The following is a 69202-nucleotide window of genomic DNA, read 5'->3' on the forward strand; positions in this document are numbered from 1 at the left end:
AGGTGAATTTTGGCCCCAATTTGTTGAAAAAAAAAATTCAAGTTAGTATTCCAAAATAATGTTTTGGTAAATAAATTGGGAACCATATTATTTTAATAAATAATTTTTATTTCATAATATTTTAGAAAAAAAACAAACGCTAAGCCTAGCTCTCAAGATTAATGAGTTGATAGTTGATCTCGAATATAAATTTATATTATATGCAAATATCATAATTTTAAAAAATATTAAGTTTGTTTATGTTAAATGGTTAAAAAATTGTTTATATTTAAATAAAAATAAAAATATATAATTGGAATAGTAAATAAAAAATTAGGCGGGCAACGTTGAGCAATCATTTATAAATATGGACAAATCTGCACAAAATTTGAAACACATGGAGGTCTTTATACTAGAAGTTGAATTGCATTTTACCCTTTCAACTTAAATAATAGATAAACTCGCCTTCGCATGTTAGATAAAAAAGTAAGTTAGTCATTCTGTTAAAAATTGTATCTATTTCTACGGTTAAAAATTGATTCCTATATGTCAAAATGAGGTATATGTGGCACTCCACGTGTTACTGCCTAGTTATTTTATCAGTCACGTCAGTTTTTAACAATACAAATGGATGAAATTTTTAACAAAATAGACCAGTTTATTCTTTGATCTAGCTTATCTGGACTAATTTGCTCACTTTTTGAGTAGATGGGACAAGATGCAATCTGACTCATAGTAAATGAGTTTCCATGGTATTTTGAGTGATATTGATATCATGCATAAGCTATGTTGGAACTCAACCCCACCATGAACACACCTAATATAGATAGTAGTGTACTTGGTTACGCACTAATTCTTGTTGGTGTGCACCATTCCAATAATAAACCAATGCACCAAGTTTTTTTCCTCACTGATTAAAATTTTAGTTTGTACTAGTCACATTGGTCTATCCTGTCTAATTTTAGTCACCTCAATCGAAATATTATGCACTAATTGAAGCATGAATAGTATTAAAAATATAAAAATTTTAACTTTTTATTGTTATGATAATGAAAAATAAAATCGTTTATTGGATTATTATGCCTTAAATTGATGCATAAATATTTTAAATTTTAAATTTATCTAATATAACTCATTTGATATTTGTAAAATATTTATATAGTAATAATTTTTAAAAATGTTGATAAATTCGAAATGAAACCATATGCATCAATGCTAATAAAAAATATATATGAAATAGATTGGTATTTATATGCATCAATTCTAATAAAAAATTATGTGTCTATTGATGGTATATTATCTTTTTTTTAAGACAAAAAAAAACTATCATTCTTTAAATGCTCATTGTTTTATAAAAAATATTTTATCAACCAAATTAGTACGGAATTAATTTATGATATCTCTATAAATAGTGTAAACTATTAAAAAAATCACTTTTTTTTTGTCTTGTGTTATATGTTAGTTACTTATGTTTGAAATGTTATGTTTTAGTCACTTATGTTATCATGTTGTAACATTTTAGTCACTGAGCCGTTAATTACCGTTAACGGTGTAACAGTAAGCTGACGTGGTACGTTAAATCATTATTTCAAACGAAAATTTTAGGTTAAATTCTACAATTGGTCCCTATATTTTTTTCATTTTGAGCAATTTAAATTTTTTTCTTTTATGTTTTTTTAACTTTTTTTATTTATTTTCCATTCTCTTATGCTTCTCCCTCTGTTTTTCCTCCCTCTTCATTTTTTTAATGTAGTTTTTCTATGATTTCCATTTATTAAAACTAGTCCACAAGCTCGCCTCACTCGAAAAACTTAAATTGTTCAAAAAAATAAAAGTATAGGGACTAATTTTAAGAAATAAAAAATACAAAAAAATTACATTAAAATAAATGGAGAAGACAATAAAACAGAGGGAGAAAAAGAAAATAATGAAAAATGAAGAAAAAAATTAAAAGAACATAAAAGAAAAAAATTAAATTGTTCAAAACGAAAAAATATAGGGATTGATTGTATAAATTAACCTAAAATTTTTGTTTAAAATGAAGATTTAACATGCCACGTCAGCTTACCGTTACATCGTTAATAATAATTAACGGCTTAGTAATTAAAATATTACAACACGATAACGTAAATAATTAAAATGTAACATTTCAAATATAAATAACTAAAATATAATCTAAAATAAACAAAAAAAAAATACTTATTTTTATAATTTAACTCGTAACTGACGTAATATAAATTCTAGAAACAGATATTAACAAAATCCAAATAAAAGTACATGTACAACAAAAATGGACCAACGTGGCAGACAAACGGCGGAGAAAAGGACAACGAAAATTTTTTCGACGCCCGAAGCCGTACTTCTTCTTACTACCTCGACTTTTTGTCGCTAAAGATATTTTTATTCGACACCTACTAATTTTCTCCGACAACTTATTAGCTTTTAACATATAAAATTAGTACTTAGTTTTAATGTGTGTTTTTGTTTGAAAATAAATAAGCATCTTCCACTTGGTTAAAAAAAATCCCATATATTAAATATTATTTTTAAAATATATAAATTACTTGAATTAAACTCCAAAGGTATTACTTGAGCAATTTTTTATTTAATATCAAAAGATAACAAAAAAATGAATTAACTGAGATTTAAAAAAATAAATAAATATCATTTATATCTATTTTACTATTCATAAAAATTAATTATTTCAAAATTCATAATTATATTTCAATAATTAATTTAAATTTTTTGTATTTCGAATGTTATATTAGTATACTTTCTCTTTTTCATATTGTTAGAATTATGTTTAAATATTTCATATTCATATTTTTTTATCGTATTAGTAGAGGTGGTGTTTTATTGGAGTCTCAAAATTTTGAGAAATTTTCGTTTAGTCCCTTAAAATTTTAATTTTGACTCTTCAATTTTTTTGTTTAATCTTTAAAATTTTTAAAAAGATAAAAGTTAGCCCCCTCAAAAATTTTATTAAGCCCCCAGCATTTTAAAAAATGTTAGTCTTATCATCTTAAATTGGATTTTGAACTTAATGATGGGACTAGCAAGACCGAGATCTCTTAAAATGAATTTTTTTTCATTTAAATCCTTTAAAATTTTTAAAATTTTAAATTAATAAAATTACATTTTAATCCCCTAAAAGTGATAAAAATTTAATTTAATTCTTTAAAAATTATAAAGATATAGGTTATTAAAATAGTGAAATTATATTTTTACTATCCTAAAAATTATAATTTAATTTCGACCCCAAAAGATTTTCTGACTTCACCCTGGTTACATGTCATCACATGAAATTCTTTAAAAATTAAAAATTATCATTTTTAATATTAAAATCAATGTCAATGACAAAATTGAGAAGTTTCAGAACTAATGTAGAATATTTAGTACAAATATAGGTGGCTAAACAATACCAAGTTTGGGTTGAGCCTCCAAACTATAAAATTCAATCCCGTTGTAAATAATTCGTCGAGTTTCATTTAGAATCAAATTAGATAATAATCCAATCAAATAAAATCTATAGCTTATAACAAAATCTCAAAACAGTGAGATCAAAAAATATCATTTTTTCCCACTCACTGAATGATAGCACAATGCCAGTCAAAACCCTAAATCTCATCTCCACACCAACTATAAAGGGCATTTCTTAACCATCCAAGATGAAGGACCATAAAAAACCCTATGGAATCATTAACTTCATTGCTCACTGTTGTTATTGGGTCGACGATAAGGCATAAATCTATGATCCTTAGCAGCATTCTTCCTTCTCCTTTTCTCGATGAAGGATTCGAGTTTTCCGGATGCCTGATAATATATCATTAATTAGTCGAAAGTTACTCAAATAGGAAATAGTTTTTAAAATTACAAGATATGTGAAATGTATACCTTGAGCTTTTTATACTTCTCGATGAGCCTTTGCTTCCGAATTTCAGCTGCAAAGAAATTATCTGAGTTAGCACGATGCAACATTATGTAAAAGGTTAAAAACTAATGTAATAACAGTTGCTTGTTATAGTCCTCATCCGGTTCCAAAAGCAAAAAACAGGAAGAAAGCTATAGTAAGTGAGAAAGAGAGGGACTCGTGACATTACATTTCTTAAGATAGTAAGGGCGCTTTCCGTGCTTTGCTGCTTCTTTTTCTTTCTTCTTGTGTGCAGACAGAATCACTGCATCGGTATTCTTTGCCGACTCGAACTTTAATTGCTTGTCCTGATATGTGATACAATGTCAGAAAAAAGTTGGTAGCGAGGTGCTTCGATATATCCGACAAAAGACCACAGTTTAAAAACAAGAGGCAGACTATAGTAATTTCTTTTGAAGAATATATATACTTACAATCCAAGAAATATGGTTCTTTAGTTCACTAACGACTTTCGGGTCTCTAGCTTTTTTAAGTTGTTTCTGCACCTCCTGTCATATCCGGGAAATACATCGTTGAAAAACAACAGTATAAACACACACAAAAAAGGTCAAATGGATGAGAATACCTCTCTTTCAGCTGGTAGGTTGTTCTCAAACAGAAAATTATATCTTTTTCTGAATCTGAAAAATGAAAATCAGCTGCGGACTAAGGAAAGCGAAGATGTAAAAAATAGACATAATCCTGTAAGGTAAGAAGTCAACCATCGGCTTTGACAAGACTTTGACCATCAAATGCTATATCAATCAAGAGGTTGAGAAATAACATCCAGATCATTACTTAAAAAATCAAATTAGGCCCCTCCGTGATGAAATTATGGAAAGATCATAACTAACATGAACAAATGTATCAAAGCATATCTCCATAGACTGGTAAAAGATAACCTAGTTTTCTTAATATTTTCTCGTATTTCTTCCACTATTCTGGATATGACATTAATCATTAAGTCCCAATAACATTTTTGCGGCGGATTTTGTACACTAACATATGAAGCTCAACTGACCAATCAAAAAGTTTTCCTTGAAGATCAAGTAATAGATTACTACTGACTAATACATGAAAAATTTGGCATCCCAGTCGTCTGTTAAAGATATGCAGAGGTAAAGTAGACTTAAACTAACTTCACGTAGGAAAATAAAAGTTTTAATGGATCCAATATAGAGAACAGCACATGCAAAGCAATAAATGACAACAATGAAAATAATTGAATGATACAGAGAGAAGAGACTAACCCCTCGACGTCGAGATTACCACATAAAGATTCAAAACGGGGGTCTCGTACCACCTGAACATAAAGAAGCAAACGGATTTAATTCACCTCTTATTGTTCTTTATTCTTTTCTAGTGTTGAAAACATGAACCAGCAAGTGATACTCTTTCCCCAAAAAAACAAGATCCCAAGTGTTGTGATTTTCCATTAGAATCAATGCTACAATAACTTGGACGCCGCAATAGTAAATTGTCAAAAATAAAATTTTGTAAAGGACAGTTAACTAAAAATGGTCTAAACTACTAGAGATGTGACATTTACAAAATAAACCATATGTGCAGACCATTTTTTTACATTATTTGTCAAATTAATCAAAATCTAGAACTTTAGGGCAGGATCATGATTGCCACTTACAAGCAAACCAAATTAGCATCAATAATAAACATAAAGCTGTGAACTTTAAAAAAAAACCCATGACCACAAATCAGAATATCAAATTCAATAGTTTATGTGCTCTAGTTTATGTGCTCGGCCACTCGGGCAACTGAGACGCAATTAAGATATTCAAAAGCTCTCCAACCCAACACATAATTCCATTAGAGCAGAAGTTAGATGCTTAAAAACCAAAAGAACATAAATTTGAGCAAGTAACACTACAATTATAGGACTTAATGTTCAATTAATAACATGTTATTCTAATTCCATTAAAAAGAACAAAAAAAGGACAAAATTTCAAGAAACATAATTTAAGAGTAATTGTTCAGCTAATAACATGTTATTCTAAATTCTATTAAAAACAAAAGCCAAATTTTAAACTTCAAAAAGGAAAAAAAGGGGGGGGCATAATTTTAAAAGAACATAATTTACCTTTTTAGGAGCTTGAATAACCTGTCTAAATGACCTCACTGGCTTCTTGCTACTAAGCTCCATTGGCCTACAAATAAATAAAAATTAAAAGAAGCCCTAAAAGAAAGCAAAAGAAAGAACCCTTCTCAAACTGTAAATAAGATACCTATTCTTGTTAGCGCGACGACGCTTGGTCTCTGTTTGGGGTTTGCGAGAGATTGAATCAGTACCATCGGCTCGTGCTTTTTGTAGCTCTCCGAATGTAACTTCTGCTAATTCACGCTCTATCTCTTCCTCCTATAATAATCCCAGAAGCACAAAAGAAACCCAATCAATATTCAATTGACAATTGAAGGAAGTAGAATTCAAGCTATAATGAAATATACCCACTTCATCAGAATCAATGGTGTCATCGGATTTCTCTTCTTCGGATGAAGATTCGATCTCTTCTTCTTCTTCACTTTCCTCGAAGTGGGTTTGGCTCGAAGTTGCAATTGAGTTAAAAGGTTTCTTCATTTTTCCTGAATCTGAGAGTGCAAAAAAGTTCAAATTCAAAAACCCAACACAGAGAGCTAAGTAGGGAGCGAAACGAAGAAGCAATAATAAAAAGAGCGAACTTAATGATGAAGAAGGAGGTGCCGTCCGAACCTAACCTAACCATGGCCCCTTAATGGGCTGATCGGGTTTCGATATTATTTTTTGGGTCAAATTCTTTCTTTTTTTTTGGGGGGGGGGTCAAATAAATTATGAAATTCTTTAATTAGTCTTTTCTTTTCTGGTTTTTTTTTTTTGAGAACTTAATGAGTCTTTTCTTAGAATAAACCTCTCCGCGATTATTTTCAAATTCTTTTTTTTATCAAAATTAGGTTTAGTGTCTCATCTTAATATTCAAAACAATAAAATATTAAACCGTTTAGGCAGTCACCAGTTCCTACAAGCTCCACATGAGGTAATCGACTGCTACAGGATGATGGCAATAGCATTGGTTCTAGTAGGAAAGTTTTGATTTAAACTGCTGTAGTTTCTATTCCTATTTAAAAAAACAATAAAATATTAAAATTACTTTGATGTTAACATTTATATTCATTATACATTACAAGTGGAGGCATAATTTAACAAAATATATTTTATCGTGTTGACATTTAGTTGGTAGTATATCAAATAAAATAATAATTATTTGTATTTTATAATTAAATTTAAATAAAAATATTTTTATTAATTAAATTGTATTAAGCTAAACAAATCCAATCGAACTTGAGTAAGGAATAACTCTTTTTCCCAAATCATGATATTACTCGATGGATCCCAATTCCCACATGAAAATTTAATTTTAAAATTTAATATTTACAGTTCCATTTTTATGTCCCTACCATACCTTTAATTTATATGAATTTTTACAATTGTTGGAAGCATTTTATATTAATTATAAAAAGAGTTATCGAAACACAATTTTATGATATATTAATACTTTTATTAGAAAGAGTTTGAATTAAAAGTGTTAAGTATATTGTTAATGGATAAATATAAATTTAGCAATTGATGTAATTCATTCGAAGATCGAGAATCATATATAAAAATGAGGGCCGAAAGGATTTCTGAATTGGGTGGAAAGAGTTTTCTCTCTTCTCTTCATTTTCCCTTTTATTATTTTATATTGAGAATGATTATTCTTAATTAAGTTGTAAGAAAAGGCGTATATTATTTCTCAAGTTTCATGGATAAGTATGTGGGGTGTATAACGGTCACATGTAGATCATGTATAGCCCATATCATTCTCAATTAAGTCATAGGAAAAGGCTTCTATAATCTCTCAAATTTCATGGGAGAAATATGAGGTATATAAAAGTCATGTCTAGTCCACATGTTTGTAGTCATGGTTTGCGAAGGTAGAATTTCTGCGAGGTTATTCTCGAAGTTGAAGCAAGGTCTCCACACGTGGTCAAACATACAATGTATATTCAAGTTTAAGTGCAAGTTAAAAAGGTTTAAAAAAAAGCCACTCAAGTAGGTATTCAACAATTAACTTCATACTGCTGTGTACTACTATCTCTATCTCAGCTTCAATGGTCTTTCTATGGACTCTATTGCTCTTCTATGCTTGTGGTGCCCAACATCATCATGTTTCCTCCTATCCAACTGAACTTCTACAATGCCAGAACTCTTAACATGCCTATGTTTGTGCTTGTGCTTGTCCTTGTGAACATGATGCAGATCATGATAATAGTCACAGTCCCTTTCAGAATGTATGTGCCGGCGGCGATCATGGTGAATGCCGTTTCGATTATATCGAGCATCATGTTTGTGGTACTTGCTCCTGGTATGGTTTTTGGCATGAAAGTGGGAGTGGCGGTTATTGATACCATGTCTATGGATATCACTAGATCCGTAATCATCGAGCCCGAAATGATCTTCGAACCAATCATAAAGAGGATCAAACAAGCCTTTCTGATGTAAAAGCCATAGCAACACAAGCACTGCAATTAAAAAACACAACTGTAATCTAACAAAGCATATTATTTGCGTTATCCATAACTTGTTTCTTGATAAGAACGAAGGTTTACCGGTCGGAAATATAGCTAAAAGTAAACCGAAAAGTACTACCCAACTCATACAGATATACTGTATGTGGCAGCTGAAGTCGAAAAAGCCCGAGCATTTCCCTCTACACAACAAAAGGAAACAAATATAACAAATATAAGTAAATAAAGTTTAAAGGTTACAATAAACTTTAGAATATATGGAAATGTGTAATCTAATTATCAAAATGACCTGCAAGTTTCTCCAGTGATGAAGTCCACCAAACTTTCCCACAGGTTTTTCCAAATTTTTTTAAGAGACTCAAAGAAACCATCCACGCCAGTCTTTGGTGGTTGAAAAGGAGTAATCTGAAGCAAATTCACAGTTTTAAGGGATTTACTAATTTTACACATCAAGATCACCGAGTAATATTTTGTTCACAGCAGTAAATAGCGTTTATGGTTGACATTGACAACGCACATAATTAATTTAAAGTTCTCCTCAATTGTTAATAACTATGTACAAGTGTTGGGTACGGATAATTATCTAACATGTACGTATTCAATTTTTTTCCTAAACTTTTCTATGTATTTGAACTTTGAAGGGTAAACTTTGGAGGACTATATTGCCATTTGTGGTCCAAAAATGTGTCACACACGTACTTCAAGAAAATTAAATAGTTGGTGCAACATAGTTTTAGACTATGTTACTCGGACTCGGGTGTAGGTATCGCATATGGGTATGGTTAGTTTTTCTAAGTTTTTCATGTATTTGAATGATCCTTGGAGATCATATCCTCCTATCTTTGTGTCGAACACAAGTGGCAGAAACAGGTACTTCATAAAAAATAAAGAAACCGAGCAACATAGGTTTTAGAACTTTATATTCATATCCCTTTGATACCTAACAAACATTTGTGCCAGGTTTCTATCTCAATGAGGTGACTATATAAGCATATCATACCTGTGATCCATTTTCAAAAACAGTAGCTGTAGTACTAAACTGGCACTCTGCTCTGTCAACTTCACTAAATTCAGAGTCCTTCAATATAGCTGTGCGTTCAGCATATCAAGGAAAAGCGTGTTGAGAGAGTGTCGATATCAGTGATTTTAAAATTTGGGTATATAAAAATTTATGCAAGATAGTTTAAGGACCTCCTTTTAATTCTTACCAGAACAAACATATCTTGCAGCCTGATCAGTTGTTGGATAGACTTTAAAAGATCGAGCTGAAATTTCTTTTGGCTTCATAATGAAGAATTGCTCCTGCAGAAATATTCAATGTTGATGATATTATTTGATGAACCATGATTAAGAACAACCTATGCCCACCATGTCTAAAAAGAGTTGAGAGAAAATACCTCCATATGGGCAACACCTTTTGAGCAGTCGAACTGCACAAGGAAAAAGTGTTGAAACTAGAGCAAACTTGTTGCAATAAAAGTTTATATAAAACAATTTAACAATTTCAACATATTTGTTTAAATAGAAACTCATATTTATGCCTCTAAGGAAGATAATGAGAAAAAAATGAGTCTCTTGAGTACCGTTAAGCTATATGATGCTTCTACTTCACCGGTATTCTTAGCAGTAATTGTGGCAACCCCAAACTGAGTGAGGGCTTCAAATGTTGGAACTGTTACACTCATGATTTTTCCAGGACTCCTGCGGGAAGATGAAAATATATGTGATTTTGACATCAACAAAGAAAAAAAACATTGAAGATGTGGGATTGCTGAGATATGAAACCGAAAGACATCACTAACCATAAATAACATTAAAATGTTTTGAGTGATAGTATAAGAAAGAAGTAATAACCTAGAACTCAAGCATACAGAAGCAGAAAGGTCTATGTATTGCGTGTATGAACATATGTCAACACATACATTATGGTCCTTAATACTTTGACCTAGATGATAAGTAAACCAATGGTCTACTTAATTAATGAAGGACCACCATGTGAGTAGCAGAATTTTTTGAACCAAAAATTCAATCCACCTAAACATCAGGTCACTTTTTCAGTCTTATATCAAAGTAATTTCTTATAAGAAAGGAAAAAGAATTGTAAGGCAGTAGTTACGGCCTATGGGTGTGATTGGATGAACTACTAGGCACAAGTTTTACAGATCAATGAAAGATTGAAGCAGCAGTCAATGTTCTACAAGGGAATGGTAAGTTTCACTTCATCTAAAAACTCGGAAATGAACCTTCTCAGTCCCATGGCCACATTGTAGAAACAATATTTGTTCACTGATTCAGGCAACTATTAAGCAAAAATCAGGTTCAGTACTTCAGAAAACAAATTGGTCTAAACTGCTCGTATAATCAAGTTGAACATTGCAAATCCATGCTCCTGATGAATCATTTGCCACAAATAGTAAGAATGCGTTCAAGTGATCTAAATCTCTGTGTTAGCTATCAATTGTAGCAGGATTACTTACCTTTGGAAAACAAAATCTATGTCATCAGCCCTTAGTTCTATCAGGAGGTTTGTGTTAAGAACTTCTGTCACTCCAATAGAGAATGAATGAGACCCTGCATCCTGCAGCCAAATGGGAACCATAAATTAGCCCACCTAAATTATGGAGAAACTTGCACAGAAGGAATGTACAATTGTGGAATCTTAACTGGATGCTCATTTATCCTTTCATATTTCCCTTGCACGCCATACAATGGAACTTGCCCCCTCTTAATTCGGTTTTGATCAGCCTGTTAGCAGTAAGGCAGTGTCTTCTCAGTAACAATGATAGAATAAATTCAGAGCGCCAAAAAGGTTAATTCATGTATGTAGCAACAAATACAAAACTAACAAAATTTACAATTTAGAGTAGGATTCAACTACAAAACAGCAGAAAATCATAACTTTGCCAATGCTAAACCTTGCACCAAATTAGTTAGAGAAATTAGAAAAAGAATTACTATTTAGCTTTATATACTAACTTCCCAGAAATTCCACAACTGATTATGCAAGCAACTCCAAAATGGCGATGAACAGAAGTTTGGCTGACCATTGAAAGCATCATAACTGACACCAATTTTGTTGCATTCAACACCATCTAAGGTAAACCTCACTCTCTCAAGCAGCATCCACATAGAAAGATTCCTTCCCAAATCATTGGGTTGACCTGGACTACCCTGTCAATGAAGGAAAAAAAAGAGTTTCGGAAATACAAAATAACTGAATTTGCAAGAAAATAGCAATAAACAAATGAAGATGATATGCAGCAAAATATTCTGGAAGAACATATTCAAATTACATTGCCATGCATATTGTAGCCAATCTCCCATACTAAAAAGAATTAAGAACAAAAGAACAAACTGGCTGCTAGTTGGAGTAGTTCTCTTTCTCAACAGGAACTCATTACTATATTCAGCAACAGTATTTCAAGCATGTACCTTCTAACAAAAACATATCAATAAGAAGACAAAACAGGGAAAACCAAGCAATGCGTATAAAAGGTTCTGAGTTTCAATTCAAGCTCCATCACCAAATTTAATAATTGCTGGTTATTTGCATGTTTTAAATCAGAATAATTGTTCAATGGTCATATTTTTGCAGAATTTTCAGTGAAAATCACATATGATCCCAACATGGTAAGTATGAAAATAGACCAAACAACCTGATAACATTAATTCATCTTGTGAAATGTCAAGGGAAAAGCCATCTCACAGTAATTGAAAAGATGACTAAAATATATCTGTTAGCAGGATAGTCATGACAGTATCCTCTAAGCAAGCTGACCTGCCTTGGAATGACCAGGTAGAAGTCCTCGAATGTAGGAATGCTTGTATATCCAACAAAATCTCCAATAAGATTGACCTTTAGAAAATTGTCCTTGGATGTTGCTGTTCTGTTTTCAGGCCCTACAATAACTTCCTGCAAACATAAATAATTTGTTTGAAAGGTTAGTTATTATTACTAAATTTTAAATCCGTTTTCAATTCAAGTTATATATCGATTACATCAAATCCTAACATCATTACTTGAAGCTACCAACAGATATCCAACCAACACAAATATGCATTTGTTCAGAACTTGTCACTATCCTGGTAATAAGTTTATACCTGATCGATAAAATATGACATATTACAAAAGTGAAAAGAAGTCCTTCAGTAAGCATCTGAAAAATCATATGCAGCACTACATACCGAAACTTTATTTCCTGTTTTCATCTCAATTCTAACGCTGAACCCAATTGACTGCTGTCCAATACCAAAAACATGGAACCTACGTACATAAAACAATTATTACTAGTTATAGATCAAGCTGAAAAAGATAGAAGTTGCTGCTTTATCATGGATCACCTATCTAAGTAGATATCAATTTCGATTATTTTTCTCTAATTTACTCTTATTTGGAATTTCTTTTATGAAAAAGGATACTGTAATGAAATTAGGTAAAAGATAAAAACCAAGTTTGAAAACGACTTATTACCAAAGTTTTTCATTGACTACCGACGAGGAATACGTTGGCCCAGCGAGACAAATAAAAACTCAAAAAGACGATGTACGTAACCAATAGAACGTAAGTGAAGACCATACCAGTCACCTGGGAATCGGAGACAGTGAGCAGTATTGGCCTTTCCTTTTATCAATTTGTCAACTACCCAAATGTAAACACAGAGGCAACAACAATCAAATTCCAGAAAACTCAGCATCCAAATGAAAATTTTGACAGTGCTGGAAAACACACAGAGCACTCACAGATATTTCCACAAGATGAAGGTGCCCGCCTTCGGGGCCCGCAAGGACAGCAAATAGGCTAAACAAGGGCAGAAGATCCAAGACAAATAAACAGTCAAAAAGGAATCACAAAGTAAATTTTACACTGTATTTCAAGAGATATAAAAGCTAGCAACAAAAATCTATTATAAATATACCATGTCAAAGACAATAAACTAACTAGGCAGTTTGTAATAACAACATGAACAACAAAGCAACAATACTAAGCAACAGTTAAGTTCAACATAATATGAAATTTCTTTCAAAATTCTATTAATAAGTTGAAAATGCAACTCGAGTATGCTCAATGATGTGGCCGTCCTCATCGCGCAACCTACAAAATAGATCCTAGAAACCAGTCAATCACTTCATTTAGTATGTTCAAGCATCAATTTTAACATACATACATACATACATACATACACAGGCACGCACACTAAACATCAGAAAATTAAATCGAAAACAGTTGCTTGCCTCTCACATATCTTGACAACATTAGCACCAGCATCAGGCTGACATTTGCGTGTCTTAACAAAAAACTCTTGAGGCTTAAAAGGAACATCCTGAAAAAGCAAAACGTTCGATAAAATAAGCAGTTTCGAAAACGAGAGATTCTTTCTCTACGATCTCCGCGATTTTTCTTTCAATTTCCCTCAAATTTTCAAAAAAATTGAAAGGTGCAATTTTCCTTTTTCTCATTAAGAAACGTACTCGAATATATGTTAATTGATAGAGCGCGTAGGCAGAGGATTTTTTGACCGTTATTACCGGCGGAACTCGTAACGTTTGCATGTTATTCGTTGAATTCTCCTCCACCTCCACTATTTCCGCCACTACGAACGCCTCGCCGCCACTCTAAAAAAGAATAAAACATTCAGAAGAAAAAGGAAAAAAAGATACTAAATAACGACGATAAGACAAAAACAAGTTCACTTACTGAACCGCTGGGAACGGCCATGTTGATGACGATCTTGGTGGTGCAATTCAGTTTGTCGTTGGAATCCGTTCTTTTCTCGCACTTTTCAAGCTTCGATTTCGAAAGGATCTCGACTGAAATAACCATATTTTGAAGGAAGAGGAGTCTGATCATGTAGATGAGAAATCGCGCCAATCGTCCCATTTTCAGCAATATTTTCTTCTTCTTCTTTTCTTCGTTTGGATTTGGAGAATTTTGAAATGCGGTTATGGAGGGCTTTAGAGGGAGTTCAAAGAAAAAAAAAATTTAACCGACGTATTGTACAAACGACGTCGTTGTTTACCAATCGGCCCAAATCAACCTAATTATGGGCGTACTTGCTTTAATTGCACTAAATATTCTCTAAATTTTAAATTAATTTTTAAACTCTAAAATATTTTAATTGAATCTTTAAAATATCAATATTATATCAATCAACTATATTATTAATATAAATATCAATTTAAACATCAAATGTCAGTATAAATTTGATGGAAATATATTAAAAACACGTGGATTGTGTACCTAGTACACAAACAATTTAGATATGACATATTAAAAATAGGTAGTGATAATAATTGTTTTGAGGATATTGTTTCTTAAAAAATCGAATATGAACAGTTTATGCAGTAGATGTATACATGTTTATAATTTAATTATGTGTTCTAAACACGCAACTTATTAAATTTAATATACCATTTAATACTTAATTTAATTGTTAGACCGATGAAAATATCTATTTGATACAATATTCATATTTAAAAGACCAAATTGAGGGTAATACCAATCTAGTTAAATTTTATAATGTATGGATTTAATTTAATTTTTATGTTAAAAACGTAAAAAAAGATCATTTTTTTTAAATATGGATAATCCTACACTACCGTAACATTTTTATTATCTTATAAAATATGGGGGACTTTTTCTTACAAAATCATGGATATCTTTTTTCCATTTTAGGAATTCCGAAGAATCGTGTTAACTATTAACGATTTTACCTTGGACGGTTAAAAGTTTTGGTTGGGTCTTTACCTCAATTATAAGAAAAAAATTGTCATCCGAAAATATACATTTTAAGAAAGGGTAAATTGCAACCAAGGTAACTAAACTATTAGTAAATTTACGTTTTAGTCACTTAATTTCAAAAAGTTACAAAATGATCTCTGATCTATTTAAAAGTTTTTACTCAAGTTAGTAAACTATTTGAAAGCTTTTATTTAAGTCATTAAACTGTTAAGGTTTTTTTTTAAGTTCGACTAACGAGCTTCAAGCGATAATTCGACAATCAATATGATGAATTTGTACCCATCGACAGGTAGAAGAACATACTTTAGATCCAAGTCAATCTGAAGGCCAATGTTAGAGATTAGAGAAGAAAGCTGTTTGAATTTTAGCTCACAGATTCATGACGTTCAAAATTGTTTTATTAAAAAAAACTGAATTGTAAAAGAGAAGGAGAATGAGGGCTTTCGATTGGTGTAGGCAGTGTGAAGTGTGAATAGAGAAGGCCATACAACAACGATTTTAACAGTTTGGTGACTTAAATGAAAACTTTTGAATAGTTTAGTAATTATTTTGTAACTTTTTAAAGTTAAGTGACCAAAACGTAAACCTGCTAATAGTTTAATGACCTTAGATGCAATTTACCCTTAAAAATTATAATATATAAATATTTCAAATTACATGTTTACATCATATTAAAATCAATTTTAATATTTTAATATTTTTAAATAAATTAAATCCGATTCATTCGTAATACCGATAATATAGTTTTTAACAATAGCATACATAAAGATATGATTCGTAAAAAGATAACAGTAGACGCATACATTAATTATAGTATACATAGATAATTGATTTTAAAATTTATCTAACAATGATAAAAACCGAAATAACTGCACTAAATATTACCGGACAATTAAACCTCCCCCCATGTAATAAAAGAGACAAACCTTCAGCATCTTCAATTCATCATTGTCGTCTATTCATCTCTAATATTCACATAGAACCCTAATAATGTTTTCCTCCATGGCATTAAATTGAAAAGCCATTTGAAATCCAACTTTTTATATTAAAAGCATTTTGGGAAATCTTTTTTGGGGGAAGAAATCCCAAATATGGCTTCGACGGCTGCATCGAACCGGTCCTCCTCGGATGACATCACCGATGTGACAACGTCGCTTCTGTCATCACAAGGTAGCGTTTTGCGGGAGGATTCTGCCACTCGTGGATCCGTTCGTCGCCAGAGCCTTCGGGAAGCGGCTCGGTTCCTACGCCGAGCCAGTAGCCGGCGACTCATGCGCGAGCCGTCCATGTTGGTTCGGGAAACTGCTGCCGAGCAGCTCGAGGAACGGCATAGCGATTGGGCGTATTCGAAGCCCGTGGTGGTCCTCGATATTATCTGGAATTTCGCGTTCGTAGCGGCGGCGGTTGGGGTTTTGGTTTTGAGCTGGAACGAGAGGCCGAGTATGCCGCTGAGGCTATGGATAATTGGGTACGCATTGCAGTGTTTGTTACATATGGTCTGCGTTTGTGTGGAGTATAGGCGACGGAGGAGGCAACGGAGCATGGGTTACAGGTCATTTAATACAGGAGAGGAAGGGGCTTTGAGTCCAAGATCGAGGGTAGATTCGGAGCAATACGTAACATTGGCCCATTTGGAAGAAGATGGTGGAAGGTATATATTTTTATTCAATGAATTTGAAACGTAATGATAGTTTCAGATTACTTTTTATATACTGCAATTAGGAATTCAATAGAGATTTAGGATTTCAGGCATATGTTCAGTGTTACTCGGTTAAGTTGTGCAGATGCATCACTTACATTGATGTTTTAACGTGTTATGAGAATCCGCCCTTTGCAATAGTTGAATTAAGTGTTGTGGATATATATGATACTGTAGACTCGTCCTGTCGTAGCTAATCATTTAAACATGTTTTCATCAGTGTTGCAAAGCATCTGGAATCTGCAAATACTATGTTTTCATTCATCTGGTGGATCATTGGGTTCTACTGGGTATCTGTAGGTGGCCAAGCAATGGCTGGTGGCTCCCCTCAGCTTTATTGGTAAGTTCTTGTGTCATTTTTCGTTCTGCTTTCTTTCATTGTAACTGGATCCTAACTCGTTTGATGCAACTTTGCAGGCTTTGTATCGTGTTTCTTGGTTTTGATGTGTTCTTTGTTGTTTTCTGTGTTGCACTGGCATGCATCATTGGCATTGCTGTTTGTTGCTGTCTTCCATGTATTATTGCAATCCTATATGCTGTGGCAGATCAGGTACTTTCATATCCTCCTATGCAAAAGATTGTCATCTTTGTGTATGCTTCGTTAATTTGTTTGTGTGCATTTGATGCTTAATTTTTGTTCTTGAATATCTAATTTTGTAATGAGATGGTTAATGAAGGTAGGTTTACTTATAAGCACCTAGGTAGTATGGGAAAGGCCATTTTGTGTAATTGTATGAATTTTGAGCTTTAAACATGAATCTAATTCAATCTAGATAATTGTGTTATCACGGTGAACTAAAAGGAAACTGATAGAGGTTTGTTTTCAGAAAGTTGTATGATGCACATTTTGAATGTAGAATTTACTTAATGACCATTTAAGCACTTTTAAATTAACGAATATGCTGCGTTCGAGTGGCGAGATTTAACTAAGTGCATTTAAGTAAATATTTACGATTCCTGCTATTATGGCTCTCAGCAATAAGATAGTTTTACTTTTATCTTCCTTTTTTGGTATACTCTCCTTTTTACCGACTTCAAATGGCCTCTTGCATCAGGAAGGAGCATCCAAAGAAGACATTGATCAGTTGCCAAAATATAAATTTCGAAAAATTGGCAATGATGATAAAGTTGCTGGTGATGTCCAAGGATCCATTGGGGGAGTAATGACTGAATGTGGCACTGATTCCCCCATGGAACGTGCGCTATCCGAGGATGATGCAGTAAGTTGATCTCCATTTTGGTTCTTTATGCTTTCTTTCTTGGGTAATTCCTTTTGTCATTGTTGAGCTGAAGGAAATTTAAGTCCGGTACCCAACTGATCTTTTATTATTGGGTTAATTTGTAGGAATGTTGCATCTGCCTTTCGAGCTATGATGATGGAGTTGAACTAAGGGAACTTCCTTGTGGTCACCATTTTCACTGTGCATGTGTAGATAAGTGGCTGCATATCAATGCTACCTGTCCTCTATGCAAATATAACATTTTAAAGAGTAGTACTCATGAGGAAGTTTAGACGAATCGAAATAATTTTAGTCATGGCCATATCCGTGTTCTCATGGTGATAGTTGTAGATGTTTGTAATCATAGTTCCGGTGACTCGTGACATGCTTGTTTTAGCTCTAGCCTTCATGGGTTTTTTTTTTTGTATATTTAATGTTTTCCAGAGCATCTATCTCGAGCACTGAGTCATAGAATTCGTTTGCTTGTATTCTCTCTTTCCTTTAAATCATTTGACAGGAACATGTAGGGGTTAACTCTTGTTTCAAGTCTTGTTCTTTCTGAATTATATTTTGTATAGTTTTGTAGGTGAAACTGAAACCCTCTTGAACAATTGTTAAGAGGTGTTGTTTCAGAGTGCATAATGTTAAGAAATGCTTCTTCCTCAATGCTATGATCAATGATATATATGAATGTTGGTGTAGGATACCTGCATTTATGTATGAATGCACATACTTTTTATGAACAAGCAAAAAAGAAAGTGTTCTCCCTTGGCCCTTTATTGACTGCAATATGTTACTATTTAATGACAACCCCATTTTTGGGTTATGAAAATACTTAATTTTAATGCATAGATTGTTACCATAAAAGAAACCCAGATTTTAAAGGAGACTAAGGAAAGGTTTTGCTGTACGCTTGAAAAGAAAAAGTATACCAAAATTTTTAAATTATATAAAAATATATCAATGTTTTTAACATTTACCAAAGCTTTAATCAGAAATTTTAACTAAATTGTGTTATACATTTTTTTTGGAGCGCACTTAGAAAATTTTTCATAATAAATTTTTAAAAATAAGGTCAAAAAAGTCAAAATGTGACAAGTAGAAATATTAAATTATATGATTGGTGGAAGAAAAAAATTTAAAAATATATTTATAATTTAATATTGAAAATTAAATACTTTGGCAATTAGGTGCTAGAATTACTTCGGCCGGCCAAATGACTCAGATAAAGCGCTGCATAGCTACCCCAGACCAAATCCCATATATTTACTGTTTGTTCCATACATGGCGTTGATTAAACATGAGAACATGGTTGGATGCTTAAATCTTGTGGATGCGTACTATTTTATTTTCTTTCTTCCTTTGCTTTTACTACACTTTAATCTTTTACGGGCAGAGAGCCAGAGACGAATTTAGGAGGCGCTGGCAGGGGGCCAGCACCTAAATTTTCTTTTAAGCCCTTTTGAATTTTAATTTTTTATTTTGATATTATAGTGTAGTGTCTAAAAAAAGAATAAATTTGTGTTTAACCCCAAGGTTTTCCGATTTTTTATAGAATTTATAATTTTTAAATGATCACTTTAATATTATTTTTAGTTTAATTTGTTAAATTAATACAAAGTAATATCCAAATATTAATTTAGTAAAAATAAAGTTTAATAATTGCAACATCTAAGTATAAATAATATCTAAATATTAATTAGGTAAAAATAAATTTAAATATCTAATACAAAATGAGCATTTAACTTATTTTGTTTATCCTAAATTTTGGTGATCAAGATTATTAGGTCCGGGCCTAATTTTGAATATATATATTTTATATAAATATCCCGACCCCCTTATTAAAAATTTTAGTTTCACCCCTATTTCCAGGGATACAAGGTAGGGTCAATGTTATACAGTGAGGATCATAAGATTGTTTAAAGGATGACCGATAAATTATGGTTTAAAGTATGCCAAAACTCCTTTTAGTCTTCATAAATTCCACTTTTGTTTTTAGGTATTCAATTCCTCTACTTTCAATTTTCAAAATTGAAGTTCATTATAACATTATTTTTAGTTACATGGCTATTAAGTGAGTTATTTTTTATCAAAACGTTACACCAATAAATTTAGCTATAACTTTGTTAACAATTGAACTTGAAATTTTGAAATTTGAAAGTAAAGAGAATAATTATTGAAAATAAAAGTATAGGGACTAACTTCTAAATTTGGGAAGCTTATAGGACTGATGACATATTTTAACCAGAGATTATTATACCTGGTTTACAAGGAAATCTCCTCGTTCTAAAAAGGGTCTTTCTTTTTCGGCCGAAAGAAAAACGGGTCTTCAGTGGGGATACAAAATAATAGCCCATTGAAGAAAGGGGGAAAGAAGAGGAAAAAGAAAATAAAGAAAATAAATAAATAGAAATGGAAAAGGAAATCTAAAAGAAAAGAAAGTACATATATTAAATTTGGTAAAAAAGTAAAAAATGGTTAAAATTTTCCAATTGTCCCTGAACTTTGCAAAAGTTATGACTTTAGTTCCTATATTTTAATTTGATTATTTTTAGTCCTATACTTTTTAAACTTCAAATTTTCAGTAATTACAAAACGATAATTATTAAATTAATTAAGTTAAAGTATTTCATAAATATTACGTAGCAAACATGTCATTATATGCGTAATACCATGTTAACTTCTTATTCTCACGTATTACTCATTAAAATTTTAGCTAATGGATTAACGACTATAATTTGCATCAAAATTAGAATTTCAAAATTCAAAAAGTATAATAACTTAGAATGATCCAATTGGAGCATATGTATTAAATATATAATTGTATGCATAATATATGATTAGTAATTGAATTTAAACAAACATATTTAACTACTATTGTTTGAGACAAGACTAAATATTTCAATTTTCAAAAAGTACAAAAACTAAAATCGATCAATTTTGAAGTACAATAACTAAATCCATAACTTTCACAAAATATAAGAACTAAAGCAAAACTTAACCGAAAAAAATACTAGAATTAGTCGTACAATTTTGACCCAAGTTAATAGTTGGGTGACTATAACATAATATATCGATGATATTAGTCATATAGTAATCCTTTAAAGTTGGTTGACATAAATGAAAACTTATTCGAATAAAAATAATCGATTTTGTAGTTTAAAACAAGGGTTAACTATGCCCAAAGTCACTAAACTATTAGTAAATTTATGTTTTGGTCACTCAACTTAAAAAAGTTACAAAGTAGTCACTAAACTATTCAAATGTGTTCATTTGAGTCATTGAGTTGTTAAAATTGTTGTTACATGACATTCTCTCTTCGCACTGCTGACACTAATCGAAAACTCTCATTCACCTTCTCTTCTACAGTTCAATTATTTTTCATGAAATAACTTTAAACATCAAGAATTAGCGAACCGAAATCCAAACTACTTTTTTCTTCGATCTTTGACATTGATCGTTAGATCAACTTGGATCTAAGATATGTTATTTTACTCGTCAATAGGTATTGATCTACGATATCGATCATCGAGTTGTTGCTTGGAGCTTGCTAGTTGGACTTTCAAAAAAAATTAACAACCCAATGTCGTAAATAAAGACTTTTGAAGAGTTCAATGACTTAAATGAAAACTTTTAAATAATTAAGTGATCATTTTGTAACTTTATGAAGTTGAGTGACCAAAACTTAAAATTATTACCAGTTTAGTGACTATGGGTGTAGTTTACCCTTCTTATTTTCACACATGGTGGTTGCGTAGTTGAATTGACTAGTTTATAGAGTTGTCCATGGGCCGAGCCCTAACAAATTTTAGACTCGGGCTCGGCCCAATCTGAAAATGAGGTTAAATTTTTTACCCAAGCCTTGCTAAGATTATAGATGCTAAACTCAGATTCGGCCAGTATTAAATTTAAAATATATATTATTATATAAAACAAATTTAAAATTATAGTATATCAAATATACTACAAACATTAAAACAAATGTTTTCCAACAAATTGAAAATATATTTAAAAAACTGAAATAAATATTTCCCAAAAAATATTAAAAAAATATGTATCGGGCCGGGCTCGGATAAAAAATAGAATCCATTTTTTTGTATAAGCTTATATTTCGAACTTATATTTTTATCCAAACTCTCCAATTTGATGAACCAATCTTCAAACCTACTCATGGAAAACTCTACTAGTTTGTCCGCAGATGTCGATAATTCCTTTTACAGTATCTTTGTAGAAAGCTTTATTTAGAAAGAGAATCCAATGAGATAGAAAGCAAAATCATTCTCCTTTATATATATTGGTCTCTGGGATCTGAATTTTTTTGACACAGTTTTCTTTCTTTCTTTTTCTCGGTTTCTACTCTCCAAAACATCATGCCTCAGGGAAAGCTTCAAGTTGTCCTTGTTAGTGCCAATGGTCTCGAGAACACAGATTTTCTCTGTGAGTTCCGCTTTTCTTTTCTTTTTTCTCGTTAATTTGAAATCTGATTGTCATTTTTTTTTGTTTAATCTTAATTTCGAACATATCTGTTAAGATCTGAGTACATTCGATTACTTTTAGATGTTTCTGTTATGATCTCATGACAATTTTTGATCAGATCAAGAACGTTTAGCCAATCTAAACTAAATTTTTTATCATACGATGGATCTGATCTGAATTGCATTGATGAACAGCGGAAAGAATTGCTTGTAGATTTATTACTTGGAAGTGATAATTTATATTAGTTTAGCTTTCGTTTTTCCGCCATATAGTTGCATATCGTGTTGACACTAGCGTGCTATTTTCGAATTATATATATTTATATATTGAAACATTGTATCTCCGTAAGTATTGGAAACGAATACTCGAAAGAATATGGTGTAATGTTTCTGAGAAATTAAATTTTGGAAACGAGCAGGTAACATGGATCCTTACGTGCTTCTTACTTGCCGAACACAGGAGCAGAAAAGCAGTGTTGCATCAGGTTTGGGAGCTTTATAGATCAATCTAAATTCTCAACAAATTTATTCATCTTGTTGATCGATGGATCAACTATCACGATTCAAACTTTGCTTACATTTGATAGAGTTTTTGAAACAATAAATTTTCTCAGGAAAAGGATCAGAACCAGAATGGAACGAGGATTTCATATTCAACATCTCCGAAGGTGCTTCGGAACTCGCACTGAAAATAATGGACAGTGATACTGGTTCTCAGGATGATTTCGTGGGAGAAGTAGCGTGAGTGTCGTATATGGATAGATATAAACTGGACTCGGGTTTCTCTGTTTTTATTTTATTTTATTTTTTTCATGTATTTGAAGGGTCATATGTTATACTCATCCAAAATTACTTTGGATATACAAGTGTTAGACACGAATACAATAAGAAAAAAGGAAAATAAAATAAATATTATTAATGTAGACAAATTCCAATATATATATAATAAAATGGCTTCTGAAGAAGAGCTTTTTTTATGCTTTTCAGTATACCACTGGAGCCTGTATTTATCGAAAGAAACATTCCCCTTACTGCATATACTGTTGTCAAGGATGGAGAATATCGTGGGGAGATTAAACTTGGTCTCACTTTCACCCCCGAGGTAATTTTTTTTTTCACAAATTTGAAGTGGTTTTTGGATTGATTATTTCCAGCTAACTAAAATGCAAGAACTTGAATTGGTTCAAAACAGGAACGTGAAAGCAGGGATTTTGAAGTTGAAGAATCTTTTGGAGGGTGGAAGCAGTCTTCATACACTGATTAGGCAGGCCACTTATAGTTTTCAACCTTAATTCCCGTTTCAAGAAATAACTATTAAGTTTGATTTTCGGACCATGTTTGGTTGGATGTTATTACCATGTTGTCTTTTTACTGCAGTTAACTGTGACACTGGGAAATTATTACTGATTGAAATGTTTGCCTAATTTGTACTCTGGAGATTTAGTAACATGTTGGTTCTTGGATTTGAGCAAGAGATATGGTTTGGCTGGTTTTTAAGTAAGCCCGTAAATTTTGAACACGAAAAAAAACACATGGGTTAAAAAACGTACTGTTAGTCCCTGTACTTTGACAATTCGAGAATTGGTTAGAAATTAAGCCTTCAAACTATTTTAAATATAAGTCCCAATAATTGTTAATATTTTTGTGAAAATTTGTCAATTTTACGTGTTGATTAACTTCCCCTCATATAATCTGTCGTCAATAATAAACACGTTAAAGTTAACCATGGCAATGATTAGACTAGAATTTTAAAATTTAAATTTTTAGATAAAGTACAAAAAAAGTCACTCAACTATTCAATTCGTCCTATTTTAATCACTCAACCCAACTATTAATATCTTTTGTTTTAGTCACTCAACTTTTTGAAAAGTTATATATTAATATTTAATAGTTGAGTAACTAAAATGAAAAAAAAAGTAATAGTTGAGTGATTAAAATAAAAAAAACTGAATATATGGATGACTATTCATGTACTTTACCCTGAATTTTATAAACTTCAATGACAATTAAAATCTTATTTTCAATTTCAAATCATTCAACAATCAAGAGACACTTATCAGGCAGATTACTGTCCTTTAAAATCTAATGAACACCCAAAACTGATGCAAGGGAAAACCAAGAAGCTAACAACACCTTGGATTTTAAAGCAAGACCTACAGTATCTTTAACATAAGATTAAGAGTTCAAGGTGTAATGTCTTTAGATTAACAGCGATGTACTTTTAAACTAAGCCATTTACCCTATATTTTGTTTTCTTCTAAGGAAAGCATGCCAGAATACAAAAAGCTACAACACCACCGAGTCAAAAAAACCCAAAAAAGATGCCAGTTTCAAAAAGAAGTATCTAACCGGAACTTGTCTTGCTTCCTTTAGTAAAGCTATGTATAGGATTTTACCTTGCCTGGTAATTCGTTTTGCCGGTCCTGTAAGATTGTTGAGCATTGATTGTAGCGCTGTTGGGTAAGCTTACGTTTCCGGGGGGAAGGAATGGAGGATTGGAAGGGAACTGTTGTTGTTGTTGCAGAACAGGTTGTTCCACGGTAAATACTTGCGACGGGATATCACTTTGGAAAATGTTGGGGAAGCCGTAATCTGGCAGTGCAAAGTTTCTCTGAAAAGTAAAACTGTCCTCTGCAGCACTAGAACCTGTAAGAGTATTGAATGGGAACTTGAAGTATGGATCAGAGCACAGGCTACCGAATGGAATTGCAGATGGCAGGCCCCCCGGATTCTCATTGTTCAGTCCTGTAGGAATGGTTTGGTTTTGATGAGGCTCTTTGCTCTTGTTTAATGACTCGTTGTGAGATGAATTGGTTCGGTATGTAAAGTCTTGATGTTCAAGGGCCACTCTTGGTCCAAACTCGAGTTGTTGAGATGATTTCTCCGTCAGATTCGCTGAAGGCAAATTCACATTTCTAGCTTTGCTATCGTAAGACTTTTGAGCTGCCAAGTTGAGGAATTGTTCATTGGACAAAGAATTTGCCATCAGCTCAGGTGCATGTCCAGCAAGTCGTTTTGAAGACCGCTGTTGCGAACCGGCATCCTTCTTCTTAGATCTAATTGTGTTAATAAGAGTTTTTCTACAGCAGCTGTTTTCAGTTGTAGTTTCAGCTAGATTCTTCCGTGGCTGGATATTAGCAATAGGCGCTGAAACAAGTCCTTCGTTGATAGCATCCTCTAACGGTATTGCACCTGTAAGAGTTTTGATTGCAAATTCCAGGCACGGGTCAGAACAAAAGAAAGGGTGTAGGTCTGACTTGCTGTCACTGTCCTGGGTTCCCACCATTTGTGGTTGCTCTGCAAGAATTGTTCTATCTTCGTGGGGACTTATGTTATTGATTACTGTACCAAGAACTGCTGGAGAAGCTTGATTCGAGACCGTGACATCAAGGCCAACATTTAGCTGCTGAGTTGCTTTATCCGCCAAAACACATGGTGGTTTTGCTTCGGTTTTTCCAGACTTTCTGGTTGTATTCTGGATAGCTACTTCAGCAGACAATCCATTGCCAACCGGCTCATGTTCAAGCCCAGCAAGTCGTTTTGAAATGCGACGAGGCAAGTCAAGCTCTTTCATCTTCTTGACCTTGCTCGAGTTCTTATTTTCTAAATTTCTTCTCTTGCTTTCCATCCTCGTTTTCCCTAGATACTTCTCTTGCAGGACACTGGAAGCTGCAGTTGAAACAAGGCCTTCAGCGGAAGCATCCTCATGTGGTACCCCACCTCTAGGAGCATTCACCCTAAACTCTAGGCACGGGTCTGAAGAAAACATAGGCTGTACTTCTGATTTAGTGTCACTAGTCCTATCAATCTCCAACATTTGTGGTTGCTTTCTGAGAATATCTTCATCTTCAATGGGCTTTATGGTCTTCGCTAACCCACGGCGCGGTTTAACTTTTGGATAAGCAGAGGGTTGCTTTGCCACCTCTGGATTGGAGCAAACATTTAACTGCAGAGGTGATTCCTTCTCTAAAACACATGGACCATTGGCTTCCTTTTGGCAAGGGTTCACACGTTCAAGGCCACTAGCCACCGGCTCAGGTTCAAGCTGATCAAGTCGATTTGAAGACCCATGAGGCAAATCAAGCTCTTTCTTATTCTTTGACTTGCCAGAATTACTAGAGCTTATATTGCTTTTCTCCTTTTCATCATCAGCAGCGGTTGAAGCAAGCATGTTATCAGCGGAGACTATTTTACCCTGCTCTCCATTGGAAGCTTTATGAGCTATCGAGCTGCTCTGACTGGATTTTTCTGCAGTCTTGGGATTCCTTTCTGTAGCAAGCCCAGTATCAGCACAGTCCTTGTCAATTTGGCCTTCCTTGGAGATCTCGGTTTCTAGACCAGATAAGTCAGATGTCTCCCCATCTGCAGCCAAAAATTCACTTATGTTTCTCACATAAGTCAATCTGCCCAACTCAAATACTCAAGTTGGTTGTTCAGGATTAAAAGGGATTATAAATTTTCCACCCTTTACCTGTTACAAGCTGCCGCTTGGTGGCAAGAAGCTTCACTTTCTGCCTTTTAGCTTCCGGGAGTTGCTAATATACACAGAAGGCAGGATAAACTCACTCATCTAAATTAAAATGTAATATATGTCTCTGAAATATATTCTGTTTCTAATATTAGCCTACGTGTCTTACCCTATCCAGCAGATAGACTTGTCCAGAAAACATGATCTTACACTATGCCATTCAATAAATGATAAGGGTATTTTAGTTTTGACACGGTATGCATCATGGAAATTATTTGATAAATCAAGCATGTGAACCATGATAAACATAGCAAGAAAACGCAGAAGCTAAGTCCAAACTTACTGATCCATCTTCATCAGTTAAATTTTGATCATCATTGGACTTTGGTGGCAAAAAAGCACTTCTAGCAATCTCTCCAGTTTCTAGATAGTGAAGAACAGCCTTTTTCGAGCGAAAAACATATCCGCTAACTGGATCAGTGTAATACTGTAGCATTCATAATTATTACAGATCAACATTTGCAAATACTAGGCATGTTTAAAGGAACCATAGGTTTATAACTCCATCAACATGCAGCAGTTAGTTCATTATACTGCCATGCTGTAGTTTGAAGCAATATGAGCACAAGACTTGTGGCAAATATTTTTGGTATGCATGCATGAAAATCAAGGAATGAATGAATGAGTTGGATTTGTCCATGTATGAAGGATTAGGCTAGGGGGAACTGCAAGAATTAGAAAGTAACTTCATACCGGATCTTTTCGGACTCCATTTGCATTCCTTTGGATCTTGATTTCCTTAATCCATCCTGCTGGTAAATCATCCACTGTTGATTTCTCAATCACAACCTAAGTTTTACAAAATCCAAGACAGCATATCTCATTCGGTAGCAGTAAAATAAAAATAAACTATATCTCATAAAAGGTATCCTAAATATAGTACAACTTTTATGTATTTTAGTATAAGCAAATAATAGCAAAAGGATTTTCGAGAACCAACTTTCTTTCTAGAGTAGGCGGCTTGTTTCTTTTTGTTAGTTTTTCTATTTCTCTGCTCCGCTTGTTTAAGAAATCGAAATACCGCTGGCTTGGAATAGAATCTCAATCCAGTTGATGGATCAACATATATCTGCAACAAGAAAGCAGCTCAATAAAGATAAAATTGAAATATTACAAAGAGACAAAACAAGCTTAAAGTTCCTTATGTTAGTAAATGCATGGTCATAAAAGAACTTTTTAATTAGAAATCTAGTTCGTGTATGTGTCTGTATAAATGATCTAATTCAGATATCAGTGGGGACGTAGGACAAGCCATGCATGCTCATTGACAAAGTAGCCATTAATGCCGAACCAGCAATGGGGTAGTTATGCAAAAGCTAATGCACAATAATATAATATTACAAATTCCACGTGGTACTAGAAGATAGAAAAAGCACCATGATTCCTATTCAAAAAAGGAAAAACAAATTTCATACCTTGACTCGCTTTCCAATGAATTCACCACTCTTATGGGTTTTTACCTCCACGAACCAATTCTTAGGTAACCATTCCGGACATTCATTTTCTTTTACAGCAGCCTATACAATGATCAAATAATTAAAAAGTAAAAGAAAAGGGCAGCAAACTCACATTTATGTGACCGTTTGCAGGGGCCATTTTAACTTAACACAGGATGCCAAGATAAGACTGCAAATGTTTCTTTCACATAACATGAGTTTGTTAAGGAGAAAGGAAAAGATTTAAATTAGTTGTTACAGGATGCTAAAATGGATTTTGGATAATTTAACAGTAATCTATCGGTTACACCGTGAAGAAACAGGTGGAGACTATGAACTTGTTTGAAATGTTACCATAATTGATTGTACAAGATACAATAGTTCGTTCTTAGTTTTATATATACTACTTTTAAGCTCTATACTTTTGGAATAGAATCTAAATCCAGTTGATGGATTAACATATATCCGCAACAAGGAAAGCAATCTATATGATGACTGAATAAAAGAATACAAATGTATAAAAGTACAACTAATTAATTATCCACACATACATTCACTTGGCTGTTCGTTGACGGTTTTGTAATTTGCTTTAAAGTTAGCAACCTGTCATCACATTGTTTGCTTTCCGTTTTGGTTTCGGTTTTGGTGTAGCGAATAAGATCATCCTTGGTAAAGAATTTTTGACCAGTTGCCAGGTTTACATAATGCTACAAAAGAGAACAAGAAATATAGAAATCAATGTTTCGGCGCCACGTAACGTCTTCTGACCGAAAGACGACAAAGACAAACATTCCAATGTCTTAAAAACTCTTCATACAGAACAAAATCGACTTGTCGGTACGCATTATACACACACATTTACTGCCAAGTGCCAAGTACTAACTATTCAAAGAACTATTTTCATGCAATATATCCTAAAATGCAAAATCAACAGAATCCAGCCTTAATCCCTCACTGTTTAGCCTCCAAAAACTTATAATTCAACAAAATGGAACCCTCATTTATTTCATTAACCTTCACATTCAACATGCACAAATCTAGGTATATCATTTAACAACATTCATTCACATGCAAATAAAAAAACGGGTCATCGGCCAATACAAGCTCCATAATCTTAATCTTAAAACTTGATCAGTCCACATCACTCTTAATTCACTAAAATTCTTCGAAAAAACAGCTAATTTTCTGTTAAACTAAAACATCAAACCAAATAAAAGTAAAAAGAAAAACCTAGAAAAAACGATAATTAACAAACCGTGATTCTGCGGCCGGTCTTTTGGAATCTGAACTCTTGGGTCCAGCCAGCGGGAAGCCAGTCCGGTGAAGTTTCTTCAGTCATTATCTCCGGAAATTAGATTTCCGGCAATCAAATGTATTTTTTTTCGTTTTATTTATTTTTGAATTAGAGGAGAAGTAGTGAAGAAGAGTTGTTTTCGTGAGGTTTTTGACTGAGCTTTGAACATTGGGAGTTTGTCTGAGAAATGAAATTGTCAGCTGAACGACAAAAAATACAACGACGTGTAAGTCGAAAACCAGCACGTGGACTATTATTTTTAAAGATTCCTAAAAGGCAATTCAATTTGTTTTATTTTTTACGTATTATAAATATTTAAAGGAATAATCATAATTTTAACCCCAACCTTTATTCATTTTATCATTTTAGCTCTTTTTGTGTTTGATCCTCAATTTTTAAATTTTAGTGAAATGATTTTAGTGAAATTGCTCGCTTTTGAATGGAAACAAAAATTGACTGAACTATTTAAATTTTAATAATATTGATGTGACCACTAATAAGACAAATCATGTATAATTTATAAAAATTAAAAAATATTTAAAAAATAAACAAATTTAATAAATTTAATAAAAACATTTAAAAAATAATTCCATATTAACAATAAAATATAAGTAAAACCTAATGTAAGTTGTCACGTCAATACCATTAATAGTTTAACAATTTAGTTAATTTTTTGTCAAAAAATAAACAATTTAATTAAATTTTAAAAGCTGAAATTAACTTAAAAATAAATGTTAAAATGATAAGTAAATATTAAGAGACTATTTATTTTTATTTCATATTTATATAGAATAAGAATATAAGATACCTATAAAATAGATTTATTATCCAAAAATAAATAAATATTATCTCTACTAATAGTTAAGTATTTATTATGAAAAATTTAAGTGAACACCAACTAAATTAAAAAATAAATTAAAAACTTATTTTTAGTTAAATAATAAATATATTTACAAGAATAATTATATATTTTCATTTTCTATATAAAACCTTCTAATTAAATTAAAATTTTAACTTTAGTTGGCACATGAACTTGTAGTTCGTCACTTAAGTTGATAGTTCTGCACTAATACTATTAGGTTATATAGCATTGATAACCAATCTCTTAGTGTCACATGGTAGTCTCTCAATATATCATATGATATTTATAATTTTTAAAAATTAAAAAGAAACTTTAAAAAATATATTTTCTTTTGCTTCAAGAATGAACCTCGACAAAAAAAATTATACTATTTTCTATTAATTTATTTATTTTTAAAGAATTTTTAGATTTATATTTATTACATAATATACTGATAAGTTGTCACGTGTCACTACTAGATTAACTATCAATGTCACATAGCACAAACTCACGATATTAGAGCATAAATACAAACATGAATGATTGAATACAGATTCAGATATTAACAAAATACTTTTGAACAAATTTAAGGACAAACTAGATATTAATCCTATTTAAAATATAATTTTAGCTAAAAAAAACTGACGGCGTTACCTTCGACGAGAAAGCAGCTGAGTTCTTCGCTGTGAAAAGGGTTTTTTGGGGGCATATCCCTGAAGTTTTGCTTATTCATTTTCAAGGACCTCAGTCTTCCTTCCTTTATCAAACTACGGTCAAACAAAGGGGGGAATATTTTAATTTCTTTTGGGGTTTAGAAAAACCAAAGGGAAATTGAAGCCCCAATAGAGCGATAGAAGAGAAAAGCCCTACAAACACAAAGGTTTTCGCTTTTTCCCCCTTTTACTATCTTCAATTCATTGAATAATTTTCTTTAATGAACCGATTGTTTTCAAATCTCCATTTTGACTGTCAGTTGTCAAAATCATTTCTTTTTATATATTCTCATGTTGATAATTTGATTAATTATGGAATGCAAAGATTGGGTTTCTAAATTTTGGTTCAAATTAGATATGGGTTTGGAAGATCCATCCATTGATGTGTTTTTAAGACGAAATTAGATGGAGTTAAAGCAATATTCAAGATTTAACCATTTATTAAATTAGGGTTTAGGATCCAATCTTCATTTTTTTTTTTGATATGAATATTCTTGTTTGCTTATGGAATTTTTGTCCATGGTACCTTTGTAACATATCAGATTGGAATTTTTTTGGATTTCTGAATATATACATATATATTTATTTATCTTTCATGTTTGATTTATGATCCAATCATCACATATGGTGAATTAGCTTTTATTTTAGATTTTCAGCATTGTTTTTGCAATTGGTGTTTCTCCAGGTTTTGAGAGTTGTGAAGGTTAAGAAATTCTTCAGTAATGGCATTGCAAGAGAAGCTGGATAGATTTAATAAGCAGCAGGAGAAGTGTCAGTCGATGCTCTCCAACATCGCCGCGAAATCATCATCATCTAGGGCAGCCGTGGCTCCAAAACCAGCACCTGCACCGCCTTTTTCTGGTGCAAGGCCTTCTGCTCCTGTCAAATTCTCAAATGATACTGAGAGGCTTCAACATATTAATAGCATCAGGAAATCTCCTGTTGGAGCTCAGATGAAACGTGTTATCGACATTCTTTTTCAGGTTCTTTAGCCATTTTCAGTTCAATCTTTATGTGGTTGATGCAAATAATTGATATTATTCGTTGTTAACATATGTAAATGATATTTATCGTTGTAAGGATGGATCTGTTATGCAGCAAATTTCTATAATGTTTTAGATAACTTTTAGAGTAGTTGATTCAAGTGATTGGATGTTAGTTCGAGATAGCAACCCGTAGGTCCTTACGGGACTGCTGTTCTATGCTTTTGTAGCCTTTTTAAGTCGAAAATGATAGGGTTTCCGTGCTGTATTCTAACATTATTTCAAGTGTCTGGTAAAAGACTGTAGGTTTGGGATTCTACTAAGTCATTAATCGTCGAGTAGTTAATATATTGATGGTTTGATTTTACATCAAAGAATGGTGGGGAGCTTGAAATGTTATACGGTATTCACTTTTTGAGATCTCATAAAAAACTTTTAGTTGGCGTTACTATGGACTTTACATGTTTCTTTGTTTCTTCTTGTGCTTCACAAGGAGCTGAAAACTTTTAACTATTTCAATGCTGTATGCTATATATTCATGGCTGCAGACAAGGCAAGCTTTCACACCGGAACAGATCAATGAAGCATGTTATGTCGATGTGAATGGCAATAGAGATGTTTTTGAGGGCTTGAGGAAAAATCCAAAAGTGTACTATGATGGAAAGCGCTTCTCGTACAAGGTGACATTTTCTTCTTCTTCTTCTTCTTTTTTTATAATAAGCATTGCCCCTATTGCTTAGTGTCTTTCTTAAAGGATTGCAATTTTGTATATGTTATTCTTACAGGCTAAGCATGATGTAAAAAACAAGAATGAACTTCTTGTTTTGATTCGGAAATTTATAGAAGGCATTGCTGTTATCGATCTCAAAGATGCATACCCGAATGTGATGGAAGACTTGCAGGTATAATTAAGTTGATATTTTCCTTCACTTACCATATCAGATTGGTAAAAGTTACCATAGAAGCCCCTATACTAGGAGTCAGATTGCATTTTGCCCCCTGTACTCAAAAAATAGGCAAATTATTTCCTGTAGGTTAGATTAAAACGGAAACTGGTCCTTCTGTAAAACATTTCATCCATTTCTACTATTAAAAACTGGTCCCTGTACCTCAGCTCAATGTACATGTCGCACGCCTTGTGTCATTGTTTGGTTATTTCATCATCTATGCGAATATTTTAGCAATACAAATGGATAGATGTTTTTTTTAACAGAAAGGATCAATTTGCTCTTTGATTTAACATACAGGGACTAATTTGCCCAGTTTTTAGTAGAGGGGGCAAAATGCGATCTGACTCCTAGTACAGGGGCCTCTATGATACTTTTACCTATCAGATTTTGATTTATCAAAGTCTTTAGTGCCGTAATACTTTACCTGGATATGATATGAATGCATGACACGAATACGATATACATTTACCAAACGCGAAAAATCTGGTTATTGTTATATCTGTAGGCTCTGAAAGCTGCAGGTCAGATTTGGCTGCTATCGAATTTTGATTCTCAGGAAGACATAGCCTTCCCGAATGATCCCAGGGTACCTATTAAGGTAGATGATGACCTTAAAGAGTTATTTCGTTCAATTGAATTGCCACGAGACATGCTCGACATTGAGAAAGATCTGCAGAAGAATGGAATGAAACCCGCCACGAACACGGCAAAAAGAAGAGCTGCTGCGCAAGTGCAGGGAATTTCCGCCAAGCCAAAGCCTAAACAGAAAAACAAGGAGTTCTCCAAGAAGGCTAAGCTAACAAATGCACATCTTCCTGAACTTTTCCAGAATCTCAAGAATTCTTGAACCCGGAAAACGGGGTCTCACACATAGACGAAACTAGCTATTCTTCTTGTTTTTTTGTATGTAGCAACATAATTTGATCCAATGATTACTTCTCTTGTAATAATAACAGTAATTTCATTTTCTTACCGATTGGTTCATTTTGATCACCTAACTATGAAACTTAAAATAGTTACTCAACTATTAGGAGATTCTTTTTTCGATTATTGAAGTAGTGGTGGTTTTTAAAATTGGTATAATAGTAATTTTAACTCTCAATATTTATATATTGTGTCAATTTAGTCTTTATTTAAAAAAAACAAATTTATTAGTTAAATTTCATTGAGAATATATATAAAAAATGGAAATACCCCAAAATCTAATATGACAATTTTCATCTCACTCTTTTAAATTTAACCCCAAATGTCACAAAGAAAACTAAAAAGAAAAGAGCAAATTACATAATGTGTAAATGTTATGAGTTAAATTTTTTTAGAATCGAGACTAAATTGATATAATTTATAAATATTGAGGGTCAAAATTACTATTATGTCAATTTTAATAGTTGTTATTGTTAACCTGTTGATGACAAAAAAGACAAAATTGAAATCATAGGGTGATAAAAAGAGAAATTTACTAAGAGTTGAGTAATTATTTTGTAGTTTTTCATACTTGGATGACCAAAAAAGAAATTTATTAATAGTTGAGTTACTATTAATGAAATTTACCCATCATTAAATATATACTGCTCATAATTCAGAAGTCCCACAAAAGCTGAGATCGTATGTACTTCCATTGTTGCATTGCTTGTTCACTGAAACCCTGTTCTGTCCTTTTTTTACTTTTTATTTAATTCAGTGAGTGAAGATTCTTCTTTGTGCCTATTAATAAATTTAAACTCCCCAACATGTTGTAAACCCAGAAACAGCTAGCATGATAGCTATGTTTCAGGAGAAATTAAATTATTCAATGTTCAGTTTTTTGTCTTAAAATTATTGCACATGATTGGAACACTTTAACGAGGCCGGTTACTTGATACGTCTCTTCTCCAAAATTCTTGTACGAAAATCTTTTTTTTTTTTACTATTTAATCAAGTGAATATATTAGAGAGGTCCCTCTATTATAATGACCCGATTAAGTTAATCCTCTTCATTTTAGATGAATCAATTTAATTTATATATTATTAAAATAAATTAAATAAATTTAAACTGGAATAGAATTAATAAATTTAAAAAATATCATTTACATTTTTAAAATTTTTATAAATAATTTTTTTAAATTTTTTATGATTTTATAAATAATTTTTTTTGTTTGGAATCAAATAATAATTGAAAAAAAAATCTCATTACATTTTTTATATGATAATTCTATTTGAATTTGGACTTATTTAATTCTTTTTAATAATATAAAAATTAAATTAATTCAGAGGGACTAATTTGGTCCGGTCCTTATAATACAAAGATCTCCAAACTACTTTAACCTACATATACATATGTCTATATATTCACCTGTTTGCTCTAATACTTCGTTTTTATTAAATATTCATGGCTGACACCTTAACGTAAAACACGATGTTGTATTTAACACTCCACTTTGAGTAATCTATATAAATTGCTTTTCTTTTTCGGTACTTTTGATTTGAAATTCATCGATAACTGTTAAATTTTGATATTTTCAAAAATCTAATACGACAAACATATTATAATATGTGTAATGACATGATAATTTATTATTTTCACATATTACTCTTTAAAAATCTAGTTAATGGATTAACAACTATCATTTGCGTCAATATTGAATTTTCAAAATTCGAAAAGTTTAGGGACTTAGAATGATTCAATTTGAGAATACAAACTAAATCTACAATTATACACTCAGTACATGACTAGTAATTGAGTTTAGCCAAACAAATTTAACTGCTACTGTATGGGTCAAGACTAAAATTTCAAATTTTGAAAAATACAAAAACTAAATTTAACCAAAAAAAAAGGTACAGGGACTAAACTTATAACTTTTGCAAAGTACAAAAACGGATAGCATAATTTAACCAAATCTATAGAATTGGAGGGACCACATTTGCTTGTTAACACAGACTCTTTCTATACGTGATAAAATATAGAACTTGATCTTATTGATATCAATTGTATGTAATATAAAAAGTAAAAACTTTTGATGTTCCTATTGCCTTGTTTTGTTTTGTAATCATGGAAGTAACATCAAAGAAAGCCACCAACAAATGTGGGGTTTGACCTTTAAAACAACAAGGAAAACCATTAAAATATTGTTCCCATTGTTCTTCCTTGTAATAATTTCTTTTTTTCTTCCTTTTTACTGAATGCAAAAGCCACCATTTACACATTAAAATAAATAAATTATTTAAATTTACCAGATTCAGAATCATTTCATCGGTTTTTTTCCCTCAAAATATACTTTTTTAGTCGGTTACCTTTCTTCTTCTTCATCCTCAACTCTTAAAATAAAAAAATTTTCGTTTAAATATTTTATAATTTATAAAATTTTAAATTAATAACGATAAAATTATACTTTAATTTTTTGATAAATATTTAATTTAATTTTTAAAATTACATTTATAATATCATAAGAATATACAATTTAATTCTCTCGGTAAAAACTCAATTGATAAATGGAAGCAAAGAAGAGAACTCGGCATGAAGTTTGATTCTTATTTGCAAAACAAATAAATGTAGTAGATGAGTATGAGAGAAACATATTCCTTTATCTCAAATTGTATCTGTTATACATATACATTACTGCCAAAGAAAGGGGGGAAACATAAGAACTGTTCTGCACTATGATTAAGGATGAAAAAATTTGTATAACTTAATTATACATATTCAAGATCTGCAAAAGACAGAGAGATTAATCAGTTGTGGAGGGGTCTGGTCCGCCTGGAACTGCTCGATATGAAACTTCATAAATTGGTTGACCCTTTTCTGCAACAGATGGCCGTGGGAAATGCTGCTCCGCCGCGGCCATGGGTGTTGGTTCTTGAGGTTTTAGAGTTTTAAGGGTGTGGCGGCGGCAACTTGAGAGGTTGATGTTGGAAAGGATGATGGTGAAGAAGATGAATAAGAATTTGGGAGTAGAAATGATGATCATGATTTTTGATGACGAAACGAAGAAAATGCAAAGATGGTTAATGGAAATTGGGTTTTAAAGAAAAGAGGTTGTTAATAGGAGCAAACCAGTGGTGAAATCTAAGTCAAATACATGTTACTATTAATTATGTTGTAATGGCGGAAATACCCAATCAAACGTGGCTGAATTTGCCCATCATCATCTTTATTAATTATACTCCCAACCAAAACCATAGTGATATTCTAGGGGTAGTGTTGTAAAATTCATAATCGGTAATTAAATAAAAATATAAAAATTTAATAGGAGTAGAAAAATTCTTAAAAGAATTCATAAACTCAATTCAATTGTTAATTACTCTTATTTTTAATTTTTTTTATCAGACCCAAATGCATACTACCAATAAAATTATTAGTTATTTGTTTAATCAATCGAAAAAATTGATCTAATTCTAATATTATTATTGTAAGCGTTTGCAATAAGTCTTAAAACCCTATACCAGAGAGAAGATTGAACCCTTGATCACTGATTAAGGAGGAGGGACTATTTTTTAGATTAATTATTATGATATAACTAGGGCACATTGACGCCCATAGATTTCGAATTTATGGTGTAAAGTTTGAAATTATACGATAACAATATAATTTAATTTTGAAATTAATGTGGATAAGTTTAAACCCTAAATGTCGAGTTATTAACAGAAATTTATAATAATGGATGACCTAATCTTAATTTTAAGAGAAAAATAGGTTGAAGTTGACACTTGTGAGTGTCCACCCTTCCTTCACTACTAAATTTTAATATATATATATAAATAAGGTTTAAGGATTTTAATTTTCCGTAGACATCTAAAAATGAATGGTTCCTAAATTTTATCGTAAACTATATATAGTTAAGTGTCTTCAAGTTATAAATTCCAATCATACCGTAATGGTTATTAACTCGTTAAAATTCGAACAAGGAAATACTTTTAGAGATGTGCAGCATCATTGTAGTATTCTCTTATGGCTTGGCTTCACAACATTATTTGTATAGGCATGCTCGATGAGATAAATCATTCTCCAATTACGGGACATTAGTTTTCATCACGCAAGGCAAATTGAAAGAATTACTTGCACTTTAACATTCCTATCTTTTCTAATTCAACATTGGAGATCAGAGATTCATATGTTTCATTTTCCATGCGGAAAGCGACAATAACATTATAATATAATATGTTGCACTGCTGACGAAGTTTTCAGTGGACAAATGTATTGCAACGGGAAGCTCTAAATTTAATCTACAAGAGATTTTTGTTCGAGTGTTGGGAACAAGTACTAACCTTCCCTCGAATTTCAAAGATCAGTGGGTGAAGCTTAACTAGTTGCAGAGGCACTTTGAGAATCTCTCACAAAATCCAACATCCGCCGAATTCAATTGCCACGCTCGAGTACACATTTTTCATTTATTTAGAAATGTGTTGATGTCAAAAAAAGTCTTATAATTCAATGATTAGATGCCTTGTGATTTTACAATCTTATGGGTAATATCGACTTCCGTTCATTGCCCCTATACCCTCTAAATCTCTCAATTTTCCGTTGGTTTGAAGGTAAAAATAGAACACTCAAACTATAAAATCAATTTCTATAGTTTAAATGATCCGAATATCGTGACCATGAACAACAATTGATACACAACGTTCATTATCTCAAACTGTATCTGGTATACATATACATGACTTCCAAAGAAAGAAAAAATAAATAAATAAATAAGAATTGCTCTGCGCTAAGATTGAGGAAATTTTTTTGCGTAACTTAATTAATATTCAAGATCTGCAAAAATAAATAAATAAAAATATAAAATAAAATCAGTTGTGGAGGGGGTTTGGTCCGCCTGGAACTGTTCGATATGAAACTTCATAAATCGGTCGATTAATCTTTTCTGCAACAGATGGCTGTGGAGACTTAGCTGCTGGGAAATGGAACCATGTTGTTGAGAGCTCCGCCGCCATGGTGGTTGGTTCTTCAGGGTTTATAGTTTTAAGGGTGTAGCGGCGGCAACTTGAGAGGTTGATGGTGGAAAAAATGATGGTGAAGAAGATGAATATGAATTTGGGGTTACAAATGATGATCATGATGATGGAAATGAGAAGATGGTTTATGGAAATTGGGTTTTAAAGAAAAGAGAGGTCGAGTGTATTTAATGGGAGATCATGGTGAAATATGAAGTCAAATACTTGCTACTATTAATTATGTTGTAATGGCGGAAATGCCCTTTAAACGTGGCTGAAGTTGCTCGTTGTGTTATTAATTATACTGCCTAACCATAGTAAGAGAAAGAGAGGACAGGGTAAATCGGTCCTTTTGGATCTGGTGGAGTGTTAAGTTGAAAAACCGTTTCTAAGAAGCTGTTGTAAGCGTTGACTTTACACTCGTTTGGATCGATGTTAATGCCAATTTGTTTTTTTTTTCAAGGCTCAATATTAATTAATTATTATTGATGGTTCTTTTTTCTTGAGGTGAATGAATTCATTGACATGTACCCGAAGCTGTCCAAGACAAATGGCAGGCACCATTACCGTTCCGTTTTCTTCATAACATGCAATGTAATTGCTTCCAAGGAATTCATACGTGTGATGTGATACTAATCATAGTTATTCATATAGGACCGTTCAAACCCTACCAAATTCAAATGTCCACATTTTCTTGATAGGTGATTGTAGACCACACATAGTCTCATTCGATGACGTATTTTTTTTGATGAATTTATCATCTCTTTAAATAACTTTACTTATTTGGGTTCTTATCAAAGTCGAAAAATAAAATTTAGACCGAGAATAATATCGAATCTGTTAAGAAAATCATCAACTCTCAATAAATAACACTTTAAAAATTTTCTTAAAAGAATTAACCTATTGTAAACAATAACCATATCGAATACATATTCATATACACTATATTTCTCCAAATAAGAATAACATGGATGAAACTAATATCTAGATCCAAAATTCATAGGCCATAATCTGATGGATCTGAATCGAATTGAAGTATGAAGTTTAGGATTTACACTGTTTTTTCATGTTTATGATGGTTGTGGAAGAATCATTGAGCTGCCTAAGTTGAAATGTGTTGTAAAAAACATCATTACATATTGTGAAATTATGTCTTGGTTTCTGGTCTGTCTGAACACAAAGTCATCACCACATTTTTATGTTTTGTTTTCAATTATTACCTTAGATTAAATATTTTTCGTAGTCTGAAAGCATACAAATGTTGGGAGGTAGATATTGGAAGTCAATGCTTTGATTATTTTATATTCGTTTTGAAGATTATGAGAAGATTGGTTTATTCGTTTACTGCTAAAACGTACGTGTTATTGATTAAGTCTAGATATGTGTAGGTACCCAATATAAATATCGTCTCTACTTTTTTGTACGGTTAAGGCCACTAATATGTTCATATGCAATCCCAAAAATTCTTTAAAGGGTGACTAAATTATTATTAACTTTATATTTTAGTTATTTAATTTTAAAAAATTACAAAATGCTTATTAAATTATTTGAAAGTTTTCATTTAAGTTAATGAGATATTAAATTTTTTTCTTAAAAAGTCTGGCAATTGAACTCCAAATGACAATTCGAGAATTAGTATGATGGATCAATATCAATTGATAAGTAGAAGAACATACCTTAGATCCAGTTGACTTGACGGTCAATGTCAGAGATCGAAAAAGAAAGTTGGTTCATGAGAACAAATGAACTGCGGAAGAAAAAGAGAAGAAAATCTTTTGATTGGTACAGGCGGTACGAACAAAGAAAGTCATACATCAACGATTTTAACAGTTTAGTGACTTAAATAAATTTTTTTGAATAGTCTAGTGACTGTTGTGTAACTTTTTTAAGTTAAGTAACTAAAACATCAAGTTACTAATAACTTAATGACCTTGAATGCAATTTACCCTTCTTTAAATATATAAAAGATTAAAAAATATTTTTATATTAAACATATATCTATATCCGAGATGTGATTCACATTAATCGGTCAAAAACTAAAAAGAAGGCAATAATTTGAGAGGAAATTTTAAAACCGTATACGTCAACTATATGGAGTTAATGGTCAAAGCGTGCTCGACGGTTGAATATTTTTCCACAACCCATATTTGTTTATTTAATTATTATGTTTAAATAATTATTGTAGACATCTGTCGCCAGTTTGCTTTGAAATAAGTTAGCAACCATTTCTTGTGTATAAATGAAGTAATTTTTAATTATAAAGTTAAATTTAACCTCATTAATTTAATTTTTATTTTTTTTAATTAAATTTAGTTTTAATTTTTTAAAAAGAGCCCAATTTCATTATTAATCTTTTGAAAAAAGTGGAATTAATTTTTTTAACAAAAATATTGACTAAAATGTTAAAATTTTGAAACATGATAACCGCAAGACAATCTCCGTATACTTCATACTTTTTTTTATATGAAATTTAATAATTTTTTAAAATTTTAAATTTTTACAATAAAAAATTAATAACTAAATTAACTCAAAAATACCAAATTAATAATAAATTAAAAATAATCTGACCATTGTTCAACTGGGGCAATTTAAATATAAGGTAACATTTTAATTCCCCTTTGATAAAGTTTTTCACATAATTTAAAACAACAATTAGTTTTTAATAAAATATCAAACAACACTTTTAGACCCCACATTGAACATCTTCATGGGACTAAATCAAGACACATGCATATATCTATATATAAATATCAAACACCAAAATTATACTGAGATTTTAAACCACAAATATTGTCCCATGAAGGTTCAAATCAAAGTATTTTCCTTCATGGATCAGGTTGAGCTTCGGTTCCGGTTCTGTTATATTCCGATTTCGGTTCCGAATCAGATTCGGCATCGAATTTCCCGCCAGAGGGGCTTCTCTTCATCGAAGATGTCTTAGTTAGATGACTGTAACTGCCTTTTTCCTTAAACAATTGAGCGAAATGGTGCTTGCAATACAGGAAACCGTCCAATGCGGCATATGACGATGTTGTAAGAAAACAACCTCCATGTGCACACCTAAAGCAGTTTTTATGGTATATTTCACCTTCCACAGTCACCTGTAATTTACAGGTTGGATGGTATATTCTCGTACTTATGTTTGAAAATATGTCCGAAAAAATTGAAAATGAAAACAATACCTTTTCTAAAGGATAACAAGTTTTCTTACAGACTCCACATTTGTCTTGTGTGCCAGAGAAAAGGGATGCAACTTTGCTTGGTGCCCTTTGCTGTGTAATTAAAAAATATAATATGAATGTATGAAATTTATATATCAAAAAAATAATATAATGTTTTTAGGGCATGGTTGGAGTTTACCAGTCCATTGGGCTTGTCTGAAAATCCATTAAAACAAACCATTGTTAGCCAAAATGAAAATAAAAATGAACCAAAGTATAAGTTAGTTTAGTTTGAAAAGCTTAATCTCGAAATATATATATATATATATATATATAAAAGATGTCACCTTTGGAAGTGTAACTCCCGGTTCCCCTAAAGAATTGCTCAAAGTGAGGCTTGCAATAAAGGTTTCCTTCCCTTTGACAATGGCTTCCCATCTAGGATGAAAATGAAAAACAAAATATAAAAATTAAATTAAAGCAATGCACAGGACAACGAGAAAAGTGAAGATGAATGCATTTAACATCTATGAAAATGGTAGTATTTTCAAACAATGTTTTTTAAATTGAACTGATGATCAAACTGATTAGGTCATCGATTCGTCGATCTGACCAGTTCGATTAAAAAACACTAATTCAACCATTGGTTCAATTTATTTTTTAATTAATTCAACCTGTCTAATCTAATTTAAACATCTTCAGTTTCTTAGTGGAGCAAAGATTGATCATGGAATTCACAATATTATGATTTTAAAAAAAATTATGGTAAATACAGAAAAGGTACCACAAGAAGGCCTTTGCAATGACTGCATCTAAAACAAGTCTTATGATAAGGTACACCATCAACAGATACCATTTCAATGAAATGAACAGTCTTATCACAAGACCTGCATTTCTCTGTCGTCCCACTAAAAGCCATTTTCTTGTAATGAAAAAAAAAGAGGCACAAATGACAATAAGAAAACAAGGGGAAAAAAAGAAAGAAAGAAAAGAAAATGGAGGTTTAATTCAATGGAAGACAACAAGAGTGAGTTTCTAATGTCTGTCTCACAGCATTGATATAGAAAAACCATCCAATTCAAGACTTCACTTTAATTAGCAAATGTTAAAAACAGAGAGATTTTATAGGTTAAAAATTATGTAATGAAAATAAACACATGGATTATGTGAATTGGCGCTTGTTAAGGATACGTAATTAAAGCTCCATCCTTAGGTATACGTAATTAATGCTCCATCCTTAGGTAACACACTTAGAATAGGAGAGATTCATGTTTCTATGGTAGATTCAAAGTTTTGTTGACCAAGTTCTCCAGAGTGATGAGTATCAATTTTTCCTATACATGTGAAACAATCATATATTAATCACAATTTTTTTTAGACATTTGGATTAAGCTTTAATAGGTCCAAATGGAATTAGATTCAACCGGTAAATTAGATGAGAATACTTGTAATTAGAGTTGTTCATGATTGAGCTGGGCCCTAACTAAATTTCAGGCCTAATTGTTAGGTCTAAGCCCGCTTGAAAAATGAGTCTAGATTTTTGACTAAGTTCAACTTGGATAAAAATGTTAAAACCCGAGCCTAGTTCATATTAATTTTTTATATAATTTTTTTAAATATTAAAATATATGTTTCTCAACAATTTGAAAATAAATAAAAATAATCTTTATACTTAAATAACACTAAGATAAGTGCAAAATTAACGACAAAACAAGTGTTATACAATATTCAAACGTAACAACAAAATAGTGAAATGATAGTAACATAATAATAAAATGATAGCAAAACAGTGGCAAAAAGTGAGAAAACAGTAACAAAATATGAAAAAACAGTAAAGTCTTTTTTTATTAAAAATTCAGGTCGGGCAAGACTAAAAAATTTCACCGAGGCTTGGCCTGTTTAGATTTTTTTCCAAGCTCATTTTTCAAACTTATATTTTTACAGAAATTTTCTCATTTTTTAAGCTAACCTTCGGACTGAACTGTCCATATACAGCTCTATCTATAATTATATATATATATATATAAACATATATTTCATCCATATACATACGTGAAACACAAATGTCAAAACATAACTATTTCTTTAAAAAATTTGAGTGTCCTTTTTTTATCTAATTTTTACACTTCAATAATTAAAAAATTAAGTTTTTTTTTATTTTTTATTTAAAAATTTTGGTCCATTCATTAATATAATAAGTATTTCTTTGTCAAATTTTATTTACTTAAAGTATTAATTAGAATATATTTATAAAATACAATATATAATAGATGAAAAATAAATATTAAATTGATAAATTTTGTTTGAAAAATATTAATACATCAAAATACTAATAGTATTAATGATTTTCACCTTTTAAATTGCAAAAACTAAAATTCAAATTGTGTAAAAGTAATAATTAGAAGTGTTCATTGGTCGGGTCAGATTCGGTCCAGACTCAACCAAAATTTTAGGTACGGGCTCAGCTTGAAAAATGGGTCTAAAATTTAGCCCAAACTTGGCCTGTCGTATTATTTTTTTATATAATTTTTAAAATATATAATAGATCAAAAATATTAAAATATTAAAATAAATGTTTCTAAACAAATTGAAAATAAATTAATATATATGTATATTTAAATAACACTAAGATAAATGCAACTTAACAAGTAAATGTCTCTAAAATAATAATAAAATTAACAATAAAATAATAATTATATAATATTCAATTAATAACAACAATATAGTAGCAATATAATAGTGAAATAGTAGAAAAATAGTGAGAAAATAATAAGAAAGTAATAGCAAAACAGTAAAAAATAGTAAAAACACAACCGTTCTTTTTTTTTTTACAAATTCGAATCAAATCGGGTTAGAGCCAAAAAAGTCTTACTCGAAACTTGACTCACTTCGTAAATGAGTCTAATTTTTTATTCAAACTTATTTTTAAATTTACATTTTTATTCAAACTTTATCACTTTTCGACCAAACCTTCTCACATAACCATAAACAGATGTAGTAACAACATGTTTTGAGACAAAGGCTTCGTAAACAACCCTTACCGAGGCGATGTAGTTCGAATATTACAATGTCGTATTTATATTATTTTTTATATTATATAATATCCTATTATTTGATACTTTAATTATTTTCTAATATTGATAATGACAGCCGCCTTATTTTTGTCCAAATTCATCAAATCTAGGCATCTTAAAAGCTTTTTTTCTTTCTATTGTTTACGTATTTTATTTATTTATTTAGGTAAAAATATCATAGAGGTCCCTATATAAAGAGTTAAATTATATTGTATTTCTTTTTATTCAGAAATAGATAAATTAGTCCTTAAATTTTAGATTAAAGAGCAAACTTATATTTTTATTAAAAAAATTATCCATTTCTACTACTAAAAATTAGTCCATATACATCAACATAAAGCATACATAACACGTCATGTGTTTTTATCTGATTATTTCATCAATCAAGCTAATTTGTAACAATAAAATAGATAAATATTTTATAAAAATAACTAATTTACGCTTTAATCTAGTGTATACGGATTAATTGGAAAAAAAGAGATTAACGTAAAGCCATGAAGATACATTTTATTAATAAAACTCCCACCACCTTTCATTCTGTAGCTGATGCTTTGTGCCTTCTTGACACTTTCCAGTTTCCACTGAACAAAAGGAAAAAAATTGAGAAGAAATTAAAACAAACATAAATATTTTTCATCAATTAGACCAAATATATTCTCTCTGATCCTCTGGCCATGAGAAAAAAGAACAAATCCACGTGTATGCTATCCGCCATTTTCAACGTGCAGATGAAGAAATTATATAAACAAACAAAGGGAAAAGCAAAGCAAAGGCGTCAGATTAAGGGAAAATACAGAAAACGATGAAGCTTAAGGTATACGCAGATCGCTTGTCTCAGCCAGTTCGAGCTGTAATCATCTTCTGCGAGTAATTTTTTTCTCGCCTTTTCTTGAGCTATTATCTGGTTTCTCTTCTCTCTCTTTTTTTTTTTTTAAATTTTCTTTAATCTCCTTTTTTTTTTGGTAAATTAGGGTAAATGGAATAGACTATGAGGAAATCAAAGTAGATCTCGCAAATCGTGAACATTTAACTCCTGAATTCGCAGGTATTCATTCTTCCCTTTCTAATTTCACTATTCGAATTCTACTCCAATTTGTTATTTGTTATTCGCAGGTGTTTGATATTTTAATTAATTGTTATTAGTTGATTACTTTTGAAATTCACAAAGATTAAATAATTCTAATTTTTTTGAGAGGGACCAATTTGCTCAATATTAAAATTGAGATGGACTGGAGAGCTATTTTTACCTTATTTATTTTACTAGATTTATAAATTTCGAATTATTTTGTCATAGAAATAAATCCCATGCAACAGCTGCCGGCCATTGTTCATGGATCATTTAAGCTGTTTGAAAGGTAATCAAAGTGTTTTTTTTTTACTCTTAGTTCAATGATTCGATATATTTATTGATTAAATTTATTTGTTGCAGCCATGCTATTCTTATCTATCTTGCTTCTTCATTTCCTGGAGTTGCTGATCATTGGTAGGTGCAATTTGCTTTTTTTTGGCAGATTATTTGTTATTTTTTTCACCAAAAAAATAATTTATCTATTGTCCGAGTGGGTGAAAATAAAACCATGATTAACATATATTTTTTTTAAAAATAGATAGTTTCACTAACATTTTTGAAAGAAGTATAATCATATAAACAGGGTGAAGCGAGAATTTTTTGTTGGAAGGACTAAATTTGATTCATAAATTTTTGGGAGAGCTAAAAATTTAATTCCGTCATTAAAATTTTAAAATTTTTCAAGGGATTAAATTATAACCTTTACACTTTTAGAGGGGCCATAATTAAATTTTAAATTTTAGTGAGGCTAAAATACAACTTCGATGGTATGTCGATGGCTCAATGTTCTTGTGATGTTAACGTTGGAAGGATTAACTAACTTATCTGCCAATGCCTTGTACTGAAACTTTTAGGCAGTTCAATCACGGGATTATTAATATAATTCGACATATTTCCGTTCTGTTTGGATATAATAGAGGTGCTTATGGTCGAATCAGGTTTAAAAATGATATTAATATATTTTGTTCTTACTCAAGCTTGATCCGGTCTAAAATATAGGTTAAAATTTGTTCGAATCCGTCCATATTTGCAAAAGATTAACTAAACAAATTTTAAGTTCGCTCATAATTTTTTTAAAAAAATTAAAAAATATGTATTTATATTATATTATTTCAATATTTAGAATTTTATACATTTTTATTGAAATTTTTTTATATCATCTTAACATTATTTTAATGTTTACATTAAGGTAGTATTATATATTTAGTATAGGTTTTTTTTAAATTTTTTTCTAAATTACATAATATAAAATATTATAAATTTAAAAATGAGTCGGGCTTAGGCGTTAAATGTTCAAGCCAGAACCTAACACATATTTTAAACAAGGTTAATTTCTTGTCCAAATTTATTTTTTAAGCCTAATATTTTTATCTAAAACCTCTCAAATTTCGGAGAGATCTTCATACCTGAAAGACAGCCCAATCCATGAACAGTTGTAAGATATACCACACCAGTTATAACTGAGTTTTTGCTACTTCGTTTCGAGGTATCCGGCTGATGTTTACAAGAGAAGTAAGATACACTCGGTGTTGGATTGGCATCACTCCAACTTACGTTGTGGTCCAAGTATGTAGTTAACGCCTAAATGGATCGTACACTTTTTAAGTTTTCTGTGCTTGTTCATAGTGATTGGTGCACTGATGTTGTAGGATAATGTTTGCTTCGTATCTTATGACATGTTGTTTCCCTTCGTGGACCAATCACCGATGCTATATGCGTGTGCTTGTCTCTGAACATGAATCCTTTTCAGTTTATCTATGCCGATATGTTACCTTCTATCTAGATATGCTTGTGTTGCGGTTCCTTTTGAAACTCGATGCTTCCATTTGTTTCAGTCACAATTGTTCAGAATTCTATTCTAGCGCCTGTGTTTCGCAGTCCATTGAATCCAGAAGCAGTTGCTGAAGGCGAGAAAATTCTGTCCGCAGCTCTGTCGAAGACCGAATCTTTTTGGCTCGACGATAATAGGCCTTTTTTGCTCGGTCAGAACCAACCATCAATAGCCGATCTTATCCTCGTTTGTGACATAATGCAAGTTAAGGTATGTTTTTTATGAATCAATCTTTTTCGTCATCTCCGCCGTGGCCCCGTATGCTTAATGTTTCGTGCTTTAAAAATTAAATCACGCATCGATAACAATTTCTTCGATGTAGCTTGTGGGTGAGACGGATTGGAACAGATTATTGGGTCCTTACAAGAAAGTTCAGCAATGGATCGAGAACACAAGAAATGCTACAAATCCTCACTTTGATGAACTGCATAAGGTCCTGAAGGAACTCAAAGAAAAACTGCAAAATTAGCAATTAAAAGGGTTTAGCAAATAATGAAGGTGGTGGAGTCTTTGCATTCAAGAATCTGAGAAATGAAGAACTGCATTACTATAGTATGTATAATTAGAACGTGTGGTATGTTTTCAGTCACTAAGAACAGTGGGTTATGTTTATATAAACAGATGTTGTGGTATTGTAATGGATGATGAGTAAATATTGGCTTATATATAAGAGTTTCACTCTGTTTTACTTATTGTTTCGTTGTACTGTAAGTCCTCTGGTTAGCTATTTTACTCCAATTTCGAGATTAGGAAAATGGATATATTTAATATTTAAATTTTTAATTATTTATATATAATAGTTTAGTAATTTTGTGGTTTACCCAGAAGAAATCACACGTGTATGCTACCTGACCTAGTCTATTCGCGGTTGAAGAAATGACATAAAGGAAGCAAAGTCAACAAAACAAAGGTGTTTGAACAAAATAAATAAATAATGGCGGAGGATAAATTAAGGGAAAAATACCGAAAACAGAGACTGAAGTGGAAAGATCAAAAGGGATAAACATGAAGCTCAAACTATATGCAGATCGCATGTCTCAGCCTGTTCGAGCTGTCATCATCTTCTGCAAGTAATTTTTTTTCCCATCTTCTGATGAACTATTATCTGGGTTTTCTTCTGCTTTGAAAGTTTTCTTCATGTTTCATATTCTTTCTTTGGTAAATTAGGAAAAATGGTATAGACTTTGAGGAGATTAGAGTTGATATCGCTAAGCGTCAACATTTAACTACTGAATACGCAGGTATTCAAATTATACACCAATTTGTTATTAACCATTTGATTTGTTTTTTTTATGAGATTTATAAATTAAGAATTATTTTGTTGCAGAAATTAATCCCATGAAGCAGCTGCCCGCCATCGTTGATGGAAGATTTAAGCTGTTTGAGAGGTAAATAAAGACCCCTTTTTTCCCCTTAGTTCATACGTTCCATATTAAATATATATATTCATTACTATTAGTTTTTTTGTTGTTGTTGCAGCCATGCCATTCTTGTCTATCTTGCTTCTTCATTTCCTGGAGTTGCAGATCATTGGTGAGTGCAATTACCTTTTTCTTTGTAGGATTACTTGTTAGTTATTACATGGTGGATGGTTGGACAACTTCAACAGTATGTCAATGTCTTGGTGTTCTATGATGTTACTATCGGAAGGATTAACTAGTTTATGTGCCGATGTTTGTTTGCTGTAGGTGACTGTCTTACCGAAACTTATGCGGTTCAATCACGGGATTATCAATATAAATTTGGTGCATTTCATGTTCAGTTCAGATATGCCACTCTTATTATAACGAGTGTCCGTTTTCCTTGTTTCAAGGTACCCTGCTGATGTTTTCAAGAGAAGTAAGATACACTCGGTGTTGGATTGGCATCACTCCAACTTACGTCGTGGTCCAAGTATGTAATTAACGCCGAAATGGATCGTACACTTTTTTTCTGTGCTTGTTCATAGTGATTGGTGCACTGATGTTGTAGGATAATGTTTGCTTCGTATCTTATGACATGTTTTTTCCCTTCGTGGACCAATCACTGATGCTATATGCGTGTGCTTGTCTCCAAACATGAATCCTTTTTATGACATATTGTTTTATGTCATGTTATTTCCCTTGGTGGACCGATGCTATATCTGTGCTTGTCTCTAAACACGAATCCTTTTTGGTTTATCTATGCCGATATGTTACCTTCAATCTTCATATACTTGTGTTGTGGTAATGTGTACCAATGCTCCCTTTCGATTGGTGAGGTATGGCTTTTGAACTCTATGCTTCTGTTTTCCAGCCACAATTGTTCGGAATACTGTCCTAGCACCGGTGCTTGGCCGTCCATTGAATCCAGAAGCAGCTGCTGAAGGTGAGAAATTTCTGTCTGCATCTCTGTCGAAGATAGAGTCCATTTGGCTCAAGGGTAATGGCCGTTTTTTGCTTGGCGGGAACCAACCATCTATAGCTGATCTTAGCCTCGTTTGTGACATAATGCAACTCGAGGTATATTTGTCCACATTTCATTACTTTCTGACTGTCATTAGCATTACTTCTCTGGTGGAACATAATATTCTATGACAGTTCACCCGTGCCCCCATAGATTTATCTGCGTTTCTTCTCAAAACATACTAGTATTTATGTTTTCGTTTTCCTTCTTGGCTTGCACATGCATGAGTGCTTAGAAAATGAAATTATCTGAAGAGACATTAAGATTGATAACAATTTCTTCGACATAGCTTTTGGGTGAGACGGAACGAAACAGGTTTTTGGGTCCTTACAAGGAAGTTCAGCAGTGGATCGAAAACACAAGAAATGCTACAAATCCTCACTTCGATGAAGTGCATAAGATCCTAATGAAAGCCAGAGAAAAACTGCAAAATCTGCGGTTGAAGGGAGCGAATAACGAAGGTGGTGAATCTGACATGAAAAGAACTTTGCATTCAAGAATTTGACAAATGGAAAACTGCATTACCAGTATGTATCATTAGTACTTGTAGCGTTTTAATCTTTGCTTTTCTTTTTTTTGAAAAACAATAGATGCTATAGTAATGGATGATGAAGTATTATTCTTATTTTACCTGTTTTTTATACTCCGAGCCCTGTGAGTGTAGGTTAAGAATATATATAATCATATCTTATGCATTGGTACAAATAGCTGGTACTGTGATGGATCAAAAGCAATGATTGGCTCATAACTAATAATTACACTTGTTTTACCTATTGTTTCTTTATACTCTTAAGTCCTGTAATTAGCTAATTTACTCAGATTCGGATTTGGATATATGAATATGTGTCTGACATGGATATGTTTAATTTTTTTAATTGTTTTTTTTCATATATTTCGAGAATCATATTGTTAATAATTTATTTTTGGATAAACTAAGATGAAAATGAAATATGAAAAAAAGAAATACATACAATTTAAGGATTCAGCAAAGGTAATGTAATAAAGGAAAATAAAAAAAAGCACAGTCTATTTCTTAGACCTGACTACGGATTGGATCGGGTTTGGATTAGGCTAATGTAAAATTTTAGATCTGTTTTCTATGTTCGGGCTTGACTCGAAAAATAGGTCTGAAATTTTATATAAGTTTGGCTCAAATAAAAAAAATACTAAACCCGATTCTGGTTATATCCGATCGTATTAAATTTATTATATAAAAATAAAATTAAAAATATAATACAACAAATATACTAAAAATATTAAAATAAATGTTTCTTAACAAATTGAAAATACATTAAAATAAATATTTATATTTAAATAACACTAGGATAGTTGCAACTAGAGGTGCTCATGGGCTGAGTTCGGGCCAGGCTCAACAAAAAATTCAGGCTCATTTACTAGTTTTGTCCAAGCCTGACCCCGATACAAATGATAAAAACCTGGGCCCGACTTGGCCCGTCCGTATTAGCTTTTTATATAATTTTTAAATATATATAATACATCAAAAATACTAAAAAATCAAAATAAATATTTCCCAGCAAATTGAAAATAAATTTTAAAAAATATGTAGACTTAAATAACACTAAGATAAATGTAACTTAACAAGTAAATGCCTCTAAAATAATAACAAAATTAACAAATGCTTTAAAAATATTAACAAAATTAACAATAAAATAAGTTTTATACAATATCCAAACAATAATAACAAAATAGTAGTAATATTATAGTAAAATGATAGCAAAATAGGGAGAAAACAATAAGAAAATAACATTAAAAAAAGAGCAGATTTGTTTTGTCCTTTAGTGAATTCGGGCCGGGCTTGGGTCGGGCTAAAAATGCCTTACCCGAGGCCCTTAATTTTTTGTCTAAGCCCATTTTTCGGGCCTATACTTTTACCCAAACCTCCCACATTTCGGTCGGGCCTTCGGGCCAGACCAGGTGACCTGACGCCCTGACCCATGATCAGGTCTAGTTGCAACTAGAGGTGAGTATTCGATCAAGTCGAGTCAAATCGAGTAAAATTTTTTCAAGTTAGTCGAGTTTACAAAACCTATTTTAGCACCTAAACTTAATTTGAATTTTTTTCGAATCAAATCGAATAAAGTTAATAAATTTCGAGTCGAGTTAATGAATCCTATTATTTATACTCAATGTTGCGTTTGCATAGACCAATTATTTAACTAGTAGATGAAGTACAATATTATTTAATTATATAAACAATATAATAGTTTCATTTTTTAACTTAATGGATAAATATTTATAAAAAAAAGATGTAGTTTTGTCTTTTAACTTAATTTGACTTTTAATTTTAGAAAAGTAAACATTTATTAAAACGATTTAATTTTGTCATTTCTTATTCGGATAACTCAAATTATGTAATTCATATTCGAATTAAACCGAAAAATTTGATTTTTTTTATTCTAGTTGATCCGAATAACTTGAACTATTTAATTAAAAATTTGAATTTTTTATCGAGTTTTTTAAATCGAATCGAAATTTACACATCTCTAATTAAACAAACAAATGCATCTAAAATAGTAATAAAATTAACAATTAATTAAAAATTATACAACATCTAAATAATAATAATAATATAATAATAAAATTGTATCAAAACGAAAATTAAAAAATAACAATATTCAAGCCGAATCAAACTTGAATAAAAAATACTTACTCAAAACTCATCGTTTAAATTTAAGTCTTATTTTTTATTTAAACTTATTTTTCGAGATTATATTTTTATCCAACCTCTCGGACGAGTCTACGACCATGATGAGGTGTAATATTTCTTATGTGAACCTCCAAAACATATAAAGAGCAGCCACAGTTATGGGAGAAACTTTTCTTTTTTCAATTTTGTAGTAATTTTAATCTCATTTAAAAACCTCTTGAAAAACACCCGAAAAAAAAAACAGCCTTTGTCCGAAATGGGAAACCGAAGGTTCGCTCAGGTATCCACTAGCGACGATGAGGACGAAGTTCCGATACGTACCCGACGGTCCCGGCCGGAAGATACCAAGCAAGAAAGGAAAAGGAAGAAAATGAAGCTACTAGAAGAGGATGATGAAGAGGAAGAAGAGAGGGCATTGAAGAAAACGAAGAAGAATAAGAAAAAGCGAGATGACGACACGGAGGAAGAAGAAGAAGAACCAGAGGAAGAAGAGGAACCAGAGGAAGAAGGAGTTCAAGAGGATGCGAAGCCAATAGGGGAAGCTGTTAGGGTTTCTGGGAAAGGAAGAGGAAGGAGGAGTCATTATGAAGCTTTTGAGTTTGATGGCAACCGATATGATCTCGTGAGTTCTTTACTTGCATTTTGGATTTTTTAGGGTTTTTTGCTCTTTGTTAATCTGTTTCCGAGTGTTCGGATTCTGAATTTAGGGGTTTCTGATTGTTAGGGCTTGTGTTCTTTTTTGCTGTGCGGCATTGTTTGATAGGTTTTGCTGGAATTTAGGGGTTTTGAACTTTTTTGGCTTGAAAATTTTTACTTGTGTTTATGTGGATTTATGGTCTGGTTTTCTGGTTGTTCTATAAATGTCAGATCTGTTAGTTGATTTCAATCATTTTAATGGATTTATCAAGTGCTTTTTTTCCCTTCTTTGAGTGGCTGAAGCTGCTTTTTCTGGGTCATTTTCTTTTATCTTAATTTTAAGTTATCTTCTATGAGAAATTGAGATTTTCAGTTATTTTCAGTTGTAATTGGGGGAAAAAAGAGGCTTTTTTAGATGTTTCCATGTTTGTGAAGAGTGATGATACTTTCTTTAGCTTCTCTGGGATTGTGGTCAAAGAAAGCTGAAATGAGATACTGATTCCTGGTATAAATGAGTTCTACTACTGATTTTACGTTTATATTTTTCAGTCACCCTTTTAAATAAGTATAGTTGTTATGTATTATGTTTATTTGTTGCTCTTTTGGTCCGTAAATATGGTTCTCGTAATAGCAGTGGCAGAAAAGAGTGTCTTTGTGGATGCTGGTAGGAATTAGAACTAATCTTTTGTGAATGTTAAAAATGGTTATGCTTGTAGAACTGCTTTGTGAAAAGTTATTACTCCAGATTTAAGTGGCCCATTTTTGTGGCATTCTATTTTTATTTTGTTTGCAGCAGTAATTTGGGGTCTCTTTTGTTAATTTATAACTTTTCACCTTTGTGTCATTATTTATGTTTTCTAGTGTTCCTCTACAGGAGGATCCAGTTCTTTTAGTTCCCGAAGATCAGGAGCAGAAGCCTTATGTGGCAATCATTAAGGTAATTGCATTGCCTGGTATCGCATTTTTAGTTTTGTTACCTTCGACTTACTTCTTAGTCGCTTATTCTCAAATAATGGAGCTTTTATCAATGATAGGACATTAGTCAGACTAAGGATGGGAGCATTATGGTTACTGGCCAGTGGTTTTATCGCCCTGAAGAGGCTGAGAAAAAAGGTGGTGGAAGCTGGCAATCACGTGATACCAGAGAGCTGTTTTATAGTTTCCATAGGGATGAGGTTCCAGCTGAATCTGTGATGCACAAGTGTGTAGTGCACTTTGTTCCCATACATAAGCAACATCCAAACCGTAAACAGCATCCAGGTTTTATTGTGCAAAGAGTTTATGACACTGTAGAGCGGAAACTTTGGAAGCTAACTGATAAAGATTATGAGGATAGTAAACAGCATGAGATTGATCTACTTGTTCAGAAAACTTTATCACGTTTGGGAGATCTCCCTGACCTTGAGATTGATGCTGCTGCTGCAGTTGTTGATCAGGAAGAGCAATTGAAAGCTAAAAGAACACTCAGGAAAAAGAACATTTCACCTCTTGATGTTACGAGGAACGATGAAGGAACTACAAGGTCTGATCAACATATGAAAGCTGAAACTCCTGGAAGCTGTACAAGTAATACCACTGAATACTACACTATTTTGTCAAAAGCTAACGTGCTAACTGGAGTAACCCATCGTGATAAGTGGATGGAGAGGCTTCTCCAAGCAGTTCAATACATGTGTAGTTCTCCTGATAGCGTGCATAATGATGACAAAGTAAAAGGTGGTTCTGATAGCTTGGAACCTGAAAGAGGCGCTAAGAGTTCAGGAACTGCAAATGGATCACAAGAGAAGAGTTCAAATGTGTGCAGTGACTTTTTACCTATGTTTAGCTTTTATAGTAGGGATATCTTTCTTCTTCTTTTTTTTTCCCATGTGATGATCAGTAGAAATAGGTATTATTGAATGTTAATTGATCCAATGATTTGCATAATATTTGTTGCCCTTCTTGATTTGCAGGCTGGCAAGTCTTTTCAGTGGCCAGATGCTGCTGTTGCTGCTGTAACTGCACTCGAGAAGGCCTCACATGATGCTTTTTCACCTGACATGAAATATAACCAGAAGTTACGGCAACTTATGTTCAACCTGAAGGTCAAGAGCTTTCTGCTTATAAGCCTATATAGATATATATTCCCTTGTTTCACTTTAAGATGGTGTTGATTCTTGTTTCTTTTTTATAGAACAATCCGTTGCTCGCTCGACGTCTACTAAATGGAGAATTGGAACCTTCAACAATACTTAACATGACACCTGCTGAGTTAAAGGTATAGTCTGTAAGGGCCTTGAGTTCTCTTCTTTCGTGTCGGTTTAAGAGAGCGATAGCTACCTCATGTAGGTGGAAATGTGTTTAACTCTTGAACTTGGTTATCTTTTTGTCATTTTGGTTTCAATATCTCAACGGCTTAGAAAAATTTTAAGCTTACAATTCTTTGTAACTAATTTTTACTGCAAATATTGATCCCCCACTTCATTATATATATGTCCTTAGGGTTTTTGTTTATTGCAAGTGGCATTGTTTTGTGATTAATGATTTCTGTGTAGGAGGGTTTAACTGCTGAAGAGACAGCAAAAAAAGAGCCCGATGAATCAGAGCGCATGCAGGTCATTCTCTTCACCTAATTTTTGTTGAAGAATAAATCTGATTACAATTTTCTTTTTAACTTGGTTGACATATGCTCATTGATTGTTCGATTACTCTTTAAGCAGATGACTGATGCTCGGTGCTCAAGATGCAATGAATTTAAAGTCTGTCTAAGGGACATTATCCAAGCAGGACATGGAGATCGCTACCAGGTTATCTCATATTTTCTTCTCCATTTCCATCATCGAGAATAAGCTTGGATTATTAGGATGTTACTAAGTTGATTAAGCTAGTGTGTGTCTATATATTGTGATTCACCCTAGTTATACATGTACATGCACAAATGTCGAACTTGTTTATGTAGGAGAGACCAATAACTGCAACTGCAGAGAAAGATTTGTCTTTGTACTAGATTTCAGGCAATGACGAGAAGTTCACTAACTGTGTTGAGCAAGAGAACAATATACTTTTACGTAGAAATTAGATTTTATAAAGGCATAATATTGACACAAGTACTTAGAAGATGGTAGGTAAAAGTAGTACCATGGAGGCCCCTAAACTAGGAGTCAGATTGCATTTTGCCCCTTTTACCTAAAAATAGGCAAATTAGTCCCTATATGTTAGATCAAAGAGCAAACTGGTCCTTTTTGTTAAAACTTCCATCCATTTCTACTGTTAAAAACTAGCATTACCAGACAGTTACATGTGACAGCATGCCACATTCACCTCATGTTGACGTATAGAGCAGATTTTAACAGTAAAAATGGATGGAATTTTTAACAGGACTAGTTTGCTCTTTGACATAACATACATGGACTAATTTGCCCAATTTTTTAGTAGAGGGGGCAAAATGCAATCCAACTCCTAGGACAAGGACCTCTATGGTACCTTTATTGAAGATGGTAATATAAATCTTTGTCTAAAATGGATAAACATGTATCATGCTCCTGCATATGTGAATGTCTGATTGTGTTTGATAGGCATATGTATATTTGTTGTTGGAATATACAGTCAGATATTCATTTTCATCTTTAACCCTTAAAACTTCCCCTTTGTGTTTTCAGTTGGAATGTATTGCATGTGGAAATTCCTGGTATGCTTCTAGAGACGAGGCGTCTTCACTTACAATAGAGCCATCATCAAGTTCTGCCAAGGGTGCTGGTTCGGGACAACCAGCCATGGCGAAGCCTGAAATTCCCGAGAAGAAGTCGGTTAGCCCCCGTGAATCAGAATCTACAAAAAATGCGGAGTAAGGAGCAAAATTGACCTTTGTACAGTTGAGTGTTTGCTTATCAGTTAGACATAGTCATATATGTATACATCTATATATTAAGGTTAGGTTAGCACTGAGATTCCAGCAAAAGTTATTGGTTTATTCTCAAGCATAAGCCATGATTTAGCTAGTATTACTTTTAAATATCGAAATTTAGTTCAGTTAGTTCTTGAAGTCACATTACACCCCGAAATCTATTTACAAAAAAGTCCTTTAGCAGTTCATTTGGATAGACTGATATTTTGCATTATGCTTTAAAATGAAATCCATTTTTACCTAGAAATGGATCATGGGAAGGCATTTTGCTTCTTCGTACTATTTCTGGTTATCATTTAATTTCTAGTTTGAATAAGCGAATCCCATTTCTAAATTTTAGTTATTCTCATTATGTAGGGTCTTAAAGAGAATATGCCAGCATCGTCACTTTGAATTACAAAATAATTTTTAATAATAAATGTGCAGTGATTTGGGTCTATTGTAAAAATGGGATCAATTTTCAGTTCAACTGTTATGAAATATCTTTCTTTTTTGTAAAAAAAAACCATTTTCAGAATAAGAAAAATCGTAAAAGATTACAAATAAATAACAATAATAATAAAGGTTAATTTTTTGAGGTCTAAACGTGATATTACTATCATATTGGGGTTCTTGATTCAAGTTAGTTTTATAAATATTATTTATGTACGTAATATATAAACATAAAATAAAATTATGTTAATAATTTTATATATAAAATTACACATAATCCTTTTTATAATGTTAATTCAATAACAATTTAATGGTGACAACTATCCATATGACTGCACTAATAAGTCAAATAAATTTTATAATAAAGTTTGAAAAAAGGGAATAAAATATTTTTTTCCTAGATCCGAAGTACATAAAAAAGGAAATCTAAAACGCATGCAGTGTTTCTCATGATAAAGATATTGACTTATGGTACGAACATGTCTGCTTAAAGGAATTTTAATGTCCAAAAAACACGTCCTTAGCCAGCCTCCTTCACCTAATCTATTTTTTGTTATTATTATTATTCTATAAACTCAATAATAACCACAAAGCGCGCATTCTCTTCTTTACTTGCTCCTTTTTCATTTATTTGATTAATTTATTCAAGGTAACTAATTTTTTAATAAATTTTATTTTGGTCACTCTGTTTTAAAAAATTATAAAATGGTCACTGAATTATTCAAAAGTTTCTATCTAACTCACTGAACTATTCAAATAATTTTATTCAAGTCGTTGGGCTGTTAGATTTTTATTTTTCGAAAGTCTGGCTAGCGAGCTCCAAGTGATAATTCGATGATTACCCATTGACAAGCAGGAAAACATATCTTAGATCCAAGTTGATCTGACGACCAATGTTGGAAATTAGAGAAGAAAGTTGTTTAGATTTTGGTTCGCATATTCGTGATATTCAAAGTTGTTTCATGAAAAAAAAAAGAATCGTCGAAAGGGCCATATAACATCAATTTTATCAACCCAGAGACTTAAAAGGAAAACTTTTAAAAGTTTAGTGATCATTTTTTAATTTTTTTAAACTTGAATGACTAAAACATAAATTTACTAATAATAAGTAACCTTGGGCATAGTTTACCCTTCAATTTACCCCAAGCGTATTATTTAAAAAAAAATCAATAACTAACAAACAAAGCATTAATAAACGTTTTGCCCTTCTTCATTTGTTCTTATTGAATGATTGTAGATTTGAAATTTTGAAAAGGATCAAAATGGACCCCAACCTCCTATTAGCGAATTAGATAGAAAGCAGACATGATTAATATGTACATATCTTTAAGAATTGTCTCATTCATTGTCAGCAGGAATCAAATTTATTCCCATGTCTTATTTTTATTTCGTGTAGTTTTCGATTTATCAAATTTTAGTCCTTATTTAATAGTAATAATTAAATTTATTTGATTAAATTTTATTATTAGTCTTATATTATACATCAAGTTATAGATTTAGTCAATATTTTCCAACTAGATGATTCTTAGTCGCTATATCTTCAATCTCAATGCAAACAACAGTCATATATTTATCAATTGACTTTTTTTAAGTAATATGTGGAAATAACAAACAAAAATAATATTAATAATATGTTTGTCGAATCAAATTTTAAAAATATCAAAACTTAATGAATTTAATAGCTACCATTCGGTTAGGACTAAAATTTCAAAATTCTAAAAAGTACAGAGAGTAAAAATGCCTAAATTAAACCACAGGGACTAAATCCATAATTTATGCACAATACAAGGACATATAGCATAGTTTAACCATAAATAAGAAGGGAACCCACCGTCCTTATTACAACATAAATGGTTGAATTTCAATTCCACTCCCTTTATTTTATTTAGATGGCATAAAAATGGTTAAATTTTAATTTTGGTCCCTATACCATGCTCCAATTTAATATTTAATCTCTATACTTTATTCTTGTACATTATTCGGTACCTCAATGTTTTGTAATTTCCTTTGTTACTTATATAAAAAGACCGTCCTAAGCAATTCTCTCATCACAGGTGTCTTTTTTTTTTTTGGCCCTATAAGATAACGATAATTTTTTAGTACTGATCCCTCTACTTATCTAAAGTTTAGGATTTAGTCTATATTAATTAATTTAATAAATATATATTACAATTTTAATAAACATTTAATAAATAATTATAATATAATGGGATAAATCTCAAAACTATACATGAAATTTAGCCTAATGTGTAATTTTGTACTTAAATTTTGATTTTATGTAATTTTATACATAAAATTTTGATTTGATCCAGTTCTCACAGATTATTGATATAATGTTTATATATTACATAACAAATAATTATATTTATCCAATATAAAAAAATAAATTGATATATTTATTTTTTTAAAATGTGTACACGATTGACTTAAAATTAAAATTTTATGTATACGTTTGAACCACAATTAAAATCTCACGTATATAATTACACCAAATCAAATTCCATATGTCACGTTGAATCAAAATTCATTAAATTTGAAATTTACCCATAATATAATTATAGGTATAATTAAAAAAATTGAGGCCCCAAGGCGGGCAAAACATTCTAGTTTATATAAAAATATGCTATTTTTAGTGCAAATCAGTATATATCATGTAATAAAAAAAGTATATATATATATAATGTAAAGAAGTAGGTAAAGTTTGACTAGTAGGGCAGCTAAAATCTTTGGGTTGGTGTGGTTGGATTGGAACCTTACATTATAAAAATGCATATCTCTTGTACTCAGTAAAAAAATCTATTTTAATTTTTCAATGAAAATAAATTTATTATTTTTTAAAGAGAAGTTTCAGTTTTTTATTAATGGAATAATAATATTTTTACTAGAAGGTAAAATTTAAATTTTTTGTCTTTCTCACATTTATTTATTTTATCTTATCCTAATTAATAATCTCTGACTTATGTATTTATTTTATTGAGTTAAAATATTCCTATATATTATATTTTTATTTATGTAAATATATTTATTAAAAATTTATATAATAATTAAATAAAATATTATATGGAATTTTATTAATTTTATATAAAAATACTTTTAAAAGATAAACTATCGTAATAATACAACTTATTTTAAATAAAAAATTATGGGTTTTTAATCATTTCTTAATTGAGTTAGTGTTCAATCGACTTGTGATAGGAGGACATGAGTTCGAGTGCACACATTATCCTCTCATTTATGGGTTGGGGAGGAGAGACTATGGATAATTCTAAGTATTGTGTCAAAAATAGCAGATATAACAAGAACTTATACTGAGATTGTTCAAAAAAAAATTTTAATTTCATTTTATGTGGAATCTTGTTAATTTTCACATAAAAGAATATTTTTATCAGTTTATACTTTTTTATATATATTATAGATTATAATTTATCATTACCAAGTTTAATTGAAAATAAAATTATATACTAAAGGCTGATCACTGTCCCAAGTGTTGTCTGGGTTTGCCTGAGTTTGAGTCGCACTCATTGCGTTAGTCATTTGGACTCTGTCTTGTTATTGTAATTCACCGAAAAGCTCTATCAAACACCATACATAACTTTGATCCAATTGATTTTTATTGATCCTTCCATGGGGTTTCACATGTAGAAGTTCAAATGCCACACGAATTAAAACTTAATCAGTTGGTATTAAGGTTTTAATTGGCAAAAGCGAAAGACATAAACCTCGAAATGATTAATTTTCATGGATCGTATTTGATTATATAAAAATAAAAAAATCTCAAGGTAAAAGTACCATGGAGGCCCGATTCAAATTGTATTTTGCTTCTTTTATTTAAAAAAAGGTAAATTAGTCGTTATATATTAGATCAAATAGCAATATAGTATTTTTGTTAAAAATTTTATTCATTTTTATTGTAAAAAGTTGACGTGGCTGACAAAATAACATGCAATGTGTATCTCATTATGATGTACATGGATCAAATTTTAATAGTAGAAATTGATGATATTTTTAATAAAAGATAAATTTACTTTTTGATCTAATATGTAAGGATTAATTTACCCTTTTATAAATAGAGAATACAAAATGTAATCTAACTCATAGGATATGGGTCTTTGAGGTAATTTTACCAAATTCTGATCTTTAAAGGTCTCCCAAAGTAAAACAGACCAAACGCCAGTAAGTTCACGGAATTGTCGAACACGTGACCAAAACAAAAACCAATAAAGCTTTGACAAGAAATAAAATAAATGACCGGGGGCGGCGTTACGAGGTCTGCAGGACCATCACTTTTATTTTCTTTTTCCTGAATTTCTTAAAATTTATTTTAAATATTTAAAAGGTTAAAATATATTGGAAGTATTTATATTATTCGTAAATTCATTATTTTTATATTTTAAAATTTAAATTTCACCGTTAATATTGTTAAAATTATTTTGTGAATGTAAATCTAACGTTATTATTTAGTTGTATAATTATTAAGTGACTTTTTTTTATTATTTTAAAATGTTCAATGAATAAATTTAATAAATAATAATAATATTAATAACTAGACTCGAATTTTAAAAATTGAAAAGTAGATGAACTAACCCGAAAATAAAATTACCATAATTATATTTTAAATTTACTAAAAGTATATGAACTTATGATATATTTTAATCTATTTAGAAAAATGATATATTTTAATTTCAATATTATTTTGGCCTTTATGAGAGATACTTTAAAATATCTAAAATTACGACAAATTTATTTCATGCTCCCTCGGAATTTTCGTGTTAATTTGAATTTCTTTTAATAGTTTAAATCGATTGAAAAGAAATTGTTGGTGGTGAGTTTTATCATTGACAAATGTTGACGTGATTGATGCCGACGCTAAACTTGCAGTCAACAAATATTAAAAATTTATAAATGAATATAATTTTTATAAAAATATATTTATTTATTTTTTAATATTTAGATGTGACCTATATAATTTTGAATATATTTTATAATTAAATAAATAAAATCTATTTTATTCAACTTTGGCTCTCCATATATAACAAAATATTTATACACCGGTATATAGTATGTAATTCTAGACACTATTAGGGTCCTTTTGAATGGACGTTTGTTTTTAGTGCGGTATGTTTAGTTTTTTTTGTCACACGTTGCAATATTTAATATCATCGCCGTCACTATTTTTACACAGATAAATGCACCGTGTTGACATCATTTTTTTGGATGAAAACGGGGTCAACTTGGGTTTTGAAAAATGAAACGGGAGTCGCCACCAATTCTTTTTTATGAGGTGTGATTGGATCACCTCGAAAAGTGGTTGTTTTTAATAAACGATTTGATTTTATTAAAACAACAAGTTTGGTCCACGAAATTCAAAAGACGGGTTCGGGAGTCAGTTAAGTACGAGGAAGGATTAGCACCCTCGTAACGCCCAAAATTGGTACCTAGTTGATTAGTTAATGTCTTATTGTCGAAGGTTGAAAACTTTGAAGAATTTTAAAAAAATACGATCCTTGTGTTAAAACGTTGAAAATTTTCAAGAAAATGAGGGTATTTCACGTTATTCGAGAAAGAGAATCATATCCAGTAAGGAGGACACAATGTCTCGAATTCCCGATACGCGAATGAAAAGTGCTTATTTAAAAGATATTTTAGCTATCTCGGATTTAAAAATGATGTCACGACCCGTAAGTTAGGACGCAATTTTTTAATCCCGAGATCATTTAAAATTTGAGTTTAAAAAGATTCGTCATTTAGATTTATCGTGAAAATCGAAACCCAGTAAGTTAATATACGATCCTCTCGAATCTAAAGACGAAATATTATTTATTCAAAACAAATTATGTTATGTCGAGTAAAATAAAACACTAAAATCGTAGTAAAATGTGAAAGCAATTTGCATTGTTGTTATTCATGGCAAAATCATAATGAATACAAAAGTATAAAATGATATGAGCAATAGCAACGATAATAAATAAACGTTAGTCCTACAATCATATAAAAAACAATGTATATAAACAAATAAATCAAAACTTTCATTCAAAATGATAATAAAATGAAATAAATAGTGAACACAAATAAAACGTAAAGGAATATATATATGTATAGAAATGTAAATTAAAATATGTGTGTATACGTAAGTTACAAAATATATGAAATATATATAAAGTATGTTTTAAAATATAAAGAAAAAATAAATATGTATGAAGTGTATGTAAGTATATAAATATGTATATATAATAAAGGTGTATGAAAATATATTTTATATACATGTATTTATAAAAAATGCATATAGATATACATAGATGGTTTTAAGCTATGAAGTATGAAAAATATGTACATGTATGAATTATAAAATATATAAAATATGTACATATATATATGTAAAAATATGTATTTATATATTTATAAAGGTTAGAAATATGTATGTGTATTATAAATATATATGCATGTATAAATAAATTATAAAATAGGTATGTTTATATGTATATATATATTACAAAAAAATGTGTATAAGTATATGTAAAAATATATAATAATATATGTATATATCTATAAAAGCAATTATAATAATAATAATAATGCAATAACAATAATAATATAAAATTTGTAAAGAAAATAAACAAAATCACTAAAGGATTAGATTAAACATTAAACAAGATTCGGGGAGTTCAAAGCGCAAATAAACGAAAGGGGAGGGATTGATCTGAACACGCATGTAACATGGAGGGTCCATCAAAGCAAATTACCCTCCCTTTAAAACAGCGTAATTCGAGTAAGGACTAAATTGAAAATACGAAAAATTTCTGGGTAAATTTAAAAGATCAAAAGAACCTAATTTAAAAGGCATTAAAAAAGCGGAAGGGCCAAAGGTGCAATTAGCCCTTCCGTCAAAACACGCGGATCCCACGATCGGACGGGTCGGGTCGCGGGTCGGATCTCGGTTTAGACGCAAAACGGCGTCGTTTTGAGGGTGAATGAAACAGGCCAAAACGGCGCCGTTTCATTTAGGTGTTTAAACCAATTTTTGTTAAAAAAAATCATTCAGCCCCAGTTCTTTTTAAAAAAAAACTGAAAACTTCTCAGTTCTCTCTCCCTCTTCCCCTTTCCGACCGTCGGGCTTCCAGGCCTTCGCCGCGCCGCCTCCACGGCCAGTGGTCGGAGTCGCTCGAGATGGGTTTTTTAACCCTGGCTTCGGCACGCGTAAAGGCGGTACCTTTTTAAGCCAAGAGGCCGCAAAAAGGGGGTTTGAATCTTCCTCCAAATCCAGATCTGACGCCGACTAGAGGCCACCGGCGGCACAAACCGATTCAGGTGAGACCCTCTCTTCAACCCTTTTATTTATTTTGTTTTCTTTAAAAACATTTTCAAAAAGAAATAAAATATAAAAATAAATAGATAAATAAATAAACAAATAAATCGATCAAGAAAAAAAACAAGAACAAGAACAACAACCTTTTCTCTTATTTTCTGATGTTTGTAATAAAGGATCCCCCTATTACAACAAATTCGGCTTTAGCCGAAAGACAAGAAAAGAAAAATCCCCCATCAAACTGATCTCCTTTAGGCTTTATAGCCGATTACAATATCAAGAAAATGTGGCTACTGTTGCTTGCTGCCTTGCTCTGCTCTGTTCTTTTTCTTTTGATTGCAGGTGCCAGAGGAGTTGGTGGTGGCGTGTGGGCAATGGCAGAAAGCAGGTGAACGGCGGAGCAGGTGAGGAGGCCAGGGGCAAGGACGTGCGGCGCTAGGCTAGGGTTAGGGGGATTAGGTTTCCTTTTTTTTTTGGATTTGGGCTCCGAATTTGGGCCTCGGGTTTGGTGTTTGGGCTCTGTTAATTGGGCTGTACACACCGCTCATCTAAAAAGACGTAAACTAGATATGATTAGAGGTGTTCATGGTTCGGACCGGGCCCAAGCAAAAACTTAGGCCCGTTTGCTAGGTCCATGCTCGACCTAGCCCAAAAAATGGGCCTAAAAATTTACTCAAGTCCGACCAAGGTAAAAACACTGAACCCTAGGCCAGACCCGGCCCGTCCATATTAAATTTTTACGTATTTTTTAAATATATATAATACATCAAAAATACTAAAAACATTAAAATAAATATTTCCGAACATATTGAAAATAAATTTTTAAAAATATGTATACTTAAATAACACTAAGATAGATGCAACTTAACAATCAAATATCTCTAAAATAATAACAAAATTAACAATAAAACAAGTGTTGTGCAATATCCAAACAATAACAACGTAATAGTGAAATAATAACAAAATAGAGAGAAAATAAGAAAATATCATTAAAATAACATAAAAAAACAATCATTAAAATAACATAAAAAAACAACATTTTTTTTTTGTAATTTAGTGAATTTGGGTCGAGCCGGGCCTAAAATGTCTTACCCGAGACCCTGTCTGTTTCTTAAACAAACATTAAATTTTTGTCCAAACTTATTTTTCGAGCCTATATTTTTACTCAAACTCTCCTCCTACTTTTCGGGCGGATCTTTGAGATGAGTCATGTGGCCCGACTCATAAAGAGGTCTAAGTATAACATATCATCTTATTATAAAATAATAATAATATGTGGTTGATAATAAAACTAAGTATAAAAATATTAAACTTGTATGATTGTTGACTCTTAAAATCCATCCGAGTTTGAACGTAAATAATCTCTTTCTACATGAAAGGTTTCTAAATAAGAAAAGACTCGTGTTTTCTCAAGTTTAGTTTTTTGGTTTACGTTTGATAAAAGAGATTCAATATTTTCTTAAATCTTAAACTAAAATTCGAGGAAGACAAAATCATCAATGACGGATGCAACGTGTCAATTCTCGTGTCTGACCTTGGTGGTTTATGACCATGACGTGTCTTGTATTAGCACACAATAACCTTGAAACTTGTCAAGTGCTCATACCACTTCCGTTGATTTATATTTCTATAAGCATTAATGCTTGATACTATATAATATTTTCCTTTGGAGCATATGGTAAAATTTTCATGCTTTTACAGACTATTTAAAGGAAGAAAAAAAAAACCCAATCATAGAGATACAATAGGGAAAACCTGCAAAGTCATACATCAGATCATATTTATGTTCAATAAAAGTGTTTTATACACAAAAAAATTGTAAAAGGAAATAAAGGACAATTATATGCGATGGCTGGCAGTACACATTTCCTCTAAGTGTGTCAAAAGCACCCGATGCCCCGATTAGTAAAAGAAGACAATTCGTACTTCTAGTCATTGCAAACCTCCAAAATGTATAATTTGCCTTTATAGCGTTTTCAATGTTTATCACTGGTGTTAGAATATATTAGTGTATTAATTTGAATGAAGAGGCTCTCGAAATCAATAAAAATTTGAAATAAAAAATATTGAACAGAATTATAAAATTTTAATATTATTTTAATATAATTTTTTTAATTATTACTGGACTGAAGATCAAATTGAAAACGATTGTTTGAATGATTTGACAATCAGATTAGTTTATATATATATATATTAGATTTTTTTGTTAATGTATATTTTAGTCTCCGAACTTGATAATTTTTATATTGTTAGTCTTTTTTTTAAATTGAAAAAACGTATACTTTTATTAATTACCTGGATGACACTGTTAATTTTTGTACCGGCAACCAATAAAATAATAGAATGTGTCTTAAAATCTTGAAAAGAAAAACAAATAAAAAATATAATTTTCAAAAGAAATTCTATTTTTATTAAGAATTTAGAGAAATGAATGTTCAAATTTAAATGAATTTGGACAAATGAATGTTCATGAAGTTAGACGTTAAATTGTCCAAATTTATTCTAGATATGCATTTTGTTAATTTTATATTTTTATAATTTAAATAAAATTTTTAGACTTTTTATAAAATATTTATTTCTGAAGTTTTATGATATTTTGATATTTTTATTTTTATATCTATTATTATCTTACAATTATTTTATGATTTTTAATACTTTTAAAACATTTATTTTTCAACTAAAAATTGTCGCGTTTCCTATTTTGAGATTATCATGTGATGTTGTGATATCGGTTACCAATGTCAAATCATCAAAAATTTGATAGAGTTAACTAAATACTTAAAAAATATATCTTAATCGAAACCGTTAACTAAGTTGATAATCTTTTTTAGGTACCTATTTAACTACATCAATTTATTATTATTATTATTACACATCCATAGCCAATGACATAATGTTATGCGGCAAACCTCAAATTAGGACATGTCATTAGGGGTGTTCAAATGATTAACCGAACCAAACTAATATTAACTGAATTAATATAATTTTTTAATCATTTGACAGTTAATCGAACCAATTTTTTTCAAAAAAAATAACTAAACCGAAATATTTTGGTTAACCGAAATTTATATGTTTTTATTTTTTTAGTTAAAATAGATATAAAACATATTAAAAAAATAAATTGATAATGTTCATTTAAATGAATTAACCGACATTTGTATTATTAATTACTAAGTTTGGTTAATTCGATTAATTACCGGATTTCGAACCGAATTAACCGATAATCGAACTTTCAAAAATCATTAATCGACTTTCAACCGTATTAGATTAGTTAATTCGGCTTTAATCAAAATTTGAACACCCTTACATGTCATAGTATTATTTGAAAATAAAAAGTACTTAAAATGTTAAATTAAAAATATTATAAAATTATAAAATATAAAAAAATCCCAAAAAAAGGCTGAATTTTTTCTATAAATCCTTGAAATTCTTTTTAAAATATTAGTTTTTTAATAATATTATTGATAAATTATAAAATAAAAATTATTTA

The 69202-nt window shown here is 31.2% G+C and overlaps 10 protein-coding genes across 15 annotated transcripts; 6 read left to right on the plus strand and 4 right to left on the minus strand.

The window, feature by feature from the left end:
- Positions 1-3442: 3442 nt before the first annotated feature.
- LOC107904495 (ribosomal RNA processing protein 36 homolog) lies at positions 3443-6674 on the minus strand. 3 transcript variants are annotated; one of them, XM_016830886.2, is made up of 10 exons: positions 6617-6674; positions 6354-6490; positions 6130-6260; positions 5985-6051; positions 5140-5192; positions 4476-4530; positions 4324-4398; positions 4080-4197; positions 3874-3920; positions 3443-3792 (listed from the first exon to the last, which is right to left on the minus strand). In XM_016830886.2, the coding sequence occupies exons 2-10, from the start codon at positions 6477-6479 to the stop codon at positions 3685-3687; spliced, it is 780 nt and encodes a 259-aa protein (XP_016686375.1). In that variant the 5' UTR covers positions 6480-6490; positions 6617-6674; the 3' UTR covers positions 3443-3684. The 3 variants fall into 3 exon arrangements, with proteins under 3 accessions (XP_016686375.1, XP_016686373.1, XP_016686374.1); XM_016830884.2 differs by having other exon boundaries at positions 6612-6674; XM_016830885.2 differs by having other exon boundaries at positions 6581-6664.
- A 1166-nt stretch (positions 6675-7840) lies between these two features.
- LOC107902524 (protein HAPLESS 2) lies at positions 7841-14401 on the minus strand. 2 transcript variants are annotated; one of them, XM_041105448.1, is made up of 18 exons: positions 14139-14401; positions 13970-14056; positions 13676-13764; positions 13496-13535; positions 13184-13241; positions 13022-13082; positions 12629-12707; positions 12222-12356; positions 11420-11614; positions 11108-11188; positions 10921-11021; positions 10027-10144; positions 9841-9873; positions 9652-9745; positions 9444-9532; positions 8733-8848; positions 8525-8625; positions 7841-8437 (listed from the first exon to the last, which is right to left on the minus strand). In XM_041105448.1, the coding sequence occupies exons 1-18, from the start codon at positions 14319-14321 to the stop codon at positions 8013-8015; spliced, it is 2085 nt and encodes a 694-aa protein (XP_040961382.1). In that variant the 5' UTR covers positions 14322-14401; the 3' UTR covers positions 7841-8012. The 2 variants fall into 2 exon arrangements, with proteins under 2 accessions (XP_040961382.1, XP_040961381.1); XM_041105447.1 differs by having other exon boundaries at positions 13913-14056.
- A 1669-nt stretch (positions 14402-16070) lies between these two features.
- On the plus strand, positions 16071-18635 carry LOC107904494 (E3 ubiquitin-protein ligase At4g11680). Its single transcript, XM_016830883.2, has 5 exons — positions 16071-16833; positions 17102-17221; positions 17299-17431; positions 17937-18101; positions 18227-18635. The coding sequence occupies exons 1-5, from the start codon at positions 16274-16276 to the stop codon at positions 18392-18394; spliced, it is 1146 nt and encodes a 381-aa protein (XP_016686372.2). The 5' UTR covers positions 16071-16273; the 3' UTR covers positions 18395-18635.
- A 3600-nt stretch (positions 18636-22235) lies between these two features.
- Positions 22236-24000, plus strand: LOC107904492 (elicitor-responsive protein 3). The gene is made up of 5 exons (XM_016830882.2): positions 22236-22538; positions 22996-23061; positions 23191-23317; positions 23564-23678; positions 23769-24000. The coding sequence occupies exons 1-5, from the start codon at positions 22472-22474 to the stop codon at positions 23838-23840; spliced, it is 447 nt and encodes a 148-aa protein (XP_016686371.1). The 5' UTR covers positions 22236-22471; the 3' UTR covers positions 23841-24000.
- Positions 24001-24696: 696 nt separating this feature from the next.
- LOC107904491 (methyl-CpG-binding domain-containing protein 13) lies at positions 24697-30026 on the minus strand. Of its 2 annotated transcripts, XM_016830880.2 has the most exons (8): positions 29796-30025; positions 29092-29247; positions 28520-28621; positions 28045-28173; positions 27798-27893; positions 27388-27531; positions 27048-27111; positions 24697-26938 (listed from the first exon to the last, which is right to left on the minus strand). In XM_016830880.2, the coding sequence occupies exons 1-8, from the start codon at positions 29877-29879 to the stop codon at positions 24969-24971; spliced, it is 2745 nt and encodes a 914-aa protein (XP_016686369.1). In that variant the 5' UTR covers positions 29880-30025; the 3' UTR covers positions 24697-24968. The 2 variants fall into 2 exon arrangements, with proteins under 2 accessions (XP_016686369.1, XP_016686370.1); XM_016830881.2 differs by lacking the exon at positions 27388-27531 and having other exon boundaries at positions 29796-30026.
- Positions 30027-31323: 1297 nt separating this feature from the next.
- On the plus strand, positions 31324-34293 carry LOC107904490 (general transcription factor IIE subunit 2). The gene is made up of 5 exons (XM_016830879.2): positions 31324-31555; positions 32074-32371; positions 32920-33051; positions 33157-33273; positions 33827-34293. Exons 2-5 carry the CDS (start codon positions 32111-32113, stop codon positions 34166-34168), a joined length of 852 nt encoding a protein of 283 aa, XP_016686368.1. The 5' UTR covers positions 31324-31555; positions 32074-32110; the 3' UTR covers positions 34169-34293.
- Positions 34294-41801: 7508 nt separating this feature from the next.
- LOC107903059 (LIM domain-containing protein PLIM2b) lies at positions 41802-43469 on the minus strand. Its single transcript, XM_016829118.2, has 5 exons — positions 43177-43469; positions 42740-42830; positions 42592-42608; positions 42414-42503; positions 41802-42332 (listed from the first exon to the last, which is right to left on the minus strand). Exons 1-5 carry the CDS (start codon positions 43309-43311, stop codon positions 42057-42059), a joined length of 609 nt encoding a protein of 202 aa, XP_016684607.1. The 5' UTR covers positions 43312-43469; the 3' UTR covers positions 41802-42056.
- Positions 43470-46038: 2569 nt separating this feature from the next.
- LOC107904489 (glutathione S-transferase T1) lies at positions 46039-49058 on the plus strand. 2 transcript variants are annotated; one of them, XM_016830877.2, is made up of 7 exons: positions 46039-46333; positions 46438-46511; positions 46761-46821; positions 46896-46949; positions 48022-48101; positions 48371-48576; positions 48689-49058. In XM_016830877.2, exons 1-7 carry the CDS (start codon positions 46269-46271, stop codon positions 48833-48835), a joined length of 687 nt encoding a protein of 228 aa, XP_016686366.1. In that variant the 5' UTR covers positions 46039-46268; the 3' UTR covers positions 48836-49058. The 2 variants fall into 2 exon arrangements, with proteins under 2 accessions (XP_016686366.1, XP_016686367.1); XM_016830878.2 differs by lacking the exon at positions 48022-48101 and having other exon boundaries at positions 46041-46333; positions 48414-48576.
- A 237-nt stretch (positions 49059-49295) lies between these two features.
- Positions 49296-51415, plus strand: LOC107904488 (glutathione S-transferase T1). The gene is made up of 7 exons (XM_016830876.2): positions 49296-49436; positions 49534-49607; positions 49694-49754; positions 49846-49899; positions 50180-50259; positions 50641-50846; positions 51080-51415. The coding sequence occupies exons 1-7, from the start codon at positions 49372-49374 to the stop codon at positions 51293-51295; spliced, it is 756 nt and encodes a 251-aa protein (XP_016686365.1). The 5' UTR covers positions 49296-49371; the 3' UTR covers positions 51296-51415.
- Positions 51416-53618: 2203 nt separating this feature from the next.
- On the plus strand, positions 53619-58165 carry LOC107904487 (uncharacterized). The gene is made up of 8 exons (XM_016830874.2): positions 53619-54080; positions 54969-55031; positions 55129-55890; positions 56047-56178; positions 56268-56351; positions 56629-56688; positions 56794-56880; positions 57733-58165. Exons 1-8 carry the CDS (start codon positions 53715-53717, stop codon positions 57919-57921), a joined length of 1743 nt encoding a protein of 580 aa, XP_016686363.1. The 5' UTR covers positions 53619-53714; the 3' UTR covers positions 57922-58165.
- The last annotated feature ends 11037 nt before the right edge of the window (positions 58166-69202 follow it).

The sequence above is a fragment of the Gossypium hirsutum genome, chromosome D11 (assembly GCF_007990345.1).
Source record: "Gossypium hirsutum isolate 1008001.06 chromosome D11, Gossypium_hirsutum_v2.1, whole genome shotgun sequence".
NCBI classification, from domain to species: Eukaryota; Viridiplantae; Streptophyta; class Magnoliopsida; order Malvales; family Malvaceae; genus Gossypium; species Gossypium hirsutum.

Coding starts and splice junctions, on each gene's coding strand:
- LOC107903059 (XM_016829118.2), bottom strand. CDS start 43,311: ATGGCTTTTAGTGGGACGACAGAGAAATGCAGGTCTTGTGATAAGACT. Junction 42,831..43,176: donor ATTGCAAAGGCCTTCTTGTG/GTACCTTTTCTG, acceptor TTTTCATCCTAG/ATGGGAAGCCATTGTCAAAG. Junction 42,333..42,413: donor CTTGTTATCCTTTAGAAAAG/GTATTGTTTTCA, acceptor TGTAAATTACAG/GTGACTGTGGAAGGTGAAAT.
- LOC107904489 (XM_016830877.2), top strand. CDS start 46,269: ATGAAGCTTAAGGTATACGCAGATCGCTTGTCTCAGCCAGTTCGAGCT. Junction 46,822..46,895: donor TCATTTAAGCTGTTTGAAAG/GTAATCAAAGTG, acceptor TATTTGTTGCAG/CCATGCTATTCTTATCTATC. Junction 46,950..48,021: donor CCTGGAGTTGCTGATCATTG/GTAGGTGCAATT, acceptor CTTCGTTTCGAG/GTATCCGGCTGATGTTTACA.
- LOC107904495 (XM_016830884.2), bottom strand. Junction 5,193..5,984: donor TTATTCAAGCTCCTAAAAAG/GTAAATTATGTT, acceptor CTTTATGTTCAG/GTGGTACGAGACCCCCGTTT. Junction 4,198..4,323: donor AGAACCATATTTCTTGGATT/GTAAGTATATAT, acceptor ATCACATATCAG/GACAAGCAATTAAAGTTCGA.
- LOC107904487 (XM_016830874.2), top strand. CDS start 53,715: ATGGGAAACCGAAGGTTCGCTCAGGTATCCACTAGCGACGATGAGGAC. Junction 56,352..56,628: donor TGACACCTGCTGAGTTAAAG/GTATAGTCTGTA, acceptor ATTTCTGTGTAG/GAGGGTTTAACTGCTGAAGA. Junction 56,689..56,793: donor ATGAATCAGAGCGCATGCAG/GTCATTCTCTTC, acceptor CTCTTTAAGCAG/ATGACTGATGCTCGGTGCTC.
- LOC107904490 (XM_016830879.2), top strand. CDS start 32,111: ATGGCATTGCAAGAGAAGCTGGATAGATTTAATAAGCAGCAGGAGAAG. Junction 33,052..33,156: donor GAAAGCGCTTCTCGTACAAG/GTGACATTTTCT, acceptor TTATTCTTACAG/GCTAAGCATGATGTAAAAAA. Junction 33,274..33,826: donor ATGTGATGGAAGACTTGCAG/GTATAATTAAGT, acceptor TTATATCTGTAG/GCTCTGAAAGCTGCAGGTCA.
- LOC107902524 (XM_041105447.1), bottom strand. CDS start 14,321: ATGGGACGATTGGCGCGATTTCTCATCTACATGATCAGACTCCTCTTC. Junction 13,536..13,675: donor GTTGTCAAGATATGTGAGAG/GCAAGCAACTGT, acceptor TCTATTTTGTAG/GTTGCGCGATGAGGACGGCC. Junction 11,189..11,419: donor AGTTGTGGAATTTCTGGGAA/GTTAGTATATAA, acceptor TACTGCTAACAG/GCTGATCAAAACCGAATTAA.
- LOC107904494 (XM_016830883.2), top strand. CDS start 16,274: ATGGCTTCGACGGCTGCATCGAACCGGTCCTCCTCGGATGACATCACC. Junction 17,222..17,298: donor GGCTCCCCTCAGCTTTATTG/GTAAGTTCTTGT, acceptor GCAACTTTGCAG/GCTTTGTATCGTGTTTCTTG. Junction 17,432..17,936: donor TATATGCTGTGGCAGATCAG/GTACTTTCATAT, acceptor CTCTTGCATCAG/GAAGGAGCATCCAAAGAAGA.
- LOC107904491 (XM_016830880.2), bottom strand. CDS start 29,879: ATGACTGAAGAAACTTCACCGGACTGGCTTCCCGCTGGCTGGACCCAA. Junction 27,532..27,797: donor ATGGAGTCCGAAAAGATCCG/GTATGAAGTTAC, acceptor TGAATGCTACAG/TATTACACTGATCCAGTTAG. Junction 26,939..27,047: donor CAAGCGGCAGCTTGTAACAG/GTAAAGGGTGGA, acceptor TTTTGGCTGCAG/ATGGGGAGACATCTGACTTA.
- LOC107904488 (XM_016830876.2), top strand. CDS start 49,372: ATGAAGCTCAAACTATATGCAGATCGCATGTCTCAGCCTGTTCGAGCT. Junction 49,437..49,533: donor GCTGTCATCATCTTCTGCAA/GTAATTTTTTTT, acceptor TTGGTAAATTAG/GAAAAATGGTATAGACTTTG. Junction 49,608..49,693: donor TTTAACTACTGAATACGCAG/GTATTCAAATTA, acceptor ATTTTGTTGCAG/AAATTAATCCCATGAAGCAG.
- LOC107904492 (XM_016830882.2), top strand. CDS start 22,472: ATGCCTCAGGGAAAGCTTCAAGTTGTCCTTGTTAGTGCCAATGGTCTC. Junction 23,062..23,190: donor GAAAAGCAGTGTTGCATCAG/GTTTGGGAGCTT, acceptor AAATTTTCTCAG/GAAAAGGATCAGAACCAGAA. Junction 23,318..23,563: donor GATTTCGTGGGAGAAGTAGC/GTGAGTGTCGTA, acceptor TATGCTTTTCAG/TATACCACTGGAGCCTGTAT.